The sequence below is a fragment of the Prionailurus bengalensis genome, chromosome D4, assembly GCF_016509475.1.
Source record: "Prionailurus bengalensis isolate Pbe53 chromosome D4, Fcat_Pben_1.1_paternal_pri, whole genome shotgun sequence".
Taxonomy (NCBI): Eukaryota; Metazoa; Chordata; class Mammalia; order Carnivora; family Felidae; genus Prionailurus; species Prionailurus bengalensis.
Window position 1 is genome coordinate 81,648,704 of NC_057359.1, and position 60,948 is coordinate 81,709,651.

Sequence of the window (60,948 nt, forward strand, 5' to 3'; positions counted from 1 at the left end):
AGACACAGAATCTGAAGCAGGCTACAGGCTCTGAGCTGTCAGCACAGAGCCCGATGCGGGGCTCAAACCCTTGAACTGTGAGATCATGATCTGAGCTGAAGTCAGATGCTCAACCAACTAAGCCACCCAGGTACCCCAAATCTCCACTAGGTTTTGATAGTTGTGTTAGTGGTGATGAGTTCTGGATTAGCAGGTGCTCAGAAGTTCACTCCTCTGTGTCTGGTGATGTCTGTCAGCCATGCTGGGCTAGGACTGAGATGTACTTGCCAGGTTAAGAAGTTTAATGAGGACAGGGGCCTTTGCACATTCTAGTTAATGCAATTGGCATCCTGTGGAGTGGGGCAATAGACCCTTGCTTGCTCAGGAGGTTAATTCACCTCTGCTTGGTTGTGAGACTGGAACATTCCCCTGATAAATCCAATCCTCCCATAGAGAGGAATCTGGAATCTGCTCTAACACAATGATCAAGGCCACCAAACTTCTGTGCCCAAAGCAGGGTCACCATAATTTTAGCCTGGAACTTTCTTTTTGTAGCTTTGTTTTTGAATTTCAGAAGTAGTACATGCTCATTCAAATAATTTAGAAGTTTAGTTAGTGAAAGTGAAGAGTCTCCCCTTCAAATCTCAATAGAACTCTTCCCTTTATACACAAACGTGTTTACATACAAATGAAGCCTTGCTATTTGTATTGTTCTGCAACTTCTTCCCCCCATGAAATATTCTATCAGTGCATATAAACAGCACTTATATTAAAAATTTCTAACAACTGGACTACTGACATAAATTAATTTATAAATATAAAACATATATTCCACTTTGTGTCTAACTCAACTTAACTGTATACATCAGGGGTTATGAATTATATGGCCTGCTGGCCAGATTATGCCCACCACCTGTTTTTGTAGTGGAATTTTGCTGGAACACAGAATACTCATTTGCTTACATTTTGTCTGCGACTGCTTTTGCACTACAGTGTCAGGGTTGAATAGTGACAGAGACTGTATAACCTGCAACATATTTACTATCTGGCCTTTTACGGAAAAGTTTGTCAAATCCTGATAAATATTATAGAGTCCCTTAGCAAGTCATTACAAGCTGTCAGCACAGAGCCTGATGTGGGGCTCAAACCCATGAACCATGAGATCATGACCTGAGCTGAAGTCAGACGCTTAACTGACTGAGCCACACAGGTGCCCCACATGTATCACTTTTCTAGAGGTAAATTCACTTCTTTCCCTGGTTAATAAGTCTCCCTGGGTATTATATCAACTGGAAATTTTGGTTTGGTTCCCTAAAAGATATTTTAATTCTGGAAAATATTTTATACCTATGTACCATTTCCATTCATTTTTATAAATTGATGTAAAAATTTTTACTATATAAAGATGAATAGCTGTGACAGAGAGATTAAATAATGCTTAACACATCCTCATTAGTTATTATAACAATGCCACTTTCCTAACCTTCCCAGAAAAAAACACCATTTTCTTGTATACCATACATTTCTTGTAACTGGTGTAATTACTAAAGATCATTCCTCAGCAAACTCTAGTTTCTATCTGGTCTGGGGCATAATTATACTTCATTCAGCAAAAAACAAGTTTTCTATTAACCTAGGATTTAGGTATCATTGTGGAGCACTGTCCATTTGTCTCCCATGGGGATGATCCAAAGTTGATCCTTTACCTGTTCAAAATTACCAATAGTATCGCAGAAAGCCAAATTCCTTTTTTAGAAGTGTCAGTAAACACCATCCTTACCAGTAAAATCTTGCCTTGGTTTAGGCTGGCCATACTGTTCCCACAAATGAACCTCCTCTTGTCTGAGCCTGTAGCACAACTGGCCACTGCTATTTAAATATATCAGATGTTGTTGCTGTCAACATGGCAATTGTTCCTTCCTGGGTGAGGGTGTGTGTTTTTTCCCCGCGGTTATTGACAAACAAGGTGTTGAGTCAGTTTAGTAAAGGCACAGTCCATTCAAATATTGCTTCATCATATTTCTGGGCCAAATGCCAAGTTCAGGCAGTTTACTAGAAGAAAACTCCCTCTGGTGACCATTTAGAATGTAACAGTGAGACTTCAGTATAGTAATTTCTCTTGACTCCACACACTTAATCAAGTTCCTGACTCCTTAACGACCTGTTAGTCCTCAGAGCCAATGCTGTATGATCACAAGTGTTGTTGCCATGAATATTTGTGGTGCAAGACTAATTCAGGTACACTATATTCACCAAAAAAGTGTTATGTTCCTCAAGGAATTGCCAGGTGAGCGTGTTCACATAGCAGGTGCAGTTAAGTTCAAGTATCCCAAAGCCTTCCCACAATTTTTTTCGGAGGGGGGGTACTTTGCAGAGTGAAATCATCATTGATATGTGACAACTCTGTAATGTCAACATTCCCCTCTCGTTCTTAGGTCTCTTCTTTTCTTGTTCTCCCTTCCATTCCTTTTCATGTCTTTAAATCTTAGCTTTAATATGAGATCAAAATATTAAAAAAAACCATTTACCTCTTGGACATCATTGTAATTCCTTGAGTACCTGGTGGTATAGTTTTCCATCCATGTTTATCTGGCAAGTTAAAAGAGCAAATTAAATTCCAACATTTTGGCAGATGACAACAATGTGTGTCCCTCATATACAGGTACTTGCTTTAATAAAGGCGTCATCCTGGTTAAAGAAACATAATGTAGAAGTTGTTAGCTAACAGTCACAGTATTCCCAGTGAGGTTCAAAGGCAGGAATCAAAATGATAAACATAACAACATGGCACTAAAATAATAATTCCAATCTACTATTATCTAGAAAGCTCATCAAGGAACACTGAGTGATGTCTTCCCTTCAAATTGTATGTATAAAGGGCAGTGTGGCTTTGGTCCAACTGTCCTTGGGAAAATGAGTCCTGGGGCATATTCTACTATTGGCCATGACTAAACACTACATATGAGAGAAATAGCTAAGTCTATTACTGTCATGCACTGAGGTGGTTTTTAAGGAAAGAGTGACAACTCCCTTTCCAGCCAGTATTTTCCATTATGTTATTTCTTTTCAACTGCCACAGGTCTCTCTCACTTATTCTAATCATTACTTGTCTTACCTAGACTGGGCTTCACTGGATAGACATCGCTGGTTCAGCTATACTGCCCTCTAGCGGCACGTAGTGGGATTAGGCTCTCTAGAGCTGCTGCTTTTGTTCATTTCTGGGAAGGAGAAGAAAGGCAAAGGATGATGGGCCAATCTCCACTAGTAAAGAGGGAGGCATCACCTATGGTCACTCTTAATTTAGGGCCGCTAGGTGAAGTCATTATCTGGCTCATTTCTCTTTTAAGAATATGCACAAGTTTAGAGGAATTTAAGTTGAATTCTGAGCTGCAATGTCTCCTTCTGGACTGGATGTGCAGATGTTATCTTGGACTCAAGTCAATTGGATTGACAGGACACAGAGGCATTTTGTGAGGTGCAGATAACTTTTGTGAGGTGATAGGTAGCATCATCTCTGTCCCTCTCATTCATACCTCTGAATGTTCCAAATTTTCAAAGATATTTCCCTAATGCTGTCCCTTGTATTCAGATGAAGCACATATTTGCCTGGTGTTAATCTGTCCTGTGCACAGGTGCTGATAGTCCCAAAGCCTCTTCTCATTATCTCCAGGTCATCCAACTTCTTTTAAAATTGAAATGTAGTTTACATCTAGTAAAATAGTGCAAATCTTAAGTGTATACCTTTTACTAATGATTTGTTTATCTAATTCCTGTTAATGAACATTTGACTTGTTTTTAGTCTGCTCTATTATGAATAAAGCTGCTGTGAATATTTTGTACAAGATTTTTTTGCATAGACTTAGGGTTGTTTTATATTTAATTTTATTAGCAATTGCCAAACTGTTTTCAAAAGTGATTACATAATTTCACATTCCCACTATCAATATATGAGAATTTTGGTTGTTCCAAATCCTACAAAAATTGTGTATTGTCTTTTAAATTGTAGCCATTCTTTTGAGTGTTATGTGGTATCACATTATGACTTTAATTTCCATTTACCTGGTAAGTAATTATGCTGAGCATCTTTCACATGCAGTATTGGCCACTTGAATATCTTCTTTTGTAAAGTGTCTTTTCAATTTTTATATCTACTTTTAAACATTAAATTTATGCTTTTACTTTTTGATTTGATTAAGTTCTTATATATTTTAGATATGTTTTTTGTCTGATATATGTAGTGTGAATATTTTTTCCATTTTTACTTTCTTTTTTTAAGTTTATTTATTTATTTTGAGAGAGAGAGAGAGAGAGAGAGAGCTGGGGAGGGGCAGAGAGAGGGAGAGAGAGAGAGAGAGAGAGAGAGCATCTCAGGCAGGCTCTGTGCTGTCAGCGTAGAGCCCGATGCAGGCTACAACTCTCAAACCATGAGATCATGACCTGAGCAGAAATCAAGAGTCAGACGCTTAACTGACTAAGCCACCCAAGTGCCCCTCCATTTTCACTTTCTTAAGGTGACTTTTGATAAGCAAAAGTTTTGAATTTCATGAAATCCACTCAATAATTTTTCTCTTATGTTTAGTTCTTTTGTTTCTTGACTGAGAAATCACTCATGTCAAGGTCACAAATATATTTTTCTATTATTTTTGAATAAAAAAATTTAACAGTTTCAGCCCTTATATTAAATCTATGAGCCACTTTGAATTTATTTTCATGTATGGTGTGCAGTAATTAGTAGGCTAATTGTTTTCTGTGTGCATATGCAGTTGCTCTAGCATAATGTATTGAATGGGTACTCCTTTCTCCACTAAATTGCATTGGCACTTGGTCAAAAGTCAAGTGATTATATAAATAAGTATATATTTCTGTGTTCTCCATTCTGTTACCTTGATCTATTTATCTATTCTACACCACATAAATACTGCACTATATTAATTATGTCAGCTTTGTAGAAATCTTGAAATTTGGTAATGTGTTTCCTCCAACTTTGTGATTTTCCTTCAAGGTATTAGCTGTTCTAGGTTGTTTTAATTTTCATTTAAATTGGGCTTGTCAATTTCTGAGGACAATGACCAGGCTCCTGTGCTGAAATTTGGAGTAAAGTGCATGGAATCAGAGTTCACTCTCCCACAGCTTAAGCAGTAGCAGCCTGGTCACATTTGGTGTAGGGTATCTATAGACTGTGATTAGGGGAGGGAGTCACAAAGGAACATAAATTGCAACGACCTCTTGTTTCTCAATGGAAACACTTGATGCAGTAGGACAATCCAGGTTTATCCTTAAACTTTCAAAAGTTGTGGTTTCTAGAATGTTATATACCATCAAATTATAATTCGAGTGGCAGAACCAAAATATGATGTGTTTCAGATATGCATACACATAGAAAGTTTCTCCTCTTTGGTACCTTGCAAAGAAATTCCTTCACCATTGCATTGGCCATCTGATTTATTAATAGGTTTACATTTAATGTGCTATCAATATTTATTTAAATGAATTAGAGATTACAAGTGTGCATTAATTGGAAATTCTCTCTGTCCCCTACTACACTTACATTCTTACTGCACTGACTATACCCGCATATATATTTATACAATCTTTAAAAACATAATGAATTCATACTTTTATACTTGTTCTATATCTTTATTTTTCCACCTAATGGCTTTTCAAGGAAGTAATAAACATTTATTTGATTCTTTCAACTTGCTACATATTCTTTTTTAAAAAAATACTTTTTGAGAGAGAGAAAGCAAGCAGAGGAGAGGGGCAAAGGGCAGGGGGAGAAAGAGAGAATCTTAAGCAGGCTCCATGCTCAGCACAGAGCCTGATGCAAGAGTTCAATCACATGACCCTGGGATTGTGACCTGAGCCAAAATCAAGAGTTGGATGCTCAACTGACTGAGCCACCCAGGCGTCCCTCAATTTGCTGCATATTCTTACATTCTATGTAACTAATCATAATATCTCCATTCTTCATAGATAAGATTTTTGGTTGTTGCCATTAAAAAAAATTGATGTTTTTATTTATATTTGGGAGAGAGAGAGAGAGAGAGAGAGACCAAGTGGGGGAGGAGCAGAGAGAAAGGGAAACACAGAATATGAAGCAAGCTCTAGGCTCTGAGCTGTCAGCACAGAGCCTGAGCAGGGCTTGAACCCACAAGCAGTAAGACAATGACCTGAGCCAAGGTGGGACGCTTAACCAACTGAGCCACCCAGGTGCCCCGACTGTTTTGCCAATTTTTATCTGTAATAACTGGAAATCAGTGAAAAAATGTATGTCAATATCCAATATACTTTTATGATACTATTTCCATAGGTTAGAACCCGAAGAGTGGGAGTTTCTAGAATAAAGTATTAAATCACATATTTTTAAACATATATGTTTAGGGATAGATGGAGGAAAGAGAGGTTCCAACTTCCTCCTTGTGGAATGGATAACTTTCATATAATCACTTTTGGTTCTTGTTCTTTCTGGCTATTACCATTTTTAAGTTGTATAGTAAAAAAATAAGAGGAAATATAAGAGAAATAAGGCCACAACAACGTAATCAAGAATAGAAAGATAAGGAGCACATGGGTGGCTCGGTCAATTAAGCATCTGACTTCAACTCAGGTCATGATCTCACAGTCATGAGTTTAAGCCTTGTGTCAGTCTCTGTGCTGACAGCTCAGAGCCTGGAGCCTGCTTCAGATTCTGTGTCTCTCTTTCTCTCTGCCTCTCCCCCACTTGCTCTCTCTCAAAAATAAATGGACATTAAATTTTTTTTAAAAGAATAGAAAGATAAGAGTAAAGGCAAAATTTAATTTTTAAGCAAGAATAAGTTTTTTTTTTTTAATTTTTTTTTCAACGTTTATTTATTTTTGGGACAGAGAGAGACAGAGCATGAACGGGGTAGGGGCAGAGAGAGAGGGAGACACAGAATCGGAAACAGGCTCCAGGCTCTGAGCCATCAGCCCAGAGCCCGACGCGGGGCTCGAACTCACGGACCGCGAGATCGTGACCTGGCTGAAGTCGGACGCTTAACCGACTGCGCCACCCAGGCACCCCTAAGCAAGAATAAGTTTTATGAAAGAAAAAAAATAAGAAATTATAAAAATCCTCATAAGAAAATTAGCTAAAATTTAATTCCTCTCCTCCCCTTCCCTCTCTCTCTCTATTCTTTCTCCCTTGAAATGTTTACAAAGATATTCAACAGCTGTAAATTAGGTAATCGTTTTCAGCAATATACTGAAATGTGAAAGGTATTGGAGAGTAAGTCTTAATAAAAGGACAGCAATTTTTTCAGGAAATATTAGTTGGAGATGGTTAGTTTAAAGTATTATTTAGAGGATGAGAATGTGATGAATCTTTGTGAGGAAGTTGAGGAATAGTAAGGAAGAGTATGATTTAAAAAGAGCGGGGGACAATTGTGGGCTGTCATCAATGCATGTGATCACCCACAATAGCCGTGTCTCACATGGATTAAAAAAAACTAACCTCTAGCAGTTCAGTTGTTCACCAAGATCTAGCAGATATTAGATTCAAGTGAAGCAGATTCCACTTGTGGGTTTGTCAAGAGGGTGCTGCCTGGGATTTCCTCCTGCCCATCAGCTTCCTCAGGCCCTGTTTCAGGTCTTTGTTTCTCAGGCTATAGATAAAAGGGTTCAGCATGGAGGTAAGAACTGTGTAGACAAGTGTTGCTATGTGGTCCCTGGCAGTGTAGGTCGACAGGGGCTGTAAATAGACATAGAAGATGCTTCCATAAAAGAGGGTTACCACAGTGAGGTGAGAGCCACAGGTGGAGAAGGCTTTGCGTTTCCCAGCAGCTGAGGGGATCTTGAGAACTGTGATGAGGATTCGTATGTAAGAGAAAGTGATGCACAGAAAGGGGGTCACCAAAACAACAGAGCCTTCTGACATTATCACAATTTCATTGAGAAATGTGGAGGAGCAGGACAATTTCATCAGGGGACTGAGGTCACAGAGGAAGTGATGGATAACATTGTTGTCACAGAAGGTGAGACGATTCAGTAGCAGTGTGTGTAAGAGTGAGTGGAGGTGAGGAAGTGAGCAGGAAAAGGCCACCAGCAGGACACAGCGGTGGTGTTTCATGGTGGTGACATAGTGGAAGGGGTCACAGATGGCCACATAGCGGTCAAAGGCCATGACCGCCAGGAGGTAGCTGTCAGTGTTGCCCAGAGCATAAATAAAATACATTTGTGTCAGACACCCAGCATAGGAGATGGTCTTCTCTGACAGGAAGCTCAGTAGCATCCTGGGGACAATGGTTGTTGTAAAGCAAATGTCAGTGAAGGACAGGAAACTCAGGAAGAAATACATGGGGGTCTGGAGCTGGGGGTCAGAGTGGATGGCAAGGATGATGAGCAGGTTCCCTGTTATGGTGACCAGGTACATGGTGAGGAAAAGGATAAAGAGTGGCTTCTGGTCCTCAGGCTGGGAGGAGAGTCCCAGGAGGATGAACTCAGAAACACTGCTGGTTTGGTTGACTCTTTCCATTGACTTGAGTCTAGTTATATACAAGACGTTTATTTTTTTACCATACTGTAAGTCCAGAGCCCAAATCCTGAGAACCCAGCAAGTCTGTTTTTTCTCTGGTTGCGATTAGTTGCTCTGTAGGGACAGCTTATTAGTCTCATGGTTCTTGATGTGGTCCTTCCTTCCCAAATCCATGGGCATCACAAGGGCCTTATATTGAAGGCTGGAGGGATAGAAGAATTTACCTTTAGAAACCATATATGTATGCAAAAATACCTATGAAAACATATTAATTATATATATTAACTGTTGACATATATGTGCTTTTTCTCAGTCATATCCAATTACCCGGTGATAGATATCAAAGTGGCCTCCATTTATTGCTACTACAAAAGTTTCTGCAATGAGAGATCTTCAATAAACAAAGAGTTTTAAATCAAGTCTTTGGAGTCAGCATATTCATCGATATCTCACCAATGAACATATTACATAGAGGTTCTCAAAGTTTGAGACATTGTTTATTTATATATTCGTTGTTGCCATAAAAATCTCTGCAACGAACATGCTTATATCATGAAAGTGTTTGAAATAATTTCTTTAGAAGCAGCATATTCTTTCACACCTTTTCAATGACCCATTTACATTAGATTTTCATGCATTAAAAATTCTTATTCTATATTAATATATTCATTTATTTAATGTTGAAATATCAATATATTAATTCATTTAACAGTTAAATGCTGTACAGATATTAACAATTCTATAATGTCATGTACATCATGGTGATTATAGTTATAACATTGTATTGCATATTCCAAACTTGCTAAGACAGTAAATCTTTAAAAAAAATGCTTACAATGCAATCGTAAATTGCTAAACATCTTTATACCTCAGATTCACTATGTATGATATTGGACACAAATATTCACATGCTCATGAGAATTTAGTGAGAAATGAGAAGACAGAAGAGAGACAAGCATATTGTGAACACTCAGGAGAAACCTTTAAAAAATTTTTTTTAAATGTTTATTTACTTTTGAGAGAAAGAGAGAGACAGAGGCATGAGTGGGGGAGGGGCAGAGAGAGGGATACACCAAATCCAAAGCAGGCTCCAGGATGCAAGCTGTCAGCACAGAGCCTGATGAGGGGCTCAAGCTCACAGACAGTGAGATCATGACCTGAGCTGAAGTCGGACACTTAACTGACTGAGCCACCCAGGCGCCCCAGGAGAAACTCTTGATCATCATCAATCCCCTTGTTGCTTTCCCTTATCTGCTATGACTGGTTGTCCTCAAAATCAATTAACTCACATGCTTGAAGTATCATATCCCTCACTGCCAAGTTGTCAGGCTAACCTCATGATTTTGTAAGATCTTATGGAAGGATGATTTGTTTAGGCATTGAATGATCTGAGTGAACCAGTAGTTAAAGTTAAAACAATAACCAATATTATTGAAAATGTACTACATGTCAAGCTTGTGCTAAGCACCTCACAAATTCCCACAATGAGGGATCACAATGTATGTGTTGTTATCAGAAGCCTGAGGCTTAGACTGAAGTGGTTTGCTCAAGGTCACTAAGTAAGTGAGTAGCAATCAGGATTTGAACTCCAAGCTGAATCACTCTGAAGCTCATGCTCTTAACCCTCAGGCTACACCTCCTCATGTCTCGTATATATACTGTCTGTCACAATCACACACAGGCACTGTTTTCCTCATTGTGTCATTTCCTAAGTGACCTCCCTTTCTTTCCCTCTTAACTGATAAGCCTCCTTCTCCCATGTTCAGAATCTATCCTTGTAGTGGCTGAAGAGGTGACCAATATTTCTGTGTTACACAGAGAGTGGATTTGAAATTTTGAACATCTATGATTAAATGGCCAAATCAGGTGGAAAAAATTGGCCATGCATGTCTGGAGCATGTCTGGCATGGAGAGTTGTGGTTGGTGCTGGACAGTGTCCTGGAGTTAAGACAAAAGATGGGGGCTTGATTTATCCTCTGTCACTTGCTCATGAGCTGAATCCTAATGTTTTATGAATAGCAAATGAGATACCATGGCTGCAAAAACAGTTTGTTAAACACAGGTCAATATTAAAAAGTGAGCCATCTGTGAAAAGGCTGCCTGGGGAATTAAGAAATTAGTGGAGATTTGGTTTAATTAATGATGTTGGGTGCTCCAGGTCATAAGTGAGAGGATCACCTATTCTGACAACTAGAAAAAAGGAAGGTCTTGAATCTGAGAATCAGGAAGAACAGTTCTCAAACACAGGGTAAGTGTGTAAGACTGGGAATACATTAGTTTCCTTTCCTTTTCTTTCTTTCTTTCTTTCTTTCTTTCTTTCTTTCTTTCTTTCTTTCTTTCTTTCTTTCTTTCTTTCTTTCTTTCTCTTTCCCTCCCTTCCTCCCTTCCTCCCTCCCTTCCTCCCTTCCTCCCTTCCTTCCTTCCTTCCTTCCTTCCTTCCTTCCTTCCTTCCTTCCTTCCTGTGTTTTGCTTCTAGCAAAGCACATAGGGTAGATGATCTAGAGGTCAAACTGGATAGACTGAAAACCACAAGCTGGGTGGAGGTTTTAGATGGACCCTATGACCACTTAATCCACACAATAGTTGAAATCCTCAGGGAGGAAAGAGTGCCAGAGGTTGGAGGAGCCAAGAGGGTGGCCAGCTTACTGAAGCTCACCTCCAGATCCAGATGCTGTTCTTGCCTTCCATTTTCTCCAGAAGCTGGTCTGCACCACATCTGGTACTCAGCTGCAAGTCTGCTTCTCAGCCAAGCACAGCCCCCTCATGTTTCTCCCATGACACTCTGGGCTGATTAACAAGGAGAGGAACAGGAAAGGCGGGGGAGCTGATGTGCTACTTGGAAGGGATAGCACGTTTCCCCACACTGGCCTCCAATCCCTCAAGTCTGGCCCCCAGCATGCTGCTGCTTTCCCAGCTCCCCATTTCAGAAGGCAGAGACGTCTTGACTCAAGGGGCAAGGACCGTCTTGATGGCAGAAGCTCAGGCAGCATGCGTCTCCTGAGTCTGAGCTCTGCTCTGCTGGCCTCGGGGGCCCTTGTTAGGCTGAAGGAGTTGTGGTGTGATGACCTCTCAAGGGAGCTGGTCCTGTGATTGCTCTAGGCAGAGCAAGCAGACTGGAAATCACACCTAGCATGGCTGACTCAAGGGAACAGGGGAGACCTGAGGCTTTCTGTTTTGATGTGGGGCTCCTCCCAGAGCCACTTAACCTCACTGCAACATCTCAAGGGTGTGCTTTAGTGTCCCCAACTCGGGGTTATCAGGGGTGGACAAATATTTACGTGGGTGAATATTTTTATGTTTGGGGATGCAGGTGTGGACCGAGGTATATTCTAGAACAGGGAGGTGGCAGTTTCTAGGGGATTCAGTGAGGGTAGATCAGTGGTATGTATGTGTGTTCCAGTGTCTTGGCAGGCATGTGGATCCAATTATTTTTTTTACTGTGTGGGATTAGTTTAATGTCAGTTGATGTATGTTTAAAGCACAGGGTATGCAATGGTTGTTGTCATATTTAGCTAAGGGACTTTGGAAAAATAGTGTATGTGTTTTCAGAGTTTAGGCTCAGAGCAGTCTTTTAAGGGTTAGTGTTGAAGAAAGAAGATTAAAAAATTTTTTTTAATGTTTATTTATTTGAGAGAGAGAGAGAGAGAGAGAGAGAGAATGAGTGGGGGAGGGGCAGAGAGAGAGGGAGACACAGAATCTGAAGCAGGCTCCAGGCTCTGAGCTGTCAGCACAGAGCCAGATGTGGCGCTCAAACCCATGAACTGCAAGATCATGACCTGAGCCAAAGCCGGAGGCTCAACTGACTGAGCCACCCAGGCGCCCCAGAAGAAAGAAGATTTTAACAGATTGCTGGCCTTGCCAGTAAGTTAGTTGCTTTTAACAAATTACTTAGCCTGCATAATAGAGCCTCAGTTTTCATCTGAAAAATGAGGATAATGACTCATCCTGGCATTGAAACCAGATAGAAAATTTCCTTTGGAATTTTATAGACAGAATATTGTATACCATGGTGAACACTATCCATAACAAGATGTAGGAAATGAAACACATTTTGCTGTTGTCGCAATACATGTGTGTGTCTGCTTCCTTAGCCTCAAGGTTAATTTTTCAGCTTTAATCTGTGTATTAGAGTAGGTACTACAGAGATAGAAAGTCCTGGATTTTTACTCCTGCCTCCTCCTCTTACTAGTCATGTGGCTGTCCTTTCTAATCATTCATTCAACTTTTTCTCATTCTTTCTTCTTCCTCCCTCCCTCCCTCTCTCCCTCCCTCTCCCTCCCCATTCCTCCCTCTCTGCCTCCCTTTCCTTCCTTCCTCCTTTCCTTCTTCCCTCCCTTTCTCCCTCCTTCCCTCCATTTCAGTTCCTTTTCTTCTTCTTCTTCTCCTCCCCCCCTCCTCCTTCTCCTCCTTCTTCTTTATATTTTAGTTAGCATACAGTGCAATGTTAGTTTCAGGAGTAGAATTCAGTGATTCATCACTTACATACAACACCCAGTGCTCATCACAAGTGACCTTCTTAATACCCATCACTCATCCAGCCCACCCCTCCCTCACCCACCTCCCTCCACCAACCTTCAGTTTGTTCTCTATTAAGAGTCTCTTGTGGGGGCACCTGGGTGGCTCAGTCAGTAAAGTGTCTGACTTTGCTTCAGGTCATGATCTCACAGTTCATGAGTTTGAGACCTGCATTGGACTAGCTGCCGTCAGTGTAGGGCTTGGAGCCTGCTGGATTCTGTGTCTCCTTCTCTCTGCCCCTCCCCTGATTGTGCTCTCTCTGTCTCTCAAAAATAAATAAACATAAAAAAATTAAAAAAGAGTCTCTTGTGGTTTATTTCCTTTTCTTATCTTTCCCCCCTCCCATATATTCATCTGTTTTATTTCTTAAATTATGTATATGAATGAAATCATATATTTGTATTTATGATTGATTTATTTCACTTAACATAATAGATTCTAGCTCCATCCGTGTCATTGCAAATGGCAAGATTTATTTTTTTGATGGCTGAGTAATATTCCATTATATGTATATACCACATCTTCTTTATTCATTCATCAGTCAATGGACATTTGGGCTCTCTCCATAGTTTGGCTATTGTTGATAATGTTGCTATAAACATTGGGGTGCATGTACCTCTTGGAGTTTGTATTTTTGTATCCAATGGGTAAATACCTAGTAGTGCAATTGCTGGGTTGTAGGGTAGTTCTATTTTTAGTTTTTTGAGGCGCCTCCATACTGCTCTCCAGAATGGCTTCACCAGTTTGCATTCCCACCAACAGTGCAAGAGGGTTCCCCTTTCTCTGCATCCTCGCCAACATCTGTTTATCTACAGTTATTAATTTTAGCCATTCTGACAGGTGCAACTTGGTATCTCGTTGTGGTTTTGATTTGTATTTCTCTGATGGTGAGTGATGTGGAGCATCTTTACATGTGTCTGTTGGCCATTGGGATGTCTTCTTCGGACAAGTGTCTATTCATGTCTTCTGCCCATTTCTTCACTATATTATTATTTTTTGGGGGGGATGTTGTATTTGGTAAGTTCTTTATAGATTTTAGATACAACATTTTAACTAATATGTTGTTTGCAAATATCTTCTCCCATTCTATCAGTTGCCTTTCAGTTTTGTTGGTTGTTTCCTTCTCTCTGCAGAAGCTTTTTATCTTAATGGTGTCTCAATAGTTCATTTTTGTTTTTATTTCTCTTGCCTCCAGAGACATGTCTAGTAAGAAGTTGCTGTGGCCAAGGTTACTGCCTGTGGTCTCCTCTAGGATTTTGATGGTTTCCTGTCTCACATTTAGGTCTTTCATCCATTTTGAATTTATTTTTGTGTATGGTGTAAGAAAGTGGCCCAGTTTCATTCTTCTGCATGTTGCTGTCCAGTTTTCCCAACATCATTTGCTTTCAGCTGTTTTTGTGTCAGTACCATACTGTCTTGATGATTACAGCTTTGTAATACAGCTTGACGTCCGGAAATGTGATGCCTCCAGCTTTGGCTTTCTTTTTCAACATTACTTTGGCTCTTTGGGATCTTTTCTGATTCCATACAAATTGTAGAATTATTTGTTCAAGCCCTGTGAAGAATGCTGTTGTTATTTTGATAGGATTACATTGTATGTGTAGATTACTTGGGTAGTATTGACATTTTAACAATATTTGTTCTTCCAATCCACGAGTATTGAATGCTTTTCCATTTCTTTCTGTTTTCTTCAATTTCTTTCATGAGCTTTCTATAGTTTTCAGTGTACAGATCTTTTACCTCTTTGGTTAGGTTTTATTCCTAGGTATTTTATAGTTGTTGATACAATTGTAAATGGGATCAATTCCTTGATTTCTTTTTCTGCTTCTTTATTATTGGTGTATAGAAATGCAACTGATTTCTGTACATTGATTTCATATCCTGTGACTTTGGTGAATTAATGTTTGAGTTCTAGCTGTTTTTTGGTGGAGTCTTTTGGCTTTTCCCCATAGAGTATCATGTTGTCTGCAAACAGTGAAAGTTTGGCTTCTTCCTTTCCATTTTGGATGCCTTTTATTTCTTTTTGTTGTCTGATTGTTGAGGCTAGGACTTCCAGCACCATGTTGAACAACAGTGGTAAGAGTGGACATCCCTGTCATGTTCCTGATCTTAAGGGGAAAGCTCTCAGTGTTTCCCCATTGAGGACAATATTAGCTGTGGGTCTTTTGTATATGGCCTTCATGATCTTGAGGTATATTCCTTCTATCCCTACTTTCTTGAGGGTTTTTATGAAGAAAGGATACTACGTTTTGTCAAATATTTTTTCTTCATCTATTGAGAGGATCATATAGGTCTTACCCTTTTATTAATGTGATGTATTACATTGATTGATTTGTGGATATTGAACCACCCCTGAAGCCCAGGAATAAATCCCACTTGATTGTGGTGAATAATTCTTTTAATGCATTGTTGGATTTGGTTTGCTAGTATCTTGTTGAGAATTTTTGCATCCATGCTCATCAGGGGGATTGATCTGTAATTCTCCTTGTTAGTGGGGTCTCTAGCTGGTTTTGGAATCAAGGTAATGCTGGCCTCATAGAAGGAGTTTGGAAGCTGTCTTTCCATTTCCATTTTTTGGAACAGCTCCATTTTTTGGAACACTTAGAATAAATACTAACTCATCTTTAACTGTTTGGTATAATTCCCCTGGAAAGTCATCTGGCCCTGGAATCATGTTTGTTGGGGGATTTTTGAATCAATTTATTGATTCAATTTCTTTACTGGTTATGGGTCTGTTAACATTTTCTATTTCTTCCTGTTTCAATTTTGGTAGCTTATATATTTCAAGGAATGTGTCCATTTCTTCCAGATTGCCCAATTTGTTGCAATATAATTGCTCATAATTTTCTCTTATAATTGTTTATGTTTCTGCAGTGTCGGGTGTGATCTCTCCTCTTTCATTCTTGATTTCATTTATTTGGGTCCTTTCTTTATTCTCTTTGATCAATCTAACAAAATCAATCAATTTTGTTAATTATTTCAAAGAATAAATTTCTGGTTTCATTGATCTGTTTTGTTTGTTTTGTTTGGATATCATTGATTTCTGCTCTAATATTCATTATTTCCCTTCTTCTTCTGGTTTTAGGTTTTATTTGTTGCTCTTTTTCCAGCTCCTTTAGGTGTAAGATTAGGTTGTGTATTTGAGACCTTTCTTCCTTCTTTAGGAAGGCCTGGATTGCTATATACTTCCCTCTTATGACTGTGTTTGCTGCATTTCAGAGGGTTTGGACTGTTGTGTTTTCATTTTCATTGGCTCCCATGTATTGTTTAATTTCTCCTTTAATTTCTTGGTTAACCCATTAATTATTTTCATACGATGTTCTTTAATTTCCAAGTATTCGTGGTCTTTCCAAATTTTTCTTTGTAGTTTATTTCAAGTTTCATAGCGTTGTGGTCTGAAAATATGCATGGTCTGATATTGATCTTTTTGTACCTATTGAGGGCTGATTTGTGACAGTATGTGATCTATTTTGGAGAATAACCCATGTGCCCATGAGAAGAATGTGTGTTCTGCTGTTTTAGGATGAAATGTTCTCAATATATCTGTTAAGTCCATGGGGTCCAGTGTCATTCAAAGCCATTGTTTCCTTGTTGATTTTCTGCTTAGATGATCTGTCCATTGCTGAGTGGGTGTTGAAGTCCCCTACTATTATGGCATTATTATTAATGAGTTTCTTTATATTTGTGATTAATTTATGTATATATTTGGGCTCTTTCAAGTTGGGGGCATAAATATTTACAATTAAAAATTTTTTAAATATTTTTTTAATGTTTATTTATTTTTGAAAGAGAGACAGAGTGTGAGCGGGGGAGAGGCAGAGAGAGGAAGACACAGAATCTGAAGCAGGCTCCAGGCTTTGACCTATCATCACAGACTGATATAGGGCTTGAACCCACAAACTGTGAGATCATGACCTGGGCCAAATGTGGACAATTAACAGACTGAGCCACACAGGCACTCAAAATATTTACAATTTTTAGATCTTCTTGGTGGATAGACCCCTTAATTATGATATAATGCCCTCCTTTCTTGTTACAACCTTTGTTTTAAAAGCTAGTTTTTCTGATATAAGTATGGCTACTCCAGCTTTCTTTTGACATCCATTAGCATGTTAGATGGTTCTCCATCTCCTTACTTTCAATCTGCAGGTGTCTTTAGGTCTAAAATGAGTCTCTTGTAGGCAGCGTATAGATTTTTTTTTTTAAATCCATTCTGAAACCCCATGCATTTTGATTGGAGCATTTAGTCCACTTACATTTAGAGTGATTATTGAAAGACATGAATTTAGTGTCATTGTGTTTCCTGTAGCGTTGCTGTTTCTGGTGGAAAAGATTTCAACCTTTGACCATTGAATATGATGTTAGCTGTAGGCTTGTCATATATGGCCTTTATTATGTTGATGTATATTTATTTTATATACAATTTATTGAGTTTTTGTCATGAAGGGGTTTGCATATTGTCAAATGATTTTTCTGTGACTATTGAGAGGATCATATGATTTTTAATCTTTCCGTGCAAAGCCTGAAGTGGGGCTCAAACTCACAAACTGTGAGATCATGACCTGAGCCAAAGTCTGATGCTTAACTGACACACCTAGGCACCCCTAGGGCTTCATAAGTTTAATTCCTGTATTAAATGTTTTTATTCATGTCTCTTGTTGGACATGTACATGTGTTTCTCTGGAATATATACCCGAGAATGGAATTAACAAATTGTGTATCTTTACTATGTTATGTTACAACAAATTGTTTTCCAAATTGGTTGTACCAATTAATACTCCCACTAGCAGAATAATGATCTACTCTTCCACTTTTTTTTTCTAACCCTTGATATTTAATTTCTGAATTCTAATTTTGTTTATCTGGTAGGTGTGCAGTGGGTTCCCATTATGATTCAATTTGAATTTGAATTAAACTCAGCATCTTTTCATGTAATTATTGGCCATTTGTGCGTGTGTGTGTGTGTGTGTGTGTGTGTGTGTGTGTGTGTGAAAAGCTTAATTCCTTTCCATAGTTTCCTTCATCACTTTCTTTTCCTTCTTGATTGCCCGGGATCTTTATTTATTCTTAGTTTGGGTGTTTTGTTGGTTTTATGAATTTCAAATATCTTTTACCATTTTGTCTTTTTACTCTATAATGTCTTCTGACAAACAGACATAAATTAGTATTTAACTTTAACATGTCCAATTTGCTATTCTTTCTTTTATGGTTAGTGCTTTCTGTATACGTCTTGTTTAAGAAATATTTTTCCACTTCAAGAAGACAAAGATATTCTCCTAATTCTTTTATGTAAAGGTATAGTTTTAATTTTTATATTTAAGTTTAGAATTCAATTCACAGGTAAGTTTAGTTTTTGCATATGGTGTGTAATAGGGATCCAATTTCATTTTTCTGTGTGAATTCCTAAGTGTCTTTGCTCCATTTATGAAAATATGCTCTCCAATGCCTCATTCCTAAATCAAGTATACACTAATCTATGGATATGTTTCTGGGCTCTCGATTTACGGCATTTGTCTTGTTCGTCTAGACTTTTAGAAATATCCATATAGTTTTAGTTACCATAGATCTATAGGAGGTCTTGATATCTGGTAGCCAAGTGATTCTCAAAGTATTGTTTCTAAATCCACACATCACCATTAGCTGGGGACTTGTTAGAAATGCAGATCATTGGACCTCACCCAGACTTATTCAAGGGACAAAGGACCATGGTCAAAGGCCTATCTATGGCTATGCCCATTCTTGGAGAAAAAATGATCAGAATTTTCTCTTCCAACACCAGAGTGTTGATAGTAATAAAAGACAACTATGGTTGTGTGGAGGTGAGATTGCTGCACACGTGGAATGTTCCCCTTTATCGGCTTCTCCAACATAAGAATTAGGACATTGAATGGAGGGCGATCTGACCTCCTTTATATCAACCCTTTCCTACCATGGCATGATATTATTTCTGTTTAAACAAAAGTAAATGCTATGGAAAACAGAGCAATAGATTATGTTACATTTTCCTTACTGATTAGTAGTTTTAATCTACAAAAAGTATGTGTGCCATTTTAACAACTTCCAATATTACAGATATATACAAACTAAAAAGCAAACATTATCTCTTGCTTCCCTATTCCATGTCCTGTCCTAGAATTAACAAATTTCTTTAAATTTTTTAAATGTTTATTTATTTTTAAGAGAGAGAGAGAGAGAGAGAGAGAGAGAGAGAGAGAGAGAACGAGAAGAGGAGCAGAGAGAGGAGACACAGAATCTGAAGCAGGCTCCAGGCTCTGAGATGCATCAGCACAGAGCCTGATGTGGGGCTCTAACTCACGAGCCATGAGATCATGACCTGAGCTAATCAGACACTTAACCAACTGAGCCACCCAGGTGCCCCTTTAAAAAAATTTTTTTGATGTTCATTTATTTTTGATAGAGAGAGACAGCACAAGCAGGGGAGGAGCAGAGACAGAAGGAGACACAGAATCTGAAGCAGGAATTAACAATTTTCAGTGGGAGATTTTCTTACTGAATATACAATCTCACTTATTCATCATACACACATACACATTTAAAACACAGATTTATGATTCAGCATTTTATTTATTATTAGGCTTATTCTTTTTTTTTAAATGGGTTTATTCTTTTTTTAAATGTTAACTTATTTATTTTTGAGAGAGAGAGAGAGAGATAGCACAAGCTGGGGAGGGGCAGAAAGAGAGAGGGAAACACAGAATTCGAAACAGGCTCTAGGCTCTGAGCTGTCAGCACAAAGCTTGACGCGGGGCTCAAACTCACACACTGTGTGATCGTGACCTGAACCAAAGTTAGATGCTTAGCCGACCGAGTCACCCAGGACCCCCAATTGGGTTTATTCTTAAGCATTTTATTTTTCAACTTCACTCATAATGGCTATTCAGGGCAGTGGTAGAGATACACCTTATTATTTATAATTACTATATATTATTTCTTTCTATGGAAAAATTGAACCATTATTTGTCTATTCTCCTATTGATGGGCATTTAAGTTGTTTCTAATTTTTCACTATTACAAACAATGCTGTAATCAATGAGTGTCTGTGTACATGTAGCTTGATAACTTGATATACTATTAGTATCAGACATGAGTCTTAGAAATACAAACATCGAGACAATGAAAGATCAGAAATTTTCAAACATTCAGCTGCTCACATAAGGCCAAGTTAGTTTTCTCTATGGGGTGCTTATTAAAATCCAGGTTCACAGGCCCCCATGTGAGACCTGCTGAGTAATATCTTTGGAAATGATATAGAACAGTAAGTGGCAAAAATATTAAGATACAAAATACTGCAGAGTCTACAATCCCTGAAAGAATAATAGAGAATAAAGAATGAAAAGAAAAGTAAACAGAATCAAGTCATTGCCTGTAGCACTGGATGACTCTACATCCCAGAGCCTCTATGTTTGGTTCTGAAATCTCCTGTAGAGAGAGGTAGAAATGTGAAAACTGGAAGCCAAGATTTTGGTAGACCTGAGCCAATTATTGAATCATAATGATCTCAATGGAAGATGGTTGCATATGCAAAGAAATGGATACAATCCAACATCCATGACACATATGAATTATCCCTGCTGACCAGCAGAAACAGGGTCCAAAGGAGAAGAGACACTCATGAACATGCTCCCAGAGGTTCTGGCTAGGACTTCTTCCTGCCCATCAGTTTCCTCAGGCCCTGTTTCAGGTCTTTGTTTCTCAGGCTATAGATAAAAGGGTTCAGCATGGAGGTAAGAAGTGTGTAGACAAGTGTTGCCACACGATCTCTCACAGTGTAGTTGGACAGGGGCTGTAAATAGACGTAGAAGATGCTTCCATAAAAGAGGGTTACCACAGTGAGGTGAGAGCCACAGGTGGAGAAGGCTTTGCGTTTCCCAGCAGCTGAGGGGATCTTGAGAACTGTGATGAGGATTCGTATATAAGAGAAGGTGATGCACACAAAGGGGGTCACCAAAACAACAGAACCTTCTGACATTATCACGATTTCATTGAGAAATGTGGAGGAGCAGGACAATTTCAGCAGAGGGTTGATGTCACAGAGGAAGTGATGGATAACATTGTTGTCACAGAAGGTGAGACGATTCAGTAGCAGTATGTGTAGGAGTGAGTGGAGGTGAGGAAATGAGCAGGAAAAGGCCACCAGCAGGACACAGCGGTGGTGGTTCATGGTGGTGACATAGTGGAAGGGGTCACAGATGGCCACATAGCGGTCAAAGGCCATGACCACCAGGAGGAAGCTGTCAGTGTTGGCCAGAACGTAAATAAAATACATTTGTGTCAGACACTCAGCATAGGAGATGGTCTTCTCTGACAGGAAGTTCACTAGCATCCTGGGGACAATGGTTGTTGTAAAGCAAATGTCAGTGAAGGACAGGAAACTCAGGAAGAAATACATGGGGGTTTGGAGCTGGGGGTCAGAGTGGATGGCGAGGATGATGAGCAGGTTCCCTGTTATGGTGACCAGGTACATGGTGAGGAAGAGGATAAAGAGTGGCTTCTGGTCTTGAGGCTGGGAGGAGAGTCCCAGGAGGATGAACTCAGAAACACTGCTGGTTTGGTTGACTCTTTCCATGATCATGAAGCCAGCTAAAACAAAGAACATCTTACCATTTCACACAAATTGCTTTCATAACAAGCCAGTAAGTATGTTTCTTCCTATGCTTACTTTTCACCCATAAGGTCATGATTAGCTACCATGTTGGCAACTTGTCAACTTTGTGGTGCCTGATGCTGCCCTCCCCTCTCAGCTTTCAGATTTCACACACTTCTGGTATTGATAGCATGGACATTGGGAACAAGAATTTTCTTTCGGGAACAGAGTTTAACTTTCCTAATTCAGCTTAATATTAAATCTTAAACACATTTGCCTATTGAGCACCTACTTTTTGTAAAGTGCTCTTCTGGGAGTAGGGACACTACTGTGAAAAAGGCAGAGACAGCCTGGCTTTTAGATCTTCCATTTTAATAAAGAATCTATCTATCTATCTATCTATCTATCTTTTCATCATCATCTATCATCTATCAATATCATCAGATAGTTCTACAACTATGAAGAAAAATAAACCACATAAGGGGATAGAGACTGACAAAAGTAGAGTGGGATTATTTTAGATTAGATGGTTTTATTTTTCTCTGTATCAAAACAAATTCTCAGTTATGTCATTCTGAGCTTTACCTTTGAAACTACTTGCCAAAAAAAGGGGGTTGATGAAATATTCAACAGGGAAATCAGAGGAATAATGAACCTAGGCCAGCAAAGTTTTGTTGTTGTGCTTCATTTATCTTTAGCGGTACTTATTTAGAAGCTCATGTTCCTTTTGAATGTCAACCTATCACTATCAGTCCATACAAATCCTTATTTTTAAATTTACTTTTTACCTTTTTCTTCTAGTTTCTTAAATCTGATCATGTTCCCATATCCTGGACATCCAACCAGTAAGCAAGCATATATCCTTCTATGCCAGAATCCATTTATTTAGTTATATCGATAGCCTTATAAAATATCTATTATTGCTTTGTCTAGGTATTTTTCCTTCCACTTACTTCAACAATTACTTCAATAATACTGTGGCATATATCTCATTCTTTCTTTTTCTATCTATGTATAATTTTGGAGATCTACCAATGTTCTGGCCCTTTACTTCTGACTCTTTCCATTGTATGCAAGCAGCACACTTACTATGTTTCCCTAAATGTCCTCTAAATCTTTGTTACCATGAACAACATAAACTCACATATCCTCATGCATACAAAGTGTTTTATTTATTTATTTATTTATTCATTTATTTAAAAACATTTTTTAATGTTTATTTTTTACAGAGAGAGAGAGACAGATTGAGAGCAGGGGAGGGGTAGAGAGAGAAGGAGGCACAGAACCTGAAGGAGGCTTCAGGTTCTGAACTGTCAGCACAGAGCCCGATGTGGGGCTTGAACTCATGGACCGTGAGATCATGACCTGAGGTGAAGTTGGACACTTCACCGACTGAGACACACAGGTGCCCCTACCTATAAAGTGTTTTGAATTATTCATCAAGACATTGAGAATGGACACATTGGGTAGACATTTTTTAAATAGCAGTTCAAAGAATCACCATTTGTTTATTCACTTGTTCATACAAGAATTAAATGCCCACTTTGCAGCTGGTTAGTATCAGGCAAATAATTAAGTATCTTTACATTTCAGTTTTCTTATCTGTAAATAGCTATACTAATATTTTTCCCCACAATATTTTTATGATGTTTTCATTTAAAACATGTGCTTAAAGCATTTAGAATGATTCCAGGGACAGAGTAAATATTTGATACCACTGTCTTTTCCCCATCACTGTTGGTGCCAATGACTTTTTCTCTAACTAGGTATTTGTACATTTTCTCAGAAGTAATGAATCTGAATACTAAAACAACACCAGTCCCCACACGTTAATGCTTTTATGGCCAGATTAACCTTAATATGGATTTACAAAGCTTTCTTAGATGGTGTATTTGTCCATATTTTGAATAATCTGAGAGTGAATCAGTAATTACACACTTATACAGGTAGATTTTTGTTTAATCCTCACTGCAAACGTGTGAGGCATAAGCTATTTTTTTTATTTGACCGAGAGAGAAAGACAGATCATGCAAGTAGGGGAGAGGCAGAAGGAGAGGAAGAGAGAATCTCAAGCAGGCTCCATGTTTAACGCAGAGCCTGATGCAGGGCTCGATCCCACGATGCAGGGATCATGACCTGAGCCAAAATTAAGAGTTGGACACTCAACCAACTGAGCCACCCAGGTGCCCTGGCATAAGGTATTATTATTCCTATTTCCTTTTTCTAATGAGGAACCAGATTCAGAGATCAAATAATTTGCTAAACTCACACATCAAGTAAATGTCCAAAAATAGGTTTCAAATTCAGGATTAACTCTGAATCTCAAGATTTAAGTTTTAACCACTTTTCATCTTCTCATATTTTTATAAAGCTATAAAATATGTCTGAAACAATCATGCACAGGATCAATTTTTTTTCCAATTTCATCATTTTCTATTTTAACACATACACATCCCACACATTTTGTTTCCTTAAATGTTTCTCACCCCATGTTAAAAACAGACCTTTGCTGTTACGGTGCGATATCTTTTTTTTTCTGTGTTAAACAGATTGCAGAATTTGAAAATTCTCATATGTGTCATTGGCAACAAAAATGGGGAATTTGGTCTTGGATGGCTGGGGCACTGTGTGTATATTAAGTCAAGGGTGTGGTAGAAAGTGCAATGGACTTGGAAGCACAGGTGGGGGGTGTACTTGACCTCTATTACTTGTGCATTGAGTGATTTTAGATATTCTAAAGAGCAAATAGAACATATAAGTGCAGTTTGTAAAATATACATCAGCAAAAATAAGTTATTTATGAAGGGGATACCTGGAGAGAGTGAGATGAAGATTTAAAGGGATCAAGTAAAGTTGGGTACCACTGTGTCTCATCTGGGCTGAGTACGTGGCAAGCTTTGGAAGTGAGAATCTGAGGGAATCATCCTCAAAGCATGGGATGTGTTAGGGAGGGGGACTTTTGTGTATGTATGTAGCTTTTCCACTAAACTCCCCATATCTACTTACTGGGAATCTGATTCCTTAAAAACCATGGTATACGGCACCTGGGTGGCTCAGATGGTTGAGTGTCCAGCTCTTGATCATAGCTCAGTCATAATCTCACTGACTTGGGATCAAGCCCCACTTTGAGCTCTGTGCTGAGCATGGAGCCTGTTTGGGATTCTCTCTCTCTCCTTCTCTTTCTGCCTCACCTCTGCTCATTCTCTCTCTCTCTCTCTCTCTCTCTCTCTCTCTCTCTCTCTCTCTCTCCCTCTCTCTCTATCTCTCTCCTTCTCTCCCTCTCCCTCTCAAAATAAATAAATAAATACCCTCCTCCCAAATCATGGTATAATGACATACTGGCATAGGGATCAAATAGGGTGATCATAAAATACAAAGCCAGACTTAAATGTTAGGTTGAACTCTCATATACTGTATCCATGTGATTTTTGGAGCTAAAGGAGCTAAAAGGAGGCTCAAATAAGTACCTAGGTCAGGTGGATGGTCAGGTGGGCAGCCAGCATGCTGGTGTTCACTGTCCATATCCAGATATCGTTTCACCCTTTCCGGTTTAAAAAAAATCTTTTCTCCCTCCTGAACCCCTTTTCCAAATTGGTTAAATTTATCTATCCATCAAAGCTGATCTTTGACCTTCTAGCCAGAGATAGCAAGAGGGGTTGGGAGGAAGGAGGAAAAAGCAGATAGGCAGATTGCTCTAGATTCCAGAGGGAAAAAGTTTTCTGATATTCCCTCACATCCTTATTCCTCACCCTCTGTCTCTCAGCATCCTTCGGTTGTTCTCTGTTCTGCAGAAGGCAGAGATGCCCAGATGCACTATAGCAGGAACTCTCCTGGTCGGGGAAACTCTGTTGGCTTCTCATGAGTTTGCCTCTGCTCTCCTGGACTCCTTTGGGTCCTTGCTGGGCTGAGGAAGCTACAGTGTGTTCATTCCAACTGGACCCCTCAAGAGAGTTTGCACTGTGACCTCTCTCTCAATACAGAAATCACAATGGCAACCGAATTGAGCAGAGCTGCCCTTAGGGGAACAACAAACTCCTGAGGTCACCTTCTGAAGATAGAGGTTATTTCCAAGCCTTTCAAACTTACCATAACATCTCCAGGGCATGCTTTAGTGTCCTCAAGTATAGAGTAATCAAAGGGGAGGACGAGTGTGTGTGTGTGTGTGTGTGTGTGTGTGTGTGTGTGTTTGGTTGAGTAGGGAGTGTTACAGTTTGGGTTCTGCAGGAACCTGACTTTCAGATGGAGATTAGCCTGTGGGGCATTTATTAGAGAGGGCTGTAGGGATCCACATCTGTGGATGGGAGAGGAAGAAAGCAGAGTTGGGCAGAGGGAGAAGTTGGGTTGTGATACAGTCCTCATGAAGGTCTCAGCTGACCCTACTGGGAGCTCTGGAGCTAGGACATTGAGGGGGATGGCTCTTTATATCCTCATGTTGATCACTGGGTGTAGGCTGCCCTAGGATGGAAGAATGCTTGTGTGAAGCAGTTTCTTTCAGTCAAGGCTATCCCCAAAAAGAGCTTAAAGCTGAGGGCTACCTTACGAGGCAAACCTTGATGAATTATAGTGGAGTCATCATTCATTTTTGACCTGCAATTACACAGTGAGCTGATCTATTTATGAACCATGCTCAGGAGTTTTCTTCCTGTCAGCTGGTTATAGGGGATATTCTGTGCAGCCATAGCTTTCTGATCCCTCTCCTAGATCACTGGGATTCTATAAATGATACTGGTATAATGGGTCCCCTGCATTTTTGCAGTGATTATCTTTCACCCTCAAGACTGTACATGTCTTTCTAAGGCTCCAACTGGCTAGTAACTTCTTGGTTATCTGATCCATTTACCATGGTGTCACTGATACAGTGGACCAGTGTGATGTTCTGTAGGATATCTAGATTGTCTGCATGTTTTACAACGATATTATGACAGAATTCAAGAGAGTTAGCAGAACCCTCGGGAAAACCATATACCATTTCCATTCAAAGTACACGCAAGCTGTTTCTGATCCTTTTGTGTATTAGAGGTGGAAAAGAATGCATCCACCAGATCAGTGGCTGCAAACCATGTAGCTAAGACCACATACTAGTCCTCAGTGGCAAATATACCACATCTGGGAAGATGGCTGAGATTGAGGCTACTCCTCGGTTGAGTTTGCAATAGTCCACTATCACCTTCCAGGGTCTGTCTTTTGTAGGGACTCAAATGGTGAATGAAGGAGAGAAATGATGGCTATCCTCTCTGGCATGCTTTCTCTGCCATTCCCCTCGGATTATTATTTTTGATTTATTGCCCTGACTTGGTGGTGGGCAATTTCAGAGGATCCCCAAAGGTCAGGGATTCAATGTTGGGGATGTGCCAACTGCCAAGCATTCTTTGTAATTATATTTAAGGAGACTACTGAAGTCACACAGTGAGTCTGCAGATTAAGTGGACCCACTGTATAACCGATTTGGCCAGCACTCCATTTAATACCTTGTCCCCATTTGCATCCTCTCTAACAATGACACCATGATGAATTTTCCCCCATATAAATTTGCCCAAGTAAATGGCCATAGGTACCTCTGGGGAAGGACAGGGAGAATCATCATGAGCGCACTCTCTGTGGTGTTGCATGGCTTTTCCTTCTTGGGACGTGGTCTCTCCATCCGTCAGTGGATTCTGGGTCTGAAAAGTGGCTCAGGTCTAAAAATCGAGCAAGGGACTAGAATGTTTTATTGAGTACACTCAGTCTCCTCATTCATCCTTGATTTTCTTTGTTCATAGAGATGGAACAGTACCCTTTAGTGGTTGCTGATCTATTTTCTCACAGCAACCCTATCTCCATATTTTTCCCAGGTGAGGATTCCTTGACTGGCACTCTGACCTCACCACTTGTGATGGTTAATTTTCTTTGTGAAGTTGGCTGGGCTATGGTACCCAGTTACTTAACCAGATAGTAATTCAGGTGTTGCCATGGAGGTATTGTGTTGATGTGATTAACATCTACAATCAGTTGACTTTAAGTAAAGGAATATAACTTAAGTAAATGAAGTAAAAAGTTTTTATATTTTTTTATATTTTATATTTTATAAAGTAAATATATGTAAGTAAAGTAGAATAATGTTAAGTAAAGGAGATTACTCTTATATAATCAGCTGAAGGCCTTAATAGTCCAATCAAAAAATGAGATTTCTTGGAGAAGAGACTCTGCTTCAAGACAGCCTGAATTTCCAGCCTGCAGATCTGTCTGCCCTGTGGATTTTGGACTTGTCAGCTCCCACAATGGCATAGGCCAATTCTTAAAATCTCTATCTCTCTTCCTCTCTCTGTCATATATACATTTCTGTGATGGCATATATTACCATTATTCTGACTTTCAGAAGAAAGAAGACCCATTATCAAAAGCATAAAATGGAAAATAAAGTCTTGTGTTCCTGTTTCCCATCCACAGTCTGCTACTAGCATAACTTAAAATTAAATGAAGACTTGGGTTGGTATGTTACAAACTTGAACAGTTATTAAAGTGAATGCTTCATTTGGCAAATTCATTAGGATGTTTGTCCCTTAGGCCAGCTTGTCTTTAGGAAACTGGCTGGGTTTAGTGCTTTAGCACCAGTATCTCATTTGATGCTGACAATAACCTTGCAGTCAAGGAACTGTTACCACCTGCCATAGGTCTGAGGGAGCAGAACGTAAGTCCCTTGCTTAGATGACCCAGTGGCAGAGCTTGTACTGATCTCAGGTCAGTCTGTGTCTAATGCCCTGGGATCAATCTCACCATTTGACTCTTTCCTGATCAAGCCTCAGCTCCTGCCCTGCAGAGTATCTCAGGGGAGTGAGGAGACCTGAAAGCTCTCAGGTGGCAGTGGAATGCTTGCTCTGAGGGAAGCCAGGTCTTAAATTTGGGAGTCTGCAAGGGCCAGGTCTTATCCTGTTTTGGCCATTCTGTAAGGTATGGAAAGGCTGCCCCCATAGCTATTCAGAAGCCAAGGTGGCCATGGTCACTTCTGCTCTTCATGACATCAACATCAAGGACACCTTCTCCTGGGACTTGTGACTCAGCTCCTCTAGTTCCTTCACAGGTTACCTCCCAAGGGAAAGGCCAGAAACTGGGCAATTAGCCTATATAGGCTTCTGCTCTCATCAGAAGCTTGGGCTGTTCCCCCAGGGTATTAATCTTGTTGGTGAATGAGGATCTTCTTGCCCATTTTTCTGCTGCTGGAAAACAGGGATGGCACCTTCACAAGGTCCCTAGGTCGTGAGAAATTGTTCCTTGGATACCAGGTGTCCTGAACAAAAAGTGAAGGCCCAAGGAACAACCTCGACCAGAAGTGTTGAGCTCACCAAGGAATGTTGCAGGTCAGAGGAAGATGGAGAATTACCACCTGGCACTGGATGTGTATTTTTGTGTGTTGTTTGTGTAACCCGGTGCACTTAGTGGTTAACTGACTCATGTACCAACTCTGTTCATGTAGACGGGGTTTCAATAGATTATGGAAGGAAAACTCTTCTTGGTAGTGTGTGTGTGTGTGTGTGTGTGTGTGTGTGTGTGTGTATTCGTGTGCTGTTTATGCTTATGTTTGTATGTGGTGTATTTGCATTGCTGCACATGTACCTATCTGTAGATAGTAAGTGCTTTTTTGTGTGGGTTGTGCTTTGTTTGGATGACTGTGATGTTTATGTATTGTGTTGTGTGCAACAGTGTTTTATTTATCCGTTGTGTGTAAATTCATGTAAAAGTAACACAAACCCTGATTGTGTTTTACCTAGAATGAGTTTATGTCATGAAGAGAATGCATAGATCTGAGGTCTGTGATGGTGTGCATGTGTGTGTGACTACATGTGTGTTTTTACGTATAAAACACTCACACTCTGTTTTAAACAAGAATGGGTATAGAAGGGAGAGAACTAAAACCATGATAAGGCAACATGTGTGTGCGTGCATAGTTTTGTGTGTATGTCCATGGTGTGTGTATGTGCATGGGTGTGTTTGTGTATGGATGTGTGTGTGTATGTGTGTGTGTTGGATAAACAGTCTGATAGCTACATTCTCCTCTTATGCCTTATCTCCTTTTATTTCAGACAGAGATATCCAGCTCCAAGAAGAGTCATTCTCAAGCCAGGTTGTAAGCCATTTGTCCATGTGATTTGAAGACCCCACAGTGCACTGAGGGCACTTTTCTTCATTGGCCTTCCAAAACGCCATATTTCTACTCTTTGAAAAATTTTGTTTCAATGTTTACCTATTTTTTTTTGAGAGAGAGAGCATGAGTGGTGGAGGGGCAGAGAGGGAGACACAGAATCTGAAGCAGGCTCCAGGCTCTGAGCTGTCAGCACAGTGCCCAACTCAGGGCTCGAACCCACAAACCGCAAGATCATGACACAAGATGTGAGACCGTGGCCTGAGCCAAAGTCGGCTGCCCAACCGACTGAGCCTCCAGGTGCCCCAACCATATTTCTACTCTTGAGAACATGGTAGTGGTTAAGTGCTTAGGCTCTGGTGTCACACAGATTTTATTTCAAATTCTTATTTTGACACTTCATTTTGGACTGTGGGCTCAACCTCTGTGAGGCTAAGAAGGCTGAACTGTAAAGTGATAGGAATATTCCACCCAGTATGTGGCATGTGATAAGCATGCACTAAGTGGGTGCTAGCATCATGATTATTCCCTAAAGGCATGAGATTTTAAACTTGCTAGTCACTTCATGACTGTTCAGAGTATTTTGTGCAAAGGCAGGGGAAACATCCAAACAGTCTCTTTCAAACTCCAGCAGACAGCTTCCCTTCCTCTTCGTGAGGCATGTATCCAGCTGTTTCTTTCACACAGGGTTGGCTTGCATCAGGGTTCTATCTTCCTGGTCCAATCGTTGAAGGTGAAGATTCTTCTTGACACAAAACTTCTGGATTTCACCCCCAAAATGCTTGAATTCCAAAGAGAAGTTTTATCCAATGAATGTCACTGGGCAGCCACGGATCAGCAGAAGGCTTAAGTCACTGCCCTCCATCTGGTCCCACTGACTGAGATGAGCTCAGAAATGGCTGAGCTCATCTGTGTTCTTTGAAGAGACTCTTCTATCAGATCCCTATCGTTAGAATGATGCTGTCTCACTGGGTTCCATCGTAGGGCTTCTGTATGTGGCCTCTAAGTCTGATTTAATTCCCAGCAAGGGAGCCTGGCCTTTAGTGTGAAGACTATCAGAATCTCTATGCTTTATATCAGAGTCTATCAAGCACTACATGCCATGGAGTATGTGACTTCACACCTGTTTCCACTATACTAAGATGAAAGAATTAACTGCTGGAATTTCTGCTTTACAGGCACTCAATAAATGTTTACTAATTAATGTAATTAAGTGCATGTGAAAGACCTTTGAAAATTGTAAAGTGTGGTGTAAGTAGGTGACCATACATTCTGGCTTGCCTAGGAAAATCTTGGTGTAGACCTATTGTTCTGGTATAATTATTATATAACGTCTCTCCTCAATCTTTTCTAAAAATTATTTTTAGAGGGATAGGGAGAGTGCCTGGGCAGAGGGAGAGAGAGAGAAATCTTAAGCAGGCTGCATGCTCAGTGCAGATCCCGACGTAGGGCTTGATCCCATGACCCTGGGATCCTGACCAGAGCCGAAATCAAGAGTTGGATGTTCAACCGACTGAGCCAGCCAGGTGCCCCTCTTTTCACTCTTAAAGCATACTGGCTTGGATAAGATCATATAGGGTCATCATATGTATGAGTGTAAGTAGGTAATCAAGCAGGTGGCTGGGGTAATTTTGAAGCCCTGAAACCATTCCAAACATGGACTAGAATATTCTGCCAAATGAATGAAGGGCAGGAACAGCAGAATGCTGAAGAGTAGGATCTCTGATTATGGTGACAAAGAGAAAGTCCCCAGGGTCATTCAGGGAGTAAATTATTGAGGTTGGAGTCCAATTCAAGATTTTTAGCTACAGGGCCCTAGCTCCTGATCAGTACTCTACATTGTGCTCAATAATTGTGAGCTCTAAGGAGGAAGAGGATTGCATATTTTATTTTCTGTTTTATTCTCAGTGCCAACAAAGTATCTGGAACATGGTCAAGTAAGTGAAGAAATTTATGCTGGCCTCCTTTGAAGGAAATCTTGTTTGCTGTTGGAAATCTGATGTACTCTGTGACCACAATGGGGCAGATGGAAGATTCAGACAGCAAAATGTGTGGTGTGTCTGAATTTTGATACAGTTTCCAGGAGAAACAGCACGTGGCTGTAATGTACACATAGTGATGATAACCACCATATCTCAGTCCCTGACACTCCCTACTCCTTCCATCCCCAGCAGAGATAAGAACAACATGAGGCCTAAGAACCAGAGCAGCATGTCTGAGTTCCTACTCCTGGGGCTCCCCATGAGGCCAGAGCAGCAGGGCATGTTCTTCACCATGTTCCTGGGCATGTACCTGACCACGGTGCTGGGGAACCTGCTCCTCATCCTGCTCATCAGGCTGGACTCTCGCCTCCACACACCCATGTAATTCTTCCTCAGCCACTTGGCCTTCTCTGATATCTCTTTCTCATCTGTCACCGTCCCAAAGATGCTGATGAACATGCAGACTCAGCACTTATCCATCCCCTATGTGGCATGCATTTCCCAGATGTATTTTTTCATATTTTTTGTCTGTCTTGACAATTTCCTTCTTGCAGTGATGGCATATGACAGGTATGTGGCCATCTGTCAACCACTCCACTACACCACTGTCATGAGGGAGGAGCTGTGTATCTTACTGGTGGCTGGATCCTGTTTCTTCTCGTGTGCCCATGCCCTATTGCATACTCTCCTTCTGTCCTGCCTGTCCTTCTGTGCTTACAATACCATCCCTCATTTCTTTTGTGATCTCACTGCCCTTTTGAAGTTGATCTGCTCAGAAACCTCCCTCAATGAGCTAGTTATCTTCACCGAGGGGGGAGTGTTTGCCTTCCTGCCATTGTGTGCTATTTTCGGCTCTTATATTCGCATTGGGGCCACCATCCTAGGGGTTCCCTCCATCAAGAGGATCTGCAAAGGCTTGTCCACATGTGGCTCCCACCTCCTTGTGGTGTTTTTGTACTATGGGACTCTTGCAATGATTTACTTCATTCCTTCATCAAACAATTCCAAAGTCAAAGATATAATTGCTTCAGTTATATATACAGTGGTGACACCCATGTTAAACCCCTTTATCTATAGCCTGAGGAACAGGGACATGAAACTGGCTCGGGGGATACTTTATAGGAGGAAAATTATTTTTTCTAAGTAACAGTTACTCACTCATATTCTTAGTTGTCCTAGTGATGTTTCTAGAGACACCTCCTTGAAAAATTGTGTAGGTGACTGTTGTAGATAGCAAAAATGGCCAAATTACTTCACTGCCCCTCTTATAAATGTGGTTTGTTTCCTTACCCACTGAATCGGGACAGGACTTCTGACTGACTTTGACTAATAGATTCAGTGAAATTGGTGTGAGATTTCCAAGCCTATGTAGACTCTGTTCCTTCTCCTCTTGGAACCTTGAGACCACCATGTGAAATAGTCCAAGCTAGGGTGTGTGAAGATGGGGGCCATGTGAGGGAGGACCAAGATGCTCCACCTAACAATCCACCAGCTCCCTGGTGATCTGGTAGGTGACAGCAGAAGCATGAGTGAGCCCTTGTTGTGATCAGTTGAACCAAACCCAGATGAGAAGCCCTATCCAGCTAGCACATTCCCTGCTCAAATTGCAAGTGCATGGAATTGTCATATAAACAAGTGGTTGTTGTTAAGCCACTAAATTTGAGGATGGTTTGTTATGCAGCAAAAGCTAACTGATACATTGACTGCCTTTGTTTCCTTGTTTTCCTTGATTTCAATGGTCTCTCCCCCCTTTTTGGATCCCTACTTGGATTGTATTCCCTGCCTATTTTTCAGGTTATGATCTCCATAACCTATTGCCTTAGCCTTAGGTACCTTTTCTTGTCTTCATTATTCTCCCATAAGCCTTGCTATATGGCATTATCAGCAACTCTCATTCTTGTCAAGTCAACATTTTAAGGTATGGCCTTATCTATCTGAAGAGAAATAAATGAATTGCTGTGATATCAAAACACATGAACTTCTTTTTCTGAAGGAAGGTTACACGTTCTGTTTCTTCTTGAAGAGAAACAATCTTAGACTAAGATTTGTGGTCTAAATTATATTGCATTTTGTGTAAGTTATACCTTCTGACCCCTTACATTACTGATGCCAAGTTAAAGAGATAAAAATTCTCAAATGTGAGGGGCACGTAGGTGGCTCAGTTAAGTGTCTGACTCTTGATTTCAGCTCAGGTTACAATCTCATGGTTTGTGAGTTTGAGTCCCACATTGGGCTCTTCACTGACAGTGTGGAGCCTCCTTGGGATTCTCTCTCTCTCTCCCTTGCTCCCTACCCCTCCCTGCACTCTCTTTCTCAAAAAATTAAAAAAATATTGGGGCACCTGTATGGCGCAGTCGGTTAAGAGTCCGACTTCAGCTCAGGTCACGAATTCACGGTCCGTGAGTTCGAGCCCCACGTCAGGCTCTGGACTGATGGCTCAGAGCCTGGAGCTTGCTTCCGATTTTGTGTCTCCCTCTCTCTCTGCCCCTCCCCCATTCATGCTCTGTCTCGCTCTGTCTCAAACATAAATAGATGTTAAAAATTTTTTTTTTAAAAATTAAAAAAAATTAATAAACTATAAAAAGTTTTTAAAAGAGGACTTCTTAAATGTGATATGCTACTTGTTTATAGAACAAAACTAATATCTGGGCCATTATAGCTGAGTTAGTATTAAGGTTTGTGCAATATGTTTTTGATAAACAAAAAGGCATAAAAATAGTTAATATGACACTGAATAATGAATAGAATTATTGAATCACTATATTGAACACCTGAAACTAAGATAACATTGTATGTTAACTATACTGTAATTAAAACTAAAAATGGTAAATAAATGCTATTGTTTTTATAAAAAATGACTAATATGAAATTTAATGATAATTCATAGTGTGTATAAATTTATGTAAATGATAACAATAAACAATTTAGTGTTTTTGTCCTTTTGTCTATCATGTCTATAGTTATAAAAAATAAGTATTGCTCTAGTGTTTAGAGTATGAAGTTGAGACTGCATTTGTAATGTATTTGCTAGTTACATATTGTGTCTAAAAGTGAAACATTTGCAAATATGTTGGCTTTAGTATCCTTAAGTTAGTTTTTGCCTGTGCCAAAAAGTCAGCAGAGAGGCACAGTGCATTAAATCTCATTCCCAAATTCTCTAAACCAATGTAGGATGTATTTTTTTTTAACTCGAAGTTTCTTTGTGGGGACAGCTTATTTACTTATGCCTTCTTAATTCTAGGTTATGAAAATGGGTTATCTTTTGCTCCACAAACAGCATGACCTGATTTCTAGAAACGAAAACTATAAATGTATATAAAAATAATTGATTTTTTGACAGGTATTTAGGACGTGTTTCCTGGGCTTATGGAAATTTCTAGAGGAGAACAAATCAGGCAGATATATATTCCTTTTGTAGAGCTTATATTCTAGTAGAGGATGACAATGAAAATAAACATAATATGTAAGTAAACTTCATGGTTTTAAGTGCCACAAAATGCAACACTGTGAAGAAATCACGAATCCAGGGCCTAGGCTGCTATTTTAAATAGTGTGATGAAGATTGGTCTCACCAAGAAGGTGCTATTTGAGCAAGGAATTGAAGGCATCAGAGAACGGAGCTACAGGGATATTTGCAGGAAAAGCATGTCAGGGAGCAGGTACAGCAGCTGCAATGCTCTGAAATGTGACAATGTCAGCTATGTTCCAGGAACAGAAAGGAGACTGGTCACTGAAGAGTAGTGAGCATGTAGAAGAGCAGAAGGAAGGTGGTCCAGTTTCATTCTTCTGAATGTTGGTGTCTGGTTCTCCCAGCACCATTTGCTGAAGAGACTGTCTTTTTCCATTGGATATTCTTTCCTGCTTTGTCGAGGATTAGTTGGTCATATATTTGTGGGTCCAATTCTGGGTTCTCTATTCTATTCCATTGATCTATGTGTCTGGTTTTGTGCCAATACCATACTGTCTTCATGATTACAGCTTTGTAATATAGCTTAAAGTCTGGGATTACGATGCCTCCAGCTTTGGTTTTCTTTTTCAACATTACTTTGGCTATTCAGGGTCTTTTCTGGTTCCATACAAATTTTAGGATTGTTTGTTCTAGCTCTATGAAGAATGCTGGTGTTATTTTGATAAGGGTTTCATTGAATGTGTAGATTGCTTTGGGTATTATCAACATCTTAACAATATTTTTTCTCCCAATCCATAAGCATGGAATGTTTTTTTAAAAATGTTTTAATATTTATTTTTGAGAGAGAGAGCATGAGCAGGGGAGGGGCAGAGAGAGAGTGAGACACAGAATCTGAAGCAGGCTCCAGGCTCTGGGCTTCAACATAGAGCCCGACACAGGGGTCAAACTCACAGACCATGAAATCATGACCTGAGCTGAAGTTGGACACTTAACCAACTGAACCACCGAGGCTCCCCAGAGCATGGAATGTTTTTCCATTCTTTTGTGTCATCCTCAATTTCTTTCATAAGTATTCTATAGTTTTCAGCATACAGATCTTTTACCTCTTTGGTTAGGTTTAGTCCTAGGTATCTTATACACAAAAATAAATTCAAAATGGAGGGAAGATCTAAATGTGAGAAGGAAAACTATCAAAGTCCTATAGGAGAAAACAGATAGCAACCTTTTTGACTTAGGCTGCAGCAACTTCGTACTTGACATATCTGCGGAGGTAAGGGAAATAAAAGCAAAAATGAACTATTCGGACCTCATCAAGATAAAAAGCTTTTGTACAAAGAAGGAAACCATCAATAAAACTAAGAGGCAACAAATGGAATGGGAGAAGATATCTGCATACGATACATTGAATAAAGGGCTAATATTCAAAATCTATAAGGAACTTGCCAAACTCAACACCCCAAAAAACAAGTAATCCAGTGAAGAAATGGGCAGAGACATGAATAGACAATTTTCCAAAGAAGACATCCAGATGGCTAACAGACACATGAAAAGATGTCACCATCACTATCATCAGGGAAATACAAATCAAAACCACAATGAGATAGCACCTCGCACCAGTCAGAGTGGCTAAAATTAACAACTCAGGAACAACAGATGTTGGCAAGGATGAGGAGAAAGGGGAACCGTTTTGCACTGCTGGTGGAAATGCGAACTGGTGTAGCCACTCTGGAAAACAGTATGGAAGTTCCTCAAAAAATTAAAAATAGAGCTAACCTACAAGCCAGCAATTGCACTACTGGTATTTATTGAAAGGATACAAAAATGCTGATTTGAAAGGGGGGTACATGCACCCCAATGTTTACAGCAGCACTAGCAATAATAGCCAAAGCATGGAAAGAGCCCAAATGTCCATTGCCTGATAAATGGATAAAGATGTGGTGTGTGTGTGTGTGTGTGTGTGTGTGTGTGTGTGTGTGTTTGTATAATGGAATATTGTATATATATATACACACATATATATGCAATATATATATTATATACATATGTAATATAATGTATATATTACATATATATAATGGAATGTGTGTGTATACATACATATATAATGGAATATTATTCAGCAATGAAAAAGAATGAAATCTTGTCCTTTGCAACAATGTCGATGGAACTAGAATACATTATGCTGAATGAAATAAGTCAGTCAAAGAACAATAAATATATGATTTCACTCATGTGGAATTTAAGAAACAAAACAAATGAACAAAGGGAAAAGAGGAAAAAGTAAGATGAAAATAGAGGGGGAGGTAAAACATAAGAAACTCTTAAATACGGGGAACACACTGAGGGTTGCTGGGGGGTGTTGGATGGGGTTGATGGGCTAAATGGTGGATGGGCATTAAAGGGGGCACTTGCTGGGATGAGCACTGGGTGTTATATATGTGATGAATCACTAAATTCTACTCCTGAAACCTATTACACTATATGTTAACTAACTTGGATTTAAATAAAAGAAAAAAGGAAATATTCACTCATCTGAAGGTCACAAATACATACATACATTTATATATATGTACATATGTGTGTGTGTGTGTGTATTCTGTTTTCTTTGATAAATTTTAGTTTTATCCCTCTCATTTAGGTCTATGAGCCTATTGGTCTATGAGCCTATTGTGTATGGTGTGAGTAAGGGGTCAAGGCTGATTATTTCCTACGTGCATATCTAGTTGTTCCAGCATAATTTATCAAATGGCTGCTTCTTTCTGCATTAAATTGCATTTCCACTTGGGCAAAAAACATTTGATTATATAAATAAGGATTTATTTTGGGTTCTCTATTTCTTACGCTGTTTTATTATTTATTTATTTGGTAATCTAATATATTAATAGGTTTATATGAGCTATATATATTAATTTAAAGAAATTCAGATGTTACAACCATATATTAATTGGCAATTCTCTCCCTCTCTCCCTCACTGAACTTTCATTCTTACTTTAGTGACTATACACATACACAGATTTGTACAATTAAAAAAATGAATTCATACTTTTTTACTTGTGCCACATCTTGATTTTCCTACCTAATGGCTTTTCAAAGAAGTATAGACAGAAGATGGTGGCGTAGGAGGACGCTGGGCTCACCGCGTCCTGCTGATCACTGAGATTCCACCTACACCTGCCTAAATAACCCATAAAACCACCAGAAGATTAGCAGAACGGAGTCTCCGGAGCCAAGCTCAGACGAGAGGCCCACAGAAGAGGGTAGGAAGGGCGGAGAGGCGGTGAGCCCTCCACGGACTGGCGGGAGGGAGCCAGGGAGGAGGGGCGGCCCGCCCGCCAAGCAGATCCCCGGAGTCTGGCTTGCAAAAGTGGAGGGGCCGGATGGAGTGTGTTCTGACAGCAAGTGGGACTTGACATCAGGAAGGTTATAAGCTAACAGCTCTGCTCGGAGAACGGGAGGGCTGGAGGACAACTGGATGGAGAGTTGTTGAGCACCGGGATGACAGAACTCAGTTGGCGGAGAACAAAGGCGCTTGCCAGTGTCATCTCCCTCGACCATCCCCCAGCCAAAATCACAAAGGGAACCAGTTCCTGCCAGGGAACTTGCTTGCACCGCACAAACACCCAACACTGTTTCTGCAGAGCCACACCTCCGGCGGTGGGTCTGACTCCCTCCCGCTGGTCGTGGGGACCCTCCCAGAGTGGTTCACCAAAGGAGAAGTGAGCTGAGCCTACCCCTCCCGCCCCCATGCACCTTGCATATCCACCCTAGCTAATACGCCAGATCCCCAGCACCACAAGCCTGGCAGTGTGCAAATAGCCCAGACGGGCCACGCCAGCCCACAGTGAATCCCACCCCTAGGAGAGGGAAGAAGAAGGCACACACCAGTCTGACCACGGCCCCAGCTGTGGGCTGCGGGCAGACATCAGGTCTGATTGTGGCCCCACCCACCAATGCGAGTTATTCAAGACAGCACAGGGGAAGTGCCCTGCAGTCCCGCACTCCAGGGACTATCCAAAACGACCAAATGGAAGAATTCCCCTCAAAGGAATCTCCAGGAAATAACAAGAGCTATCGAACTTATCAAAAAGGATTTAAATAATATAACAGAAAGTGAATTTAGAATAATAGTCATAAAATTAATCTCTGGGCTTGAAAACAGTATACAGGACAGCAGAGAATCTATTGCTACAGAGATCAAGGGACTAAAGAACAGTCAGGAGGAGCTAAAAAATGCGATAAACGAGCTGCAAAATAAAATGGAAAAGACCACGGCTCGGATTAAAGAGGCAGAGGAGAGAATAGGCGAACTAGAAGATAAAATTATGGAAAAAAAAGAAGCTGAGAAAAAGAGAGATAAAAAAATCCAGGAGTATGAGGGAAAATTAGAGAACTAAGTGATGCACTAAAGAGAAATAATATACGCATAATTGGTATTCCAGAGGAGGAAGAGAGAGGGAAAGGTGCTGAAGGTGTACTTGAAGAAATAATAGCTGAGAACTTCCCTGATCTGGGGAAGGAAAAAGGCATTGAAATCCAAGAGGCACAGAGAACTCCCTTCAGACATAACTTGAATCGATCTTCTGCACGACATATCATAGTGAAACTGGCAAAATACAAGGATAAAGAGAAAATTCTGAAAGCAGTGAGGGATAAACGTGCTCTAACTTATAAAGGGAGACCTATAAGACTCATGACCGATCTCTCTACTGAAACTTGGCAGGCCAGAAAGGAACGGCAGGAGATCTTCAATGTGATGAACAGGAAAAATATGCAGCCAAGAATCCTTTATCCAGCAAGTCTGTCATTTAGAATAGAAGGAGAGATAAAGGTCTTCCCAAACAAACAAAAACTGAAGGAATTGATCACCACTAAACAAGCCCTACAAGAGATCCTAAGGGGGATCCTGTGAGACAAAGTACCAGAGACATCGCTACAAGCATAAAACATAAAGGCATCACAGTGACTCTAAACCCATATCTTTCTAAAATAACACTGAATGTAAATGGACTAAATGTGCCAACCAAAAGACATAGGGTATCAGAATGGATAAAAAAAGCAAGACCTATCTATTTGTTGTCTATAAGAGACTCATTTTAGACTTAAGGACACCTTCAGATTGAGAGTGAGGGGATGGAGAACTATGTATCATGCTACTGGAAGTCAAAAGAAAGCTGGAGTAGCCATACTTATATCAGACAAACTAGACTTTAAATTAAAGGCTGTAACAAGAGATGAAGAAGGGAATTATATAATAATTACAGGGTCTATCCATCAGGAAGAGCTAACAATTATAAATGTCTACGTGCCAAATACGGGAGCCCCCAAATATATAAAACAATTAATCACAAACATAAGCAACCTTATTGATAAGAATGTGGTAATTGCAGGGGACTTTAACACTCCACTTACAGAAATGGATAGATCATCTAGACACACAGTCAATAAAGAAACAAGGGCCCTGAATGATACATTGGATGAGATGGACTTGACAGATATATTTAGAATTCTGCATCCCAAAGCAACAGAATATACTTTCTTCTCGAGTGCATATGGAACATTCTCCAAGATAGATCACATACTGGGTCACAAAACAGCCCTTCATAAGTATACAAGAATTGAAATCGTACCATGCATACTTTCAGACCACAATGCTATGAAGCTTGAAATCAACCACAGGAAAAAGTATGGAAAACCTCCAAAAGCATGGAGGTTAAAGAACACCCTACTAAAAAATGAGTGGGTCAATCAGGCAATTAGAGAAAAAATTAAAAAATATATGGAAACAAACGAAAATGAAAATACAACAATCCAAATGCTTTGGGACGCAGCGAAGGCAGTCCTGAGAGGAAAATACACTGCAATCCAGGCCTATCTCAAGAAAAAGAAAAATCCCAAATACAAAATCTAACAGCACACCTAAAGGAAATAGAACGAGAACAGCAAAGACAGCCTAAATCCAGCAGAAGAAGAGAAATAATAAAGATCAGAGCAGAAATAAACAATATAGAATCTAAAAAAACGAGAGCAGATCAACAAAACCAAGAGTTGGTTTTTTGAAAAAATAAACAAAATTGACAAACCTCTAGCCAGGCTTCTCAAAAAGAAAAGGGAGATGACCCAAATAGATAAAATCATGAATGAAAATGGAATTATTACAACCAATCCCTCAGAGATACAAACAATTATCAGGGAATACTATGAAAAATTAAATGCCAACAAACTGGACAACCAGGAAGAAATGGACAAATTCCTAAACACCCACACTCTTCCAAAACTCAATCAGGAGGAAATAGAAAGCTTGAACAGACCCATAACCAGCAAAGAAATTGAATCGGTTATCAAAAATTTCCCAACAAATTGGAGTCCAGGACCAGATGGCTTCCCAGGGGAGTTCTACCAGACGTTTAAAGCAGAAATAATACCTATCCTTCTCAAGCGATTCAAAAAAATAGAAAGGGAAGGAAAACTTCCAGACTCATTCTATGAAGCCAGTATTACTTTGATTCCTAAACCAGACAGAGACCCAGTAAAAAAAAGAGAACTACAGGCCTATATCCCTGATGAATATGGATGCAAAAATTCTCAATAAGATACTAGCAAATCATATTCAACAGCATATAAAAATAATTATTCACCATGATCAAGTGGGATTCATTCCTGGGATGCAGAGCTGGTTCAACATTCACAAATCAATCAACGTGATACATCACATTAACAAAAGAAAAGAAAAGAACCATATGATCCTGTCTATCAATGCAGAAAAAGCATTTGACAAAATTCAGCAACCTACTTAATAAAAACCCTTAAGAAAGTCGGGATAGAAGGAACATACTTAAAGATCATAAAAGCCATTTATGAAAAGCCCACAGCTAACATCATCCTCAATGAGGAAAAACTGAGAGCTTTTCCCTGAGATCAGGAACAGGACAGGGATGTCCACTCTCACTGCTGTTGTTTAACATAGTGTTGGAAGTTCTAGCATCAGCAATCAGATAACAGAAGGAAATTAAAGGCATCAAAATTGGCAAAGATGAAGTCAAGCTTTCACTTTTTGCAGATGACATGATATTATACATGGAAAACCCAATAACCTCTACCAAAAGTCTGCTAGAACTGATACAGGAATTCAGCAAAGTTGCAGGATACAAAATCAATGTACAGAAATCAGTTGCATTCTTATACACTAATAATAAAGCAACACAAAGACAAATAAAGAAACTGATCCCATTCACAACTGCAACAAGAAGCATAAAATACCTAGGAATAAATCTAACCAAAAATGTAAAAGATCTGTATGCTGAAAACTATAGAAAGCTTATGAAGGTAATTGAAGAAGATTTAAAGAAATGGAAAAACATTCCATGCTCATGGATTGGAAGAATAAATATTGTCAAAATGTCAATACTACCCAAAGCTATCTACACATTCAATGTAATCCCAATCAAAATTGCACCAGCATTCTTCTCGAAACTAGAACAAGCAATCCTAAAATTCATATGGAACCACAAAAGGCCCCGAATAGCCAAAGTAATTTTGAAGAAGAAGACCAAAGCGGGAGGCATCACAATCCCAGACTTTAGCCTCTACTACAAAGCTGTCATCATCAAGACAGCATGGTATTGGCACCAAAACAGACACATAGACCAATGGAATAGAATAGAAACCCCACAACTAGACCCACAAACGTATGGCCAACTCATTTTGACAAAGCAGGAAAGAACATGCAATGGAAAAAAGACAGTCTCTTTAACAAATGGTGCTGGCAGAACTGGACAGCAACATGCAGACGGTTGAAACCAGACCACTTTCTGACACCATTCACAAAAATAAACTCAAAATGGATAAAGGACCTGAATGTGAGACAGGAAACCATCAAAAACCCTAGAGGAGAAAGCAGGAAAAGAACTCTCTGACCTCAGTGTTAGCAATCTCTTACTTGACACATCCCCAAAGGAAAGGGAATTAAAAGCAAAAATGAACTACTGAGGCCTTATGAAGATATAAAGCTTCTGCAGAGCAAAAGAAACAACCAACAAAACTAATAGGCAACCAACGGAATGGGAAAAGATTTTGAAAATGACATATCGGAAAAAGGACTAGTATCCAAAACCTATAAAGAGCCCACCAAACTCCACACCTGAAAAACAAATAACCCAGTGAAGAAATGGGCAGAAAACATGAATAGACACTTCTCTAAAGAAGACATCTGGATGGCCAACAGGCACATGAAAAGATGCTCAACGTCGCCTCTCATCAGGGAAATACAAATCAAAACCACACTAGGATATCACCTCACGCCAGTCAGAGTGGCCAAAATGAACAAATCAGGAGACTATAGATGCTGGAGAGGATGTGGAGAAACGGGAACCCTCTTGCACTGTTGGTGGGAATGCAAACTGGTGCAGCCACTCTGGAAAACAGTGTGGAGGTTCCCCCCAAAATTAAAAATAGTATCTACCCTATGACCCAGCAATAGCACTGCTAGGAATTTACCCAAGGGATACAGGAGTACTGATGCATAGGGCCACTTGTACCCCAGTGTTTATAGCAGCACTCTCAACAATAGCCAAATTATGGAAAGAGCCTAAATGTTCATCAACTGATGAATGGATAAAGAAATTGTGGTTTATATACACAATGGAGTACTACGTGGCAATGAGAAAGAATGCAATATGGCCCTTTGTAGCAACGTGGATGGAACTGGAGAGTGTGATGCTAAGTGAAATAAGCCATACAGAGAAAGACAGATACCATATGTTTTCACTCTTATGTGGATCCTGAGAAACTTAACAAAAATCCATGGGGGAGGGGAAGGAAAAAATAAAAGAGGTTAGAATGGGACAGAGGCAAAGCATAAGAGACTGTTAAAAACTGAGAACAAACTGAGGGTTGATGGGGGGTGGGAGGGAGGCGAGGGTGGGTGATGGGTATTGAGGAGGGCACCTTTTGGGATGAGCACTTTTGTGTGTATGGTAACCAATGTGACAATAAATTTCATATACTGAAAAAAGTAAAAAAAAAAGAAGTAATAGACATCCATTTTATTCTTTCAACCTGCTGCATATTCTTACATTCTATGTGATTAACCATAATTAATTTCTCTATTCTTTATTGGTAGGATTTTAGGTTGTTCTGAATTTTTATCTGTTATAATCTGGGAATCACTGAAAAAATCTCAATACCCAATATATATTTATGACAATATTTCCATAGATTAGACTCCTCAGATTGGGAATTTCTAGAATGAAGCATTCAATCACATATTTTTAAACATATACCTTCGAAGATAAATGGGAATAAGAAATGTCCCAATCTCCCCGCTGTGGAATGGATAACTTTCAAGTAATTTCTCTTGGTTCTTGTTCTTTCTGGCCATTCCCATTTTTTAAACTGTATGGTAAAAAAAAAAAAACCCAGGAAACTAAACAGAACAAAAGCACAACAATTTAATAAGGATATAAATTTAAGAGAGGAGTAAAAGTGGGGCACCTGGGTGTTCAGTCGGTTGATTGTCCGACTTTGGCTCACGTCATGATCTCATGGTTCATGAGTTCAAGCCCCACTTCAGGCTCTGTGCTGACAGCTCAGTGCCTGGAGGCTGCTTCAGATTCTGTGTCTCCCTCTCTCTCTGCTCCTCCCCTGCTCACACTCTGTCTCTCTCTTGAAAATAAATAAAGATTTAAAAAAATTTAAGAGAGGAGTAAGGGTAAAAATTTTTAAGAAAGGAAACGTTTTTTGAAAGAGAAAAATGGGGAATTATATAAATCCTCACAATGAGAAAAGTTGCTAAAATGTAATTCTCCTCCTTCCCTTCCTTCTCTGCCTCCATTCTTTTCCACATGAAATGTCTGCAAAGACATTCAAAAGCTACAAATTCAGTAATCATTTCCAGCAATAGGCTGCCATGTGAAGGGTTTTGGAGAGTAAGTCTCAATAAAAGGAGAACAATTTGTTCAGGAAATATTTGTGGGAAGAGAATTAGTTTCAAGCAGTATTTGGAGGATGAGGTGACGAGTCTTCATGGGGAAATGGAGGAATGGTGAGGAAGAGTATCATGATTTTAGCAGAGAAGGGGACAATTGGTGGGCTGTCATCAATGCATGTGAGCATCCACAACAGCCTTGTCTCACATGGGTTAAAAAAGCTCATCTCCAACAGTTCAATTATTCACCAAGATCTAGCAGATCTTAGATTCAAGTGAAGCAGATTCCACTTGTGGGTTTGTCAAGAGGGTGCTGCCTGGGATTTCCTCCTGCCCATCAGCTTCCTCAGGCCCTGTTTCAGGTCTTTGTTTCTCAGGCTATAGATAAAAGGGTTCAGCATGGAGGTAAGAACTGTGTAGACAAGTGTTGCTATGTGGTCCCTGGCAGTGTAGGTCGACAGGGGCTGTAAATAGACATAGAAGATGCTTCCATAAAAGAGGGTTACCACAGTGAGGTGAGAGCCACAGGTGGAGAAGGCTTTGCGTTTCCCAGCAGCTGAGGGGATCTTGAGAACTGTGATGAGGATTCGTATGTAAGAGAAAGTGATGCACAGAAAGGGGGTCACCAAAACAACAGAGCCTTCTGACATTATCACAATTTCATTGAGAAATGTGGAGGAGCAGGACAATTTCATCAGGGGACTGAGGTCACAGAGGAAGTGATGGATAACATTGTTGTCACAGAAGGTGAGACGATTCAGTAGCAGTGTGTGTAGGAGTGAGTGGAGGTGAGGAAGTGAGCAGGAAAAGGCCACCAGCAGGACACAGCGGTGGTGGTTCATGGTGGTGACATAGTGGAAGGGGTCACAGATGGCCACATAGCGGTCAAGGGCCATGACCGCCAGGAGGCAGCTGTCAGTGTTGCCCAGAGCATAAATAAAATACATCTGTGTCAGACACCCAGCATAGGAGATGGTTTTCTCTGACAGGAAGCTCACTAGCATCCTGGGGACAATGGTTGTTGTAAAGCAAATGTCAGTGAAGGACAGGAAACTCAGGAAGAAATACATGGGGGTCTGGAGCTGGGGGTCAGAGTGGATGGCGAGGATGATGAGCAGGTTCCCTGTTATGGTGACCAGGTACATGGTGAGGAAGAGGATAAAGAGTGGTTTCTGGTCCCCAGGCCGGGAGGAGAGTCCCAGGAGGATGAACTCGGAAACACTGCTGGTTTGGTTGACTCTTTCCATTGATTTGGGTCTACTTATATACAAGATGGCTTATTATTTACCATACTGCAAGTCCAGAATCCAAATCCTCAGAACCCAGAAAGTCTTGTTTTTTCTGTTTTGTTGCAATTAGTTCTTCTGTAGAGACAGCTTGTAAGTGTCATGGTCCTTGATGTATTTCTCCCTTCCCAAATCCATGGGCATCACAAGGGCCTTATACTGAAGGCTGGAGGGACAGAAGAAGAATTTACCTTTAGAAACCATCAGAGATGGACCTTGTTGATTCCAGTTCATTAGTTCTTATTCCGTGCAAAGCCTGTTCTCTTGTTGTGGATGTAGTGATAAAAACAGGCAAATTCTTGCCATTGTGTAGCTCGTGTTTAGTTGGGGAGACAGATCATCAACGAACAACATAAAGCAGTATATAAGGGATGAAGATGAATGGGGAATGGAGTGGAGGTATTTTTGGTACCGGAGGTCACAGGACACTCATTTCCTATCAAAGGAAACCCAGTGGTGGCATTGTAAAGTTCAAATTTGCATTGATTTGGAAAAAAATAAGGGTTTGCCAAAATAACCAACAGGGAAAATCTAATGGGAATGTTGAATCTGTTTCAACAAAGCGGGCTTTTCCTTCTCTGGACATAGGATGAATAGTTCATCCTCCTTAGTTCATGGTATGTTATCATCACCAGTGTAAGTCTCCCCTTTTTTTGTAAATTGTTTTTCCTTTCTTTAACTCTATGCTCTGAATCTTATTTGTACAGGATGAGAATCCATTTGTACAGGATTATTGAATCGTTGGGTATCCAACAATTTTTTGTTGAATCTCTGTAATTCACCTTTCCTATGTGTATGCAAAACTATCTATGAGAAATATGTTAATTTTCATATATTAACTGTTGAGATATCTACCTATCTATCTATCTATCTATCTATCTATCTATGCTGTTTCTCCAGTCATATCGAGTTATGGACAATATCACTTTGGTGATGGACAAAAAAGTGGTCTCCACTTATTGCTACTACAAACCTCTCTGCAATGGGAGATCTTGTATAAATAAAGTGTTTTCAAACATTTTTTTAGAGTCTTATATTTACCCATACCTTCTTAATGGACATATCACATAGGGATTTTTAAAAAATTTGAGATATTGGTTACTTATATATTCCTTGCTACCATAAAAATCTCTATAGTCACCATTGTTATATATCACCAAAATTTTTAAAATAATTTCTTTTTCTTAAGTTTTATTTAAGTAATCTCTACACCTCACGTGGGCCTCAAACTCATAAGCCTGAGATCAAGAGTCACATGTTCTTCCAACTGAGCTATCCAGGCACCCCTAAAATAATTTCCTTGGAAACAGTATATTCTTTCATACTTTTTGAATAATCCCATGCATTGGAATTTTCATGCATTAAACATTTTATTATATATTAATATATGAATTCATTTAACAATTAAATGTTGTATTTACATTAACAACTAAATGATGTCCTGTACATCAGAGTAATTATAGGTAATAGCACTGCACTGCATATCCAAAACTCGCTAAGACAGTAAGTCTTAAATGTGCTTACAACTCTATCATCTTTACTAACTAAACATCTTTATCATCTTTACTAACTAAACTAACTAAACATCTTTACACCTCAGATTCACCATGTATGATATTGGACACAAATACATGCATGCTCATGAGGATTTAGTGAGAAATGCATCTACACTCAGGAGAGAGACAAGCATATTGTGAACACTCAGCAGAAACTCTTGATCATCATCAATCCCATTGTTACTTTCCCTTATCTGCTATGACTGGTTGTCCTCAAAATCAATTAACTCACATGCTTGAAGTATCATATCCCTCACTGCCAAGTTGTCAGACTAACCTCATGATTTTGTAAGATCTTATGGAAGGATGATTTGTTTAGGCATTGAATGGTCTGAGTGAACCAGTAGTTAAAGTTAAAACAATAACCAATATTACTGAAAATGTACTACATGTCAAGCTTGTGCTAAGCACCTCACAAATTCCCACGATGACGGATCACAACATATGTGTTGTTATCAGAAGCCTGAGGCTTAGAGTGAAGTGGTTTGCTCAAGGTCACTAAGTAAGTGAGTAGCAATCAGGATTTGAACTCCAAGCTGAATCACTCTGAAGCTCATGCTCTTAACCCTCAGGCTACACCTCCTCACGTTTTGGTGTATATACTGTCTGTCATAATCACGCACAGGCACTGTTTTCCTCACTGTGTCATTTCCTAAGTGACCTCCCTTTCTTTCCCTCTTAACTAACAATCTTTCTTTTCCCATGTTCAGAATCTATCCTTGTAGTGGCTAAAGAGGTGACCGATCTTGCTGTGTTACACAGATGGTGGATTTGAAATATTGAACATCTATGATTAATTGGCCAACATCAGGTGGAAAAAATTGGCCATGCATGTCTGGGCCATGTCTGGCATGGAGAGTTGTGGTTGGTGCTGGACAGTGTCCTGGAGTTAAGACAAAAGATGGGGGCTTGATTTGTCCTTGGTCACCTGCTCACCAGCTGATTCCTGATGTTTAGGAATAGCAAATGAGACGCCATGTTTGGAAGACAGTTTGTCAAACACAGGCCAATATTAAAAAATGAGCCATTTGTGAAAAGGCTGCTTGTGGAAATAAGAAATTAGTGGATATTTGGTATAATTAATGATGTTGGGTGATCCAGGTCATAGATGTGAGGATCACCTACTATGATAACTAGAAAGAAGAAAGGTTTTGAACCTGAGAATCAAGAAGAACAGTTCTCAAAATACAAGATGAATGGCTGAGGCTGGGAATATAATTGTTTTGTTTTGTTTTGTTTTGTTTTGTTTTGTTTTGTTTTGTTTTCTTCTTCACTTTTCCCTCTCTGCCTCCCTCCCTCCTTCCCTCCCTCCTTCTTCCTTCCCTCCCTCCCCCTTCCTTCCTTCCTTCCTTCCTTCCTTCCTTCCTTCCTTCCTTCCTTCCTTCCTTCCTTCCTGTGTTTTACTTCTAGCAAAGCACACAGTGTAGATGGTCTAGAGGTCAAACCTGATGGACTGAAAACCAAAAGCTGGGTGGAGGTTTTAGTCGGACACTATGACTGCTTAATCCACAAAATGTTTGAAATTCTCAGGGAGGAAAGAGTAAGTGCCAGAGGTTGGAGGGAAGCTGGCCAAGAGGGTGGCCAGCTTACCGAAGCTCACCTCCAGATCCAGATGCTGTTCTCGCCTTCCCACTTTCTCCAGAAACTGGTCTGCACTTCATCTGCTACTCAGCTGCAAGTCTGCTTCTCAGCCAAGCACAGCCCCCTCATGTTTCTCCCATGACACTCTGGGCTGATTAACAAGGAGAGGAACAGGAAAGGCGGGGGAGTTGATGTGCTACTTGGAAGTTGGAAGGGATAGCACGTTTCCCCACACTGGCCTCCAATCCCTCAAGTCTGGCCCCCAGCATGCTGCTGCTCTCCTAGCTCCCCATCTCAGAAGGCAGAGACGTCTTGACTCAAGGGGCAAGGACTGTCTTGATGGTGGAAGCCAGACTATCTCCTGAGTCTGAGCTCTGCTCTGCTGGTCTCGGGAGCCCTTGTTAGGCTGAAGGAGTTGTGGTGTGATGACCTCTCAAGGGAGCTGATCCTGTGCTTGCTGTAAGCAGAGGAAGCAGACTGGAAATAACACCCAGCATTGCTGACTCGAGGGGATAGGGGAGCCTGGAGGCTTTCTGTTTTGATGTGGGGCTCATCCCAGAGCCACTTAATCTCACTGCAACATCTCAAGGGTGTGCCTTAGTTTCCCCAACTCTGGGTTATCAGAAATGGACAAATATTTATGTGGGTGAATATTTTTATGTTTGGGGATGCAGGTGTGGACCGCGGTATATTCTAGAGCAGGGAGGTGGGAGTTTCTAGGGGATTCAGTGGGGGTAGATCAGTGGTGTGTATGTGTGTTCCAGTATCTTGGCAGGCATGTGGATCTGGTTTCTTTTTCCTGTGTGGGATTAGGTTAATGTCGGTTTATGTGTGTTTAAAGCACAGGGTATGCAATGGTTGTTGTCATATTTAGCAAAGGGACTTTGGGAAAATAGTGTATGTGTTTTTAGAGTTTAGACTCAAGGAAGTTTTTGAGGATTAGTGTTGAGGAAAGAAGACATCTAATAGAATGTTGGCCTTGCCACTAAGCTAGTTGCTTATAAACCTGAGTTTCTTCATCTGAAAAGTGAGGATAACAACTATTATTGTCACTGAAATCAGAGAGAAAATTTCCCTGTGGGTTTTATATAGAGAATATTGTGTATCATGGTGAACACAATCCATAACAAAGTGTAAGGAATGAAACACATTCTGCTGCAGCCTTCAGCATAAACTACTGTCTCACACGATATATGTGTGTCTTTTTCTTTAGCCTTTAGTTTAATATTTAAATTTGAATCGACATATTAAGAGTAAATAATACATAGACAAAAAGCCTTGGGTTAGAGTCCTGCCTATTCATGTGGCTTTCTTTCTATTCATTCACTTAGCTCTTTCTTTCCTTCTTTCCTCCTTCACTTCCTTCTTTCCTTCCTTCCTTCCTTTTTTCTAGCTTTATTGAGATATAATTGACACAGAACATAACTTTAAAGTGTAAAACACAGGATAAACTGAGAGCTTTCCCCCTAGGGCCAGGAACAAGACAGGGATGTCCACTTTCACCACTGTTATTCAACATAGTATTGGAAGTCTTAGCCTCTGCAATCAGACAACACAAAGAAATAAAAGGCATCCAAATCAGCCAGGAGGTGGTCAAACTTTCACTCTTCACAGATGACATGATACTGTATATGGAAAGCCCAAAAGATTCCACCAGAAAACTGCTAGAAATGATTTATAAATTCAGCAAAGCTGCAGGATGTAAAATCAATGCACAGAAATCAGTTGCACACCTACACACCATCAATGAAGTGACAGAAAGAGAAATCAAGGAATCGATCCCATTTACAGTTGCACCAAAAACCATAAAATACCTAGGAATAAATCTAATCACAGAGGCGAAAAATCTATACACTGAAAACTACAGAAATCTTATGAAAGAAATTGAAGAAAACACAAAAAAATGGAAAAAGATTCCATGCTCCTGGATAGGAAGAACAAATATTGTTAAAATGTCAATACTACCCAAAGCAATCTACATATTCAATGCAATCCCTATCAAAGTAACACCAGCATTCTTCACAGAGCTAGAACAAATAATCCTAAAATTTGTATGGAACCAGAACAGACCCTGAATAGCCAAAGCGATCTTGAAAAAGAAAACCAAAGCTGGAGGTATCATAATCCCACAGTTCAAGCTATACTAGAAGGCTGTAATCATCAAGACAGTATGGTACTGGCACAAGAACAGACACTCAGATCAATGGAACAGAATATAGAACCCAGAAATGGACCCAAAAACGTATGGCCAACTAATCTTTGATAAAGCAGGAAAGAATATCCAATGCAATAAAGACAGTCTCTTCAGCAAGTGGTGCTGGGAAAACTGGACAACAACATGCAGAAAAATGAACCTGGACCACTTTCTTACACCATACACAAAAATAAACTCAAAATGGATGGAAGACCTCAATGTAAGACAGGAAGCCATCAAAATCCTCAAGGAGAAAGCAGGCAAAAACCTCTTTGATCTTGCCCACAGCAACTTCTTACTCAACACGTTTCTGGAGGCAAGGGAAACAAAAGCAAAAATGAACTATTGGGACCTCATCAAAATAAAAAGCTTCTGCACAGCGAAGGAAACAACCAGCAAAACTAAAAGGCAACTGACAGAATGGGAGAAGATATTTGCAAATGACATATCAGATAAAGGGCTAGTATCCAAAATCTATAAAGAACTTATCAAACTCAAAACCCAAAAAACTAATAATCCAGTGAAGAAATGGGCAAAAGACATGAATAGACACTTCTCCAAGGAAGACATCCAGATGGCCAACCGACACATGAAAAAATGCTCAACATCACTCATGATCAAGAAAATACAAATCAAAACCACACTGAGATACCACCTTATACCTGTCAGAATGGCTAACATTAACTCAGGCAACAAGAGATGTTGGCGAGGATGTGGAGAAAGAGGATCTCTTTTGCCTTGTTGGTGGGAATGCAAGCTGGTGCAGCCACTCTGGAAAACAGTGTGGATGTTCCTCAAAAAATTAAAAATAGAACTACCCTATGACCTGGAAATTGCACTACTAGGTATTTATCCAAGAGATACAGGTATGCTGTTTTGAAGGGATACATGCACCCCAATGTTTATAGCAGCACTATCGACAATAACCAAAGTATGGAAAGAGCCCAAATATCCATCCATGGATGAATGGATAAAGATGATGTGGTATATATATTCAATGTAGTATTACTTGGCAATCAAAAAGAATGAAATCTTGTCTTTTTCAATTATGTGGATGGAACTAGAGGGTATTATGCTAAGCGAAATTAGCCAGAGAAAGACAAATATCATATCACTTCACTCATATGAGGACTTTAAGACACAGAACAGATGAACTCAAGGGAAGGGAAGCAAAAATAATATAAAAACAGGGAGGGGGACAAAACATAAGAGACTCCTAAATATGGAGAACAGAGGGTTACTGGAGGGGTTGTGGGAGGGGGGATGGCGTAAATGGGTAAGGGGCATTAAGGAATCTACTCCTGAAATATTGTTGCACTATATGCTAACTAATTTGGATGTAAATTTAAAAAATAAAATTAAAAAATAAGTGTAAAACACAAAATTACCACAATCATATTAGTTGACACATCCATCACCTCACATTGTTACAACATTTTTAGTGTGGTGAGCACTTTTATAATCTACTCCCTTAGTAATTTTCATACAGTCTTGCTAACTATCATCACCATGCTGTAAATTACATCCCCAGAACTTATTCATCTTACAGCTGGAAGTTTGTACCCTTGGTCCTCGTCCATTTCTCTCACCCCCTACCCCTCACTCATGGCAACCAACCATCTATTATCAGTTTTTTAGAGTTCTATATTCTTAGATACCACATATAAGTGAGACCACACAGTATTTATTTTTATTGTGGTCAGACTTATCTCACTTAGCATAATGTCCTTGAGGTTCATCCATATTGTAAATGACAAAATTTCCTTCCTTTTTGTGGATGAATATTATTCCATTATATATATCAATATTCATTATCCATTGGTAAATATTTAAGTTGTTTCCATGTCTTGACTATTTAAATAAAGCTGCAGTGAACATAAACATTCAGATATCTCTTCAAGATAGTGATTTCAGTTCCTTTGGATATATATACCCAGATGTGGGATTGCCGGATCATATGGTTGTTCTATTTTTCATTTTTTAAGGAACTTCCAGACTGTTTTCCATAGTGGCTTCACCAGCATACCTTCCCACCAACAGTGCCATGGGTCACTTTTGTTCACATCCTCAGCAGCACTTATTGTCTCTTATCTTTTTTAAAAATGTTTATTTATTTTTGAGAGAGAGGCAGTGCACAAGCAGGGGAGGGGCAGAAAGAGAGGGAGACACAGAATCCGAAATAGTCTCCAGGCTCTGAGCTGTCAGCACAGAGTCCAATGTGGGGCTCAAACCCACAAACTGTGAGATCATGACCTGAATCGAAGTTGGACGCTTAACTGACTGAGCCACCCAGGCAACCCTCTTATCTTTCTGATAATAGCCATTCTACCAGCTGGGAGGTGATATCTCATTGTGTTTTTAAATTTTTTTTAACTATTAATTTTTATTTTTTCAAGTTTTTATTTAAATTCCAATTAATTCATGTACAATGTAATATTAGTTTCAGGTATAGAATTTAGTGATTCATCTTAACACAATATCCAGGGCTCATCACAACGAGTGAACTCCATAATCCCCATCATCTGTTTAAACTATTTCTCCCTCCAACTCTCCTCTATCAACCCTCAATTTGTTCTTTACAGTTAGGAGTCTGTTTCCTTGTTTGCCTCTCTTTTGTTCCCCCCTAAGTTCACCTGTTTTTTTCTTAAATTCCACATAGGAGTGAAATCTTATGGTATTTGTCTTTCTCTGACTGACTTATTTCGCTTAGCCTAATACACTCTAGTTCCAGCTAGAGTTGCAATGGCAAGATTTCATTCTTTTTGGTGGCTAATATTTCATTGTATATATACACCAAATCTTCTTTATCCATCCATTAGTCAATGGACTAATGGGCTCTTTCCATAGTTTGGCTATTGTTGATAATGCTGCTATAAACATCAGGTGCATGTACACCTTTGAATCTGTATTTTTGTATCCTTCGAGTAAATACCTAATATTGCAATTGCTGGGTCATAGGGTAGTTCTATTTTAAAATTTTTGAGGAGCCTTCATGTCATTCTCCAGAGTGCTGCACCAGTTTGCATTCTCACCAACAATGTAAGAGGGTTCCCCTTTCTCTGCATACTTGCCAACACCTCTTGTTTCCTATGTTGTTAGTTTTAGCCATTCTGACTGATGTGTATCCCAGTCTGACTGGTGATATCTCATTGTAGTTTTGATTCTGATGATGAGTGATGTTGAGCTTCTTTTCATGTGTCTATTGGTCATCTGGATGTCTTCTTTGGAAAAAATGTCTATTCATGTCTTCTGCCCATTTTTAAAAACTGGATTATTTGTTTTCTGGGTGTTAAGGTTGATAAGTTCTGTATAGATCTTGAATACTAGCCCTTTATCAGACATGCCATTTGCAAAAAGCTTCTCCCATTCTGAGGTTGCCTTTTAGTTTGGTTGATTATTTCCTTCACTGTGCAGAAGATTTTTATTTTTGTTTATTTTTATTTATTTTCATTAATGTTTGTGTATTTATTTATTCAAAAATGGGGACTGCGTATATATTCTATATGGGAAAATATAATTATGCTTTATTCATTCATACAAAAAACATTACTAAAACTTTTATTTTTATTACATTTATTTATTTTTGAGAGAGACACAGCACAGTGGGGGAGGGGCAGAGAGAGAGGGAGACACAGAATCTGAAGCAGGCTCCAGGCTCCAAGCTGTCAGCACAGAGCCCAATGCGGGACTCCAACTCATGAGCTGTGAAATCATGACCTGAGCCAACATCAGATGCTTCACTGACTGAGCCATCCAGGGGCCCCAGGAGGAGATAATTTTAAAGCTAACAGGGGCTATGTCCTTTAGGCATTGTGATTTGATTTTTGTTATGAATTATTTGTGTAGTCCTTGGAAGCTTTTCAGCAGAACGGTAACAAGATTCAGATTTAAAAAACATCACTCTGGCTGCTGTATTGAGAATAAACTGAAGGAGAAAGGGGATGTGTGGAAGCAGGGGACCACCTAGGAACTACTGCAACAATGCAGTTAAGAAATGATAGGCTGGGACGATAGCAGACGAAGTAGTGTAATTTTGGTGAATACTGTATTTAGTTGTAAGTTGGAACCAACAAGAGTTGCTGACAAATTGAGAATTGTGAAAGAAAGGTTGGAGTCAAGGATTCCTATATTTTGGTTTGAACAACATGGAGTTATCAGTAACTAAGATGGTAATGAAACAAATGTGTGAGCAGCTGAATGCAATGAGTCTGTAATCTATAACAATAAGATAACCAAAGTTTATTGAGGATTTACAAAATGCCAGACAATGTTCTAAGTTCATTCTGTGTTTTAACTCATTTAATCTCTTAAGGTGGGAATATGCTGTTACTGTAAGATGGAATTAATCAATTAATTCACCCATTTATTCAATATCAATCCTATGGCAATGTCAGTGATTTTAGATATCATTATCTTTTTTGGAAGATAAAAAGATAAAGACAACAAGAGTTGATATCTGTTGTGCATTTATTATGTCCTTTACCATGAATCATCTCATTTAATTTCAATAATAACTTCTGAGGACAATGTAATTTTTATCCACACTTTACAGCTGATGTAACAGGGCTGAGGGGATGCTATATGTGCTCAGGGCCAACATTTAATGAGTGGCATAGCCCAGACCCAGTTCTTCTGAGTACTGAGCCTAAGGACTCAATTTTCCCCCTCTACACTCTCTTAGAAAAGGCACATCTCTATGACTTGAAGTCTCTCCCAAGGGAGGAGGGGACCTGCAGGATGCGAACTTAAAGCTAGATTTGTGTGCTCATGGTAGCAAGTGCAAATGGTGTGGGAGTTTGCAAAAGCCAGACTTACTCTTCCTGGACCATAATGTGGTGTCAGGAGAGGCTGACCCAGTGCATTGGCAACACTGGTGATGGAAGCTGACTAAGCCATTCCTAATTTCCCCCTGGAACTATGAACAGGCAAAGAGGAGCCCAGAGTATCCTTGAGATATGGGTCAGCCTCTCAGGTGGCTCTAGCAGCTCAGTCCCTGCTGCCCCTGCACAGGCTCCTCCCAAGGTCTTTTAGGAATTTGAGGCCATTAGTCTGTTTTGATTCTTTACTTAACCAGGAGCTTAGAGACTTATCATAAGTGTTCTCCAAGGCTTGTAAAATGGTATCTCCTGCCTGTTTCTCTGGAGCTCAAGGACAGACAGAGAGCTCATGAGGTCATGGGCTCACAGAGGCTTTCTTCTTACTTTTTGTTCCTGGTGTTCTCAACAGAAGCTGAGGATGCAGGAAATTGTATTAGAAGGTACCTCAGCTTGCTAAGGAGTGGCACAAGTCAGAGTGAGCTAGGAATTCTAGGCAGGCAAGGTGCGTCTCTGTGTCTAGAGGTCTGCATATGTATTCCATGTGGGTCTGTCTGGTGTTTCCTTGCTTGCACAATGTGGACATATGTATGTTTTCTTCTTGAGTTGTGTGTGTGTGTGTGTGTGTGTGTGTGTGTGTGTGTGTGTGTGTGATTGGCTCTCAGTATTATTTTTTCCCTCTCTTAGACCAAGAACATAGAAGTCTAATAAGAGCTGCCTCATTAAACAAGTGTAGGGCATTTGTGTACGTGATCTGGGGTCTCCTAATCAGTTCCTTTGAACTCAAGTATTTGCCCCACTCTCTTTCTATAACTCCTTCTTCCATCTTTGTACAGACATCATAGTAAATTAAATGAGTTTGCATAGTCTGAAGAGAGGCTGCTCACCAATCTGGGGGAGAAGTTTCCTGAATTTACTCATGACCAGCAATACATAAGAAGTCTTGACATCTCAGCTCAATGGTGTGTGTATGTGTGACATTGCATTTTGTTTATAAGTTATATACATATATGTGATTCCAAATGTTAAAATGTGTTGTTGTTGTTGTTGTTGTTGTTTTTCATGTACATGTTTTAGGGGCTCTGGTTCTTTCCTGTGAACTCAAATATTTCCTTAACAATCTTTCAATAGTAGCCATATATATATTACAGCATTAAGGAGGCAAGTTCCTATGCATTTCCACTCCTGGGCAGGTGTCATATACTAACTCAGTGTCTGCAGTATGGTAGACTGGGCCCCAATCCTCAGTCTGGCCTTCATATATTTTGTGATCTTAGGAAGTGACTTCATCTCTCTGAGGTTAAGATTCTTCACTGGCAAAGGAGAGGCAACTATTCCTACTTCAAAATGCTATTTTGAGGATTAAATGAAGCAATGCACACAAATTGTTCAGTCCCATGCCTGGCACAATTGGTGCTCAGCAAAAAGGAGGTATTTTTATTATTTTTCCCCAAATCCAATGTTTGCCTCGTGGAGGTTCCTGTTTCACCATTGTCTGGAGCAGGACAAGTAGAATTCTGAGAGGACAGGCTTATCTTAAGGCTCCCTCTCATACTCCAAGGTCACAGTCTGACCTCCTGTCCACAGCTAATGGCCCAACTGCCTCCTTCTCGAGGTCCTGCCTGAATCAAAGTTCCTGGTTTGTTCCAGCCCTCTTGTTTTTTTCTGGTTTCTAAATAAGGACTGACACAGCCTACATCAGTGAGCAGCCAGGACTCTGCATAAGGTTCAAGCACTGTCCTCCTTGGTAGCCATGAACAGAGATAAAACCAGTGCCACTGAGGAAGCTTGTGGTACTTGAGGATAACTCACTGTCCTGCTCCTACTCTTGAGTGAGAATGTCAGTCTTGATTCCCTCTTCAGGGCTATGTGGTTATCCTAACCTCTAGTCTAACTTCCAAATAGATACTGTATCTGGAATCCACCATCAAACAGCCAAGTCATGGTGGGTATCAATTATCACTTTAGCTTCAGTTTTCCCATCTATAAAATGAGGACATGAAGTTTGCCTTGTGTACTGAACAGTCCCTAAATATATACTTATTGTTTTCAGAGAAGTTAAAGCATGTGAAAGTCCTTTGTAAATTGTATGATGTATAAATGCGAATGGTCAATTTTTCTTAGAGGGAGGTAATGACATTTTGGACAAAGGTAGTTGACAAATAGCTTCTTTGGACACTCTAATAACGTTGTAATTTCTATGCAAAGTAGTTGAGTAGGAATTTTGTCAGACATATGTCGTGATTCTATCTGTTGCACTTAATTGTGCATACCTTTGCAGTTTAGATAATGTACACTTTGTCGTCTCATAGTTAAAATGACTCTAATAATACCCATTTGTTAGGACTATAATGAGGATCTGATTTGAAAGGACATGTAACACACATGGAATAGTGCCTGGTGCTATTCTTAATTTTGGTTTGGAAACCTGGATTGGACACTTTTGGTAACAGGGAATTTTATATGATTTAAAGCAGGACTCAGCCAATTACACCAAAAGCCTGTGACATAGCCTTAGTAATTCTGTTCCAACTTAGGGAGATTCACCCCCTTTTTAAGAGGAAGTGACTGATATTTCTTTTCTGGTACTCATTTCACATTTGAACATGCTTTGACATTAAGATATCAACTCCTTGAACATAAAGACTTCCCATTTCTTGGCGCCTGGGTGGCTCAGTCAGTTGAGCGACCGACTTCGGTTCAGGTCATGATCTCACGGTTTGTGAGTTCGAGCCCCGTGTTGGGCTCTGTGCTGCCAGCTCAGAGCCTGCAGCCTGCTTCTGATTCTGTGTCTCCCTCTCTCTCTGACCCTCCCCCACTCATGCTCTGTCTCTCTCTGCCTCAGAAATAAATAAACATTAAAAAAAAAATTAAAAAAAAGACTTCCCATTTCTTGTTCACTGCTATTATCAATATGGGACTAAGCTGTTTTCAATAAATATTTGTTGAATAAAGAATAAGTGCTGTTTGTTTTTTGGAGAGGAAGAAACCTGGTTAATGTGAGGGTCTCATGTATATTGGAGCCAGAATGGGGCACACTCATGTACCAAGAGTTGTGAAAAATAAACAGAAAGGTAGCTAAAAAAATTTGCATAGAAAGAACCTCACTATAATGTTATGACATGTTCATGAACATTCTCCACTTTTCCCCATTGCCAGCAGAGAAAAAACAACATGAGGAGGGAGAACCAGAGCAGCGTGTCCGAGTTCCTCCTCCTGGGGCTCCCCATCCAGCCAGAGCAGCAGGGCATATTCTTCACCCTGTTCCTGGGCATGTACCTGACTACAGTGCTGGGGAACCTGCTCATCATCCTGCTCGTCAGGCTGGACTCTCGCTTTCACACGCCTATGTACTTCTTCCTTAGCCACTTGGCCTTCACTGATGTTTCCTTTTCATCTGTCACAGTTCCAAAGATGCTCATGAACATGCAGACTCAGCAACAATCCATTCCCTATGTGGGGTGCATTTCACAGGTGTATTTCTTAATATTTTTTGGTTGTCTTGACAATTTCCTTCTTGCAGTGATGGCATATGACAGGTATGTGGCCATCTGTCAGCCACTCCACTACTCTACTGTCATGAGGCAGGAGCTATGTATCTCATTAGTGGCTGGATCTTGGTTCTTCTGTTACATTCATGCCCTGTTGCACACCCTCCTCTTGGTCCAACTGTCCTTCTGTGATAATACCATCCCTCACTTCTTTTGTGACCTCACTGTGCTCCTGAGGATAAGCTGCTCAGACATCTCTCTCAATGAGCTGATCATCTTTACTGAAGGAGGAATTCTTTTCATCCTGCCTTTGAGTAGTATCTTGGGCTCATATATTCGTATAGGGACAACTGTCCTAAGGGTCCCCTCCACTAAAGGACTCTTTAAAGCCTTTTCTACCTGTGGCTCCCATCTTTTTGTGGTGTCTGTATACTATGGGACACTTGCAGGTGTTTACTTTTTCTCCTTATCATGGAACTTTAATGACAAAGACATAATTGCTTCAGTCATGTACACAGTAATTACCCCTATGCTGAACCCCTTTATCTATAGCCTGAGGAACAAAGATATAAAACAGGCCCTACAAATATTTGTCAATAGGGCTAACTTTTAAGTGACAATCACTAAATCCTCTTATTGCAGTTATGCACAGTGAGATACATCGACTAAAACTACTGTGTGATTGGCAACTCTGTGTAACTTAAAAAGAATATACATTCTTCTGTCATGTATGAGGTGTTGTCAATTGTCAACTAGGTCAAGTTTGTCACTTGGATTGTTAAGTATTCTTTACCCTTAATTTTTTCCTGCTTGTTCATCATCTCTTATGTGCACAAAATCTTATGCAAAACATGTTGCACAATTATAATTGTGGATTTGTTTCCCCTTTTAGACATGCCCAGTCATTGCTTGTAAATTTTATATACTATGTTATTGAGGACATGCAGATTTACCATCATGATCTGCTCCTGTGTACTGACTCTTTTAAAAAGTGGTGTGCTGAGGCT

At 39.8% G+C, this 60,948-nt stretch overlaps 5 protein-coding genes across 5 annotated transcripts; 2 read left to right on the forward strand and 3 right to left on the reverse strand.

Annotated features, from left to right (window-relative positions):
- Positions 1-7,465: 7,465 nt before the first annotated feature.
- LOC122475364 (olfactory receptor 1L8-like) lies at positions 7,466-8,470 on the reverse strand. The gene has a single exon (XM_043567290.1). It carries the CDS (start codon positions 8,468-8,470, stop codon positions 7,526-7,528), a length of 945 nt encoding a protein of 314 aa, XP_043423225.1. The 3' UTR covers positions 7,466-7,525.
- A 12,126-nt stretch (positions 8,471-20,596) lies between these two features.
- On the reverse strand, positions 20,597-21,633 carry LOC122475365 (olfactory receptor 1L8-like). The gene has a single exon (XM_043567291.1). It carries the CDS (start codon positions 21,600-21,602, stop codon positions 20,643-20,645), a length of 960 nt encoding a protein of 319 aa, XP_043423226.1. The 5' UTR covers positions 21,603-21,633; the 3' UTR covers positions 20,597-20,642.
- Positions 21,634-31,579: 9,946 nt separating this feature from the next.
- On the forward strand, positions 31,580-33,829 carry LOC122475366 (olfactory receptor 1J4-like). The gene is given in 1 exon segment (XM_043567292.1): positions 31,580-33,829. A coding segment is annotated over 1 exon segment (1,011 nt). The 5' UTR covers positions 31,580-31,824; the 3' UTR covers positions 32,836-33,829.
- Positions 33,830-44,825: 10,996 nt separating this feature from the next.
- On the reverse strand, positions 44,826-46,769 carry LOC122475367 (olfactory receptor 1L8-like). Its single transcript, XM_043567294.1, has one exon. It carries the CDS (start codon positions 46,264-46,266, stop codon positions 45,322-45,324), a length of 945 nt encoding a protein of 314 aa, XP_043423229.1. The 5' UTR covers positions 46,267-46,769; the 3' UTR covers positions 44,826-45,321.
- A 12,852-nt stretch (positions 46,770-59,621) lies between these two features.
- LOC122474421 (olfactory receptor 1J4-like) lies at positions 59,622-60,554 on the forward strand. Its single transcript, XM_043565292.1, has one exon. The coding sequence runs from the start codon at positions 59,625-59,627 to the stop codon at positions 60,552-60,554; it is 930 nt and encodes a 309-aa protein (XP_043421227.1). The 5' UTR covers positions 59,622-59,624.
- Positions 60,555-60,948: the final 394 nt, after the last annotated feature.

Excerpts from the sequence above, each read along its gene's own strand:
- LOC122475365 (XM_043567291.1), bottom strand. The coding sequence starts at position 21,602 with ATGTTCTTTGTTTTAGCTGGCTTCATGATCATGGAAAGAGTCAACCAA.
- LOC122475364 (XM_043567290.1), bottom strand. The coding sequence starts at position 8,470 with ATGGAAAGAGTCAACCAAACCAGCAGTGTTTCTGAGTTCATCCTCCTG.
- LOC122474421 (XM_043565292.1), top strand. The coding sequence starts at position 59,625 with ATGAGGAGGGAGAACCAGAGCAGCGTGTCCGAGTTCCTCCTCCTGGGG.
- LOC122475367 (XM_043567294.1), bottom strand. The coding sequence starts at position 46,266 with ATGGAAAGAGTCAACCAAACCAGCAGTGTTTCCGAGTTCATCCTCCTG.